The 72,089-nt window shown below is 37.3% G+C and overlaps 2 protein-coding genes across 3 annotated transcripts; one reads left to right on the top strand and one right to left on the bottom strand.

The window, feature by feature from the left end:
• Positions 1 to 29,003: 29,003 nt before the first annotated feature.
• Positions 29,004 to 34,729, top strand: LOC132036125 (uncharacterized). Of its 2 annotated transcripts, none has more exons than XM_059426365.1 (4): positions 29,004 to 29,322; positions 30,232 to 30,505; positions 31,535 to 31,641; positions 33,687 to 34,729. In XM_059426365.1, exons 1-4 carry the CDS (start codon positions 29,150 to 29,152, stop codon positions 34,423 to 34,425), a joined length of 1,293 nt encoding a protein of 430 aa, XP_059282348.1. In that variant the 5' UTR covers positions 29,004 to 29,149; the 3' UTR covers positions 34,426 to 34,729. The 2 variants fall into 2 exon arrangements, with proteins under 2 accessions (XP_059282348.1, XP_059282346.1); XM_059426363.1 differs by having other exon boundaries at positions 29,007 to 29,322; positions 30,214 to 30,505.
• Positions 34,730 to 37,479: 2,750 nt separating this feature from the next.
• Positions 37,480 to 43,864, bottom strand: LOC132036105 (SUMO-conjugating enzyme SCE1). The gene is made up of 5 exons (XM_059426338.1): positions 43,634 to 43,864; positions 43,227 to 43,310; positions 39,510 to 39,662; positions 39,301 to 39,414; positions 37,480 to 37,835 (listed from the first exon to the last, which is right to left on the bottom strand). The coding sequence occupies exons 1-5, from the start codon at positions 43,700 to 43,702 to the stop codon at positions 37,773 to 37,775; spliced, it is 483 nt and encodes a 160-aa protein (XP_059282321.1). The 5' UTR covers positions 43,703 to 43,864; the 3' UTR covers positions 37,480 to 37,772.
• Between the last annotated feature and the right edge of the window lie 28,225 nt (positions 43,865 to 72,089).

Genomic DNA, 72,089 nt, shown 5'->3' with positions numbered 1-72,089 from the left:
GACTAGATAACGTATATAAAGAGAACAAGCAAGAAAAACATATAAATCAACAAGTACAAGTCAATATGAATCCATATCCACAGAACAAGTCATCTTTTATGTTATAGCATCTAAACCCAATTGTGCCAAGTCTTAGTATAATCAATCCGAATCAGTACATCACGTAGCATCACAACAATCAAGAAAAGAACCAAGATATAATGCAATGCAATAATGTATGTAGGATGAATGCAATGCATATGCGATTTGTACAACACGTCCGGACGGAGCTTAACTCCACGTCTCGGCGATCATGACCCATGGGGGACCCGCGAAGTCCATGTACCACTCGCTCCGAATATAACCTCGGATCACGAGCACACTCTCACGATCCGGCAAAGACCTCGGGCATCGGACACTCCATCGTTCCCGCAAGAAACCTCGGCAACAAACACTCATCTCTCTTTACCCTCTCCTAAGAAAGACCTCGGAGGCTACACTCTCTCACATATCATCATTAGTGCCATAACCATGCATATATCAATGTATCATGGAAATGCATATGAGTATGATGAAATGTAATGTTAAAAACCAATTCAATCCGAAACGGTACCGCACATGGAATACAAGTACTATCGCGAATAAGGCTACACAAAAAGCCACGATGGGATCACCATTCTCATCTCCATATCAATCAAGTAAAGCACCGCAATATCATAGTCATGATATATCATTAGTCACAGATACTCAATGTCTCAAGTGGCAACGAGCACACAAAAAAAAATAGATCAAGATAAGTCAACAACACAACGGGATGTGTATCCCCCAAATCATACAACAAGGTCCAACCTAAGAAAATATCTAACCCAACTTGATACCCGCGAGGTTTATATGCATTCTACGACAATATCATCTAAACATACGCTTCGCTAATCAAAGTCTCACCATAAGGTAAACCGTAACCTACCTCAATGCGAAACAGATTGTCACGAACTTTCACGCCAAAGCTTTTTTTCCTTCGAAGTGCTTCCGAACGAACAAGGTCTCTGGGCGCTTATTCGTCACACAATATGTCTACGCTGCCCAATAATACTTCAACCTTTATTAAAATATCACAGCTATGATTAGTTTACGAGGGAATTCGATACGTATTTTGACACTTACAATCCCTTTCTAACATTTAAGCGACGCTTCGTTCGCATTTAAACCAACTAGTGCTACAATCTAATATTGCTAGTCATTCTTTCATGTATCAATCCAAACTTGTTTAAACATGATTTAAGGGACTTTGGACAGTCCATACATCATTCAAAACTGTCCCATACTCATGGCCAAAACAACACACAACATTACCATTTTCAACCGGAATTTTCCAACTTCAACTACAATGATAACAACACGTTTACAACATTATTTATATGATTATTGGAACTGTTTCAGCATCATATTTATTTTTATAACAACCCACAAACCATTTCAATTTCAACTTGAATCATTAAACTTCACTTTCACTACACGTTCATAGCAACAATCAACATTCAACATTCACTAATTTGCTTCTAACCTTAAAGCAGTCCCCACCGTTTTTTGGACTATTGCGTACTTTAATTTGATTTGTTTCTTTAACACCTCAATTCACATATTCAACATACATACAATATACCACAATGTCCATGACAACAACAATTCAAATGTGACACAAAGCAGTCCCTAAATCTCCCTAAATCGGCCCTGCCCGCTTCAACACAACCACATACAAAATTCCATAACTTTCATTCCTTTCATACACACTACCATATTCAAACCATTCTTAATACATGTACAAGAAATTTAAACATTGCTTCACATAAGCCTATCATACACGGCTAACTTTAAGTTTCAACAACAACATTCAATACCAACATGCACCATTTTATACATATTCACAATGATCCAACTCATTCTAACTCGTAAAAGAAATGACCAATTCTTACCTTGAATACTTGGCTCCAATTTGTGTCTTAAATTCTTATACTTATTCTTGCTTCTCTACCTCCTTCTCCTTCGAATTCTATTGAACAACAAAATGAAATTCTTTTTGTGTTTTGTGTTTTGTGTTTTCCAACCTGGCCGTGACCTTCTCTTTCAACAACTCTTCTTTTGGTTTGTTTATTTCTTGCTTCTCCACCAACTACTACACATTATTATTGTATGTCTTCACTTTATAATTTTTGTTAGCAACAAAAATCATTTTCCTCTTTTGAAAACCAAGCTGGCCGACCACCTGTGGTGGTGTTTTCTTCAACTTGTAAGTGTTGAAATGAGTTGTTAAAGTGGAGTAAAATAGATTTTTTTTGTATATATGTTTCCCCCATACTTTGGACATGTGTATCCCACTAACTTGGGTCAAGATTCTTTGACCATGGCACTCAATCTACACGGCTAGCTTTGTCCATTTAATGGACTGATTTTTAGTCCTCCCAATCCCACTTAATAATCAAATTATGATTACTTTACTCCCTCTTACTAATATAATCCACACTTGACATGTTACTCTTTCCACCTTTCACGTGCAACTTTGCACTCCAAGGAATATGACTCATTATAATATGAACACATGCTACTACTAATTTAATTTACTTCATCCATGAGGTACTACCATAGTTGCTTCCACGTTTCCAATGCACATGGGCATGTCCCCTCTCATGGCTTTGAGCCAATCACATGGTCTTGAGCAAAATTTCAAGAAATATGTTCCCACTAGTCTCGGCTACATGGCCGAGACTCACTTCCTCACTTCTCAATTTTAATTGTCTACTTTACATTGCATGTGCATTAGATGAATTAATATTTAAGTGTGTGTAATGAGTCTCCCAACATGTAATAGCATGCCTTCTTATACTAATGAGTTGCCAATATTAAAATGTGTAATAAGTCTTCCACTAATATTTTTGTACTAAGTAAAAATCTATAAACACCTAGTTGTTACTGAGCAATAGATCACGTTGATCCTTTTCTCGCAAAATATGGCTCCGCATATATGACAACGTTGCCGCCCCACTAATTCTTTGCAGTGCTCATATCACATTAAGAAAATACAACAAATTGAATTGTGGCATATTGTTTCCATTTCTCACGAAGAGGTTACTGCCCATATAATGATTCCAAAATACTTTCAACTAATAACATACCTTCTTATCATTCTTACAATTAGTGAGGTCCACTTATATATGAGATATTTCTGTAAGAATTAAGTCCCACTATATGGTGCCATCAAAATACATATGAATGCTTAGTCACTAGTCTTCTTTTTGCTGTTATACTTACTAAATGTTGTTGTACGAACTAACATAGTGGTTGCATACACATTTATAACATAAAATGGGGAAATGATATGATATAATATAACTCTATTTTTATTTCTTTAAATGTGGGCTCCAAGTAATACTCACCCACTAATACTCCTTCCTAGAATGCCACTTTTTTTTCTACATAACCCTTAGACATTGTTTTGCACCACTTCATCGTGGCAGTGCACTACAATAGCCATCCACAATTGATTAATTAAATGATTAATCTCCCATAATGATATGTATTTCCAAAGTTCAACAAAATGTAATGGGTGGATGATGTCCACTATGACATTTATCCGTAATCCACTAATTAATTTTATTTTTTTTTTCTCCCACTAAAATTCAATATTTAACCCCTACTCACATAATTTAATTATGGGCTTGTCCTATTACTCCCCAACAAAATCATTGTCCAAAATAATCTTTTTACTCAACCATTTTATTTTACTTAAAAATTATCCACTCCGTCAAATATCATATTTACCCACTTACACTTTATATGTGTGCAAATAATATTTCTATGAATAAACTATTCACACACATTAAATACATATGTTCTAAAATTTACTCGTTAATTAAATAACCGAATCACCCGTTATCGCAAGCTATAGACACCAAAATTAGACCACGAAAAGGGTGTTTTAGGAATATTAGGCCTAAAAGTGCTAAACGACCAAATGGGTCGTTACAATCCATGAGCACAAGTCATGTGTAATGTCCTTCCTTTGGGTAAGACGCACCACACTTACTTATAACAAATTGACCTCTCGATTAATACATCTAGGAATCCAAGATATTATGTTTCCCCCTTTCAGGTGAAAATTTCTATATCTCTTCTCATGAATTAATATAATTTTACTAGTATCTAAAGGTAATTCTTTTCTCAAGTAAATAAACCTTCATTACTAGTATACACTTATTCAAGGACAATTTTCACAAGATATATTGAGAATATTCTAATGACTCAATTAAATAAACTACTTTCGTAGACCCTATTTATTAATCATAATTCTCAATCCATGTATTGATATAATCTCACATGTATAAAACTTCACGAATTATTAATGATTCCAAATAAATAAACCATTTTGATGGTACCTATTTACTAATCCCAAATCGGTAATTTATACAATATCATATAATGTGAGAAAATAATTAATAAAGTGCCCATGTAATTATCCTCGGACCAATCATAAAGGCTTCTACAAGAGTACTATCAAAAACAAAATGTCTTTGTGCTGCTGCCAGACTTGCTTAATTGATCCATTACGTTTCCCTTTTTTTTAAAATTAAAAAAAATTACAAAAACAATATGAGACCCAAAAATAATTGGGAAAACTACTCCACTTTGCACAATAGGTTGCCGCCAACCCAAATGGCATGTCCAGCCATTAAATTCCTTTTAAAATTATTCAACTAATCAAAGGAACATGGTGGCTTCATGATAATACAATGCAAAACAGATTAACGCAATTCATGGCTGTTATCTCTGAACTCACAAACATCAGTTTTAAAACCATCTATGCGCTATAGCCAGCAAATCAAACAACTTCAAGTTTCATCGGTTTTTGTTCTTTTCACGATAAAATTATCAACCATGAGTGATATATACATTGCCCTAGTTATCCATTTAGATGCAAGCAGGCTCTTGATGCCAATTGTTGGAATACAGGCATACGCAGCGGAAGCAAATAGCCAGGATCGAACTTGCATGTAATATAGATAACACATAATCAAAGATATTGATCAAACATAAAATTGATACTTATCTCTTGAAGCGTGAATGCAACCTCGAATCTAGCCTTCAAGCACGAGCAAAAACCATCCACGCGTTCATCCTCCAGTTCCACGGTCTTCTACTGTGTATCCTGAAGTTCTATGAACGTAATACTTGAGTGGCAAGTATTCGGCTAAAGAACAAATGATCACTTAAGGTTCAATGGCTTTCTTTATATATACACGTTTTTAGGGTAAACCCTAGCAAAAAACGTGTAGCCCTTTCCTAACCCACCAAGGATATGATATTTCCTTTTATTTTCCTTGTTCTAGAATATTCGACAACAGGGACCATGTATTTAACAACGAGGCTTCCTATTGTGGTATTAATTCGGAATATGAATGAATTAATCCTACCACAATAAATTACAATTTATTCCACTAGAAAATTATAATTGCACTCCTCTGTTTAATTTCGAAATCCTTCATTAAAAACTTATTTAACTCCCCATGTTAAGATTACAGACACCAATCAAATAAATTAAATCAACGACAATTTAATTCATCGACTAATTTAATCCTTTATATTTCTGCTTAACTTACATCATGTGACGGATACAAAATCCACCTGTGGGGTTTTCACATGAGACTTATAAGCATCCATAAAGGGGTATCATCAATCTCAAAGTCGAGACACGGATTCTATCAACTAATTATTATTTCACAAATGTAATTTGCCATTATCCAATTTACCAGGAATACATAGACCCACAATTGAGTCGTACCTTTTAATAAATCAAAATAATGAACAAATCACATTGATCATAATAATTATATTAAGATTAAGAGTATAAGTACATTTAATAAACTAGAGAATTTGTTTTATATATTCAGTACAAAAACACTTATCTCTACTTGGTCCGTTCAATACATACAAAATGTACTAGCACAAGAAGACGGAACTACACCGTTCCCATAATGAAGATACATTATATTAATCTTGTGCTACAATCATACCAATGACTTTGTCCAATTTCCATCTTCGATTGTGAACATAAATTTTATACTTATAAGAACCAACGATTTAATCTTCCGTGTATAAGCTAAACTCTATACACTAAATCATCTACTATATAAGTAAAGGACACACATACTAGTACATGATCTATTTAATTCTTTATTAAACAACGAATAAATAATTGTTCTATAATAAATACTATATCCAAACACATGGTTAATAGTATATATATCCCAACAATTGTAACCAATTTGCACATAGAACTATCACCACAATATTTCAAAAGGGGAGAAAAAACCATATCGCACATTGAGAGCTGCAACTTTTAGAAGTTGAGCTTTTCTAATTTTATGAACTTATGCCCGAAACTTTTTTGACTAAAATGGATGGATTGCTGCCAGAGACGAGGAAAAGAGTGGAGATGTAGGGTGTGTTCGGTATGAAGGAAAATGTTTTCCACGGAAAATGTTTTTCCGGAAAATGTGTTCTTGTAAAATAAGTGAATTTCTACTTATTTTCTCATGTTCGTTTGGGTAACGAGAAATAAGTGAATTTCTTACTTATTTTTCATGTTCGTTTGGTTGGTAGAAAATATTTTCAGGAAAATACTCACCCAAGCCCCACAACTCCACCTCAACCCCCCCACCCCCAACCCCACTCCCACGCCCTTCCCACCCCCAATTTTTTTTTGAAGTATTTAATTTTTTTCTGGATTTCTAAACCACCACACCCCCTCCCCCCCACCCCGGTGTGGACTCATACCACACCAACCCCCACAACCACCCACCCCCCACCCTCAATTTTTTTTTGGAGGGGGTGGTGGGGTGTTAGGAAAGAGGGGTTGGGGTGGGGCAAAAAACCAAAAAAAAAAAAATTCAAACTTTTTTTGCAAAACAAAATTAATTTTTTTGGGGGGGAGGGGGGGGGGATGGGGTGGTGCAAAAAACCAAAAAAGAAAAAAATTCAAAACTTTTTTTTCAAAACAAAATTAATTTTTTTTGAGAGGAGGGTGGGGTGGGGTGGTGCAAAAATTCAAAACTTTTCTTTCAAAATAAAATTTATTTTGGGGGGGGGGGGGAGTGGTGGGGTGGTGCAAAAAACAAAAAAAAAATTCGAAACTTTTTTTTCAAAATAAAATTAATTTTTTTTGGGAGGGGGGTGGGGGCAGTGTGGATGGGGTGGGGTGGGGCTGGGTGGTGCAAAAAAAAATTTCAAAACTTTTTTTTCAAAACAAAATTAATTTGGGGGTGGGGGGCTCACCCCACCCCTGCACCCCCCCCCCCCAACTCCCAAATTAATGTTTTTTCAAAACAAAATTAACTTTTTTTTGGGGTGGGGGGTGGGGTGGTGCAAAAGACAAAAAAAAAAAAAAAATTCAAAACTTATTTTTCAAAACAAAATTAATTTTTTTGGGAGGGGGTTGGGGGTGGGGTTTGATTGCGGTGGGGGTGAGGTGGGGTGGTGCAAAAAACCAAAAAGAAATTCAAAACTTTTTTTCAAAACAAAATTAATTTTTTTTTGTCAGGGGTGGGGGCAGGGTGGGTGGGTAGGGTAGGCGTAGGGGTGGGGTGGGGGAAGGAGTGGGGTGGCGGGAGTGGTTGGGGGTGGGTTGGGTGGTTGGTGGAATGCACTTATAGACATGTTTTCCCTACTTTTATTAAGGAAGTCATTTTCTCCATTTTTGAGGAACTTATTTTCCCAAAGAAAATATTTTTCAAAATTTTTGACCAAACGAACATGGGAAAATTGGAAAACATTTTCCGAAAAATGTTTTCCTCCATGCCGAACACACCCGTAATGATTTCTTTCGGGCAACTTGCAGGATTGCCTTTCGTTGCGGGTTATCTTTAATTTTTGTCCCTCAAAGTGGTGGTCTTTAATTTTTACCCTTCGCTAAAAATCTCTTGGTTTCGGGTTCGAACTCCCGCTCAATAAAAAAATTCGCAAGGTAGAGTTTGGATTCGCAAGATAGAGTTTTGCCTTCAAAATTCTGCCTTAATGCCTTGCGAATCCAAACATCTGTCTTGCAAAAATTCTTTTTTTTTTTTTTTTTACTGAGCTAGGGTTCGAACCCAAAACATTGGGGTATTAGGCGAAGGACAAAATTAAAGATCACTAATTTGAAGGGCAAAAATTAAAGACCACCCCAAATGAAGGACAATCCGCGCAAAAAGTTGATTTCGGATCATTTGCACGATTAGCCTTCAAAGGCACTGGTCTTTAATTTTTACCCCTCAAATTGGTGGTCTTTAATTTTTCTCTTTGCCTAATACCATGAGGTTTGAGGTTCGAATCCCGGCTCATTAAAAAAAAATCGCAATCGTAGCAAAGTTAGGCTTGAGGCTGCGTTTTGAATGCAAAATTCTACCTCATGCAAAACTCTGTCTTGTGAATCCAAACCTTTGCCATGTGAATTTTTTTTTTTTTTTTACTGAGCTGAGGTTCGAACTCAAAAGTCAAAATTAAAGACCACCAATTTGAGGGACAAAAATTAAAGATCTGTGCCTTTGAAGCGCACAAAAAAATGTTGGGAAATCTACATGGTGTAGATAACATTAGGCCTTATTTATATCTAGTAGCTATACTTTAATTACATCCCAGAGCTAAAAGGTGTATATCAATTACACTACATAACTAAAACATTCAAACACGGTTAAAATTAAAAAGCAACCGCAACATAAGGCCTGTATTCACATTTTTCCTCTAATCAAACCATTTTCTCTCTCATTGTCTCTCAATCTCTTCCGATTTTTTCTCCATTTTAACTATACACGATCCTCCACCGATTTTGGTTACCTAAATTGTAGCTGCGCACTTTTAGGTAAGTTGTTTAGATGTTTTATACAACTTTGTGCTTATTTTGTTAAATATCTTCTTCCATTTTTGTGATTTTATGCCATTGTTAGGTTTTCGCCATTGTTAGGATTTTTAGTGCATTTGCTTCGATATTGGGTGTAATGGCAGACAAAAGCACTCCATGCAGAGTTACTAGAGGTATACCCAATTATGTGCACCATTATGATGATGGTCCATCTTTGGATTTGTGTATCACTCAAAATGAAGAAGAAATTGCAGGCTCTGTTGCTAGAATGGATGCCGAGTGTAGTATTGAGAGGTGCCATGACCCGGTAAGTGTGGAAACAATGGGAGAGGAAGGATCAAAATCTACCAAACGAAAAGATGTCGTTGAGCCATCAATTTCTGAAGCGTCCGTACCAAGTACTGAAAAGCGGAGAAAAGTCATCGATGGTTCTTCAGTTAGCAAGAGGAAAAATGTTGTTGAAGATGTTCCTTCATAAGCAGTGTAGGTACTATATTTATTTCATATTTCTGAATACAATGTTTATTTGTAATTAGTCTTTTATTTTGATACACTTTGTCATTGCACATTTTTAGTGTTGAATATAATTTATAATGTGTATATATACTGTATTAACTCTGTATATGTGGCTACTTGTGAATACATTATAGAATTGAATACAATTTGTCATTGTCCTTTTTAGTATTGAATACAATGTATATATATTGTATTAATTTTGTATACATTTTTACTGGTGAATACAATGTAGAATGTATAAATACATGCAATGTATATATAGCTACTGTTGAATAGATACATTTTTTTTTTGGGATACAATTAGAATAAATTTCTGTTTTGTTGACTGTAGTGTATTTGACTTTATCTTTGCTTCATACTGAGTATTTGACTCTTGTTGAACTGAATAATGCAGAGTAAATTTTTTCTGAAAGATCCTCCTACTCATTCGGTGCACATGAGTTGTTACACCAATGTCGAAGTATTAAAAGATCTCAAGGACAAACTAACCGATAAGCAGTACAAATTATTTGGGGAAACTTCCTTTGGTGTATTCATCCAGATGCAACACTGTGATGTTCAAGCACAAATGTTGAGGTGATGCATGGTGAGAGAGCTTATGGGAAGTACTCCTGATGCTTTTTTGATTGATATAAATGGTAATGAATTGCGGTTTTCTATTAGAGAATTTGCACTAATAACTAGTTTGAGGTGTGTTGGTGATGAAGATGCTTTTAAAGTTAACCACAAAGGAAAAAATAGAATTTTGGAGAGATATTTTGGTGGTTCTAAAAAAATGCCGACAAAAGCAGCTTTGATTGAATGCTTTTGTGTACACTACAATCATAGGGTTTGGTATCTAATGAGTTTCCTGTATCATTTTTTTTTTCAGTATCTGAATACTAGACTGTATCAATATTTTTTCCCACCAAACATTGTATACATGTTTTCAATTGTATGCAGACTTTAATTTTTATAATACAGTTAAGTGATTGTATTCATATGTACCTGACTGTATTCATAAATATAACTACTTATATTTTATTGAAGCAATTTAAATGACTATATTCATATTTCAGTTCTGTATACAAATAGTTGAAAGTTTTGTATACACATATTTGAAGGTTTTGTAATGCTTGTTCATTACTAAATTTTAATGCTTTTTTCCTTTACATTTTAGGACCTAGTGGGAGATGTTGGTGTGACCAAGGTTAATTCTACTGGTGATACATTAAGGGCTTCAACACAAGAAATTCAGGAACCAGGTGACATTTTGGGAGAATATGTCGAGCCAGAGGTACTACATTTAATCTTCTATTCAACTCTTTGTTAAAATTTTATTTTATGATTAATACATTTCAGAATACTATTAAAAATTGTCATCTCTTTGTTTATAGCCGTTTGGATCTCGAATCCCTATCGAGACAGCTGATGTTATCATCGTTACTCCTGCTGCCATACCTATTAATGAAGGAAGTCCCATGTTATTTCATGATAAAATTGTGCAAGGTGTATCTTCCTCTTCATTTTGTGCCGGTACAGATGATACAAATAGAGAGACGCCGCACAATGTCATTGTTGAGTTTGACGAGATTTAGGCTGGTCAGGAACTGGAACATGTGTCTCAATATGAGTTGGCGGATGAATTCCTTCCAACACAGAATACTATAACAAAAAATTTCATGACATTGCGTAAATAGAGGCGTCCTGGCCCTTTGCAAATATCTCCTTACATGACAAATTTTGGGTCAGCTTCGGGAAAGTATTATGACATATTTTTATTTTTCAGATTTGAATTCCACTCTGCTTGTATTTAATGTGATTTAATATTGTGTTCCACTATGCTTGTATTCAACCAGGTAGTTCAGTTAAGTTGACAGAGATATTTGATAAAAAACACCCATTTGAGAATAATTATATCACGGGGCGACATGATGCCAAGCTATTCGGTGAATTCTCAAAATGGGTTAGGGAGGGACCGCTTGTTAGGCATGATAAAGGTAAGTTAGTTGATCTATTGTACTTAATTGTTGTATAGATATAGTTTCAATAATGTTTGATAAATATTTTATATGTATTTTGTAGAAAGAACAAAAAGGACCACTACAAAAAAGGGAAGGCAAAACTGCCAACATTCATGGACTGTGGTATTAAGAAAATTAATGACAAAAATTGGTTATACCTTTTATCAATGGATGGTCAGATGTGAAATGACGAGGTGCGATATACCTTCTTTTTTCACATACAGTATAATGCATTGTGTTTTAAATATTAATTGTTTTTATTCGCTTTTATTGCAGCATCTTGATGTCATGTTTTACTACTTCCGGAAAAAAGTCAAATATGATACAAATAGCACATACAAGTTTACCACTGTAGACTTTGTTTTCAATACCAAAATTGATGCTATTCACAAAGGCTGTACTGACCCGAATGGTGCCATAAGCGTTGGAAAACAAGAAGATGTTTTATGTGAATACATGAAAGGCCAGCAGTTGCTATGCACTGTCCCGTGGAATTTGGTTGACAATTTATTCATCCCAGTCAACATTGAAGAAAAAAATCATTGGTTGTTTGCAGTCCTATCATTCATTGACAAACGTCTATATATATATGACTCGTACCGAGCGTCGAGTCATGATACAACTGTTAGGTCTAAAATAGACAAACTCGACAATCTGTTGCCATTGTATTTACGTCTAACAGACTTCTATCAGTCCAAGCAAGGAATTGATTGGAATCATCAACCTGCATCCAAAGACAAAGCACCGGCTGACAGATTTGACGTGATGTTTGATGACAATTTTCCACAACAAAGGCCTGTAAGCATGTATGTCAATTTATGATTTTTAAACTCGCATATATGAAGATAATACATCATTTAAATACACTTTGTTTTTCTTTCTTGTGTGTAGGGATTATGGAATGTATGTTGCTGCATATGCAGAGTATTTGAGTCAAGGAGAAGGTATTCCAGACCTTGATACAGAATTACTCCGTACGAGATATGGTGCTCTTTTGTGGGATTATGCTACGCGGAAGATGGAAGCAAATGCCGAAAGCGATAATAAGGCACCTCCAAAGCCAGTTAGACCAAAGATAGATTTTGATCAAGTTGAAAAAATCTTAGTTAATTAGTTTGTAGGTGTGTGATTCGAAATCAGATTATGATGTTTTTATTATCTTATGTTTTGTAAGGAGTTTTGCTGGCTAAATTGCAGTTGTTAGTATGAATACACAATATACAGTTTTAATATTTTATGAATACAATTAAGTCTTTTTACATTGTTGGGTTAATCATTTATGGGATGCCATTATTTTACAGATTTTGTTGACTTTGGCTTTTGCTGTATACAGAGATTTTACAATACTATATTCAAAGTTAATACAGAGCTGTATTCAGAATTGTTACTGATGCAATAGGTTTCTGACTTAGGAAACAGATACATATGTTTAATACACAATTTACAGTTTTAATATTTTATGGATACAAAACAGTGTTTTTACATTGTTGAGTCAATCACTTATGGGATGCCATCATTTACATATTTTGTTAACTTTGGCCATTGCTGTATCCAGAGATTTGACAATACTTTTTTCAAAGTCAATACATCGTTGTATTCATAATTATTACACTATAATGTATACAGAGTTAACACATAACTGTATATCAGTCAGCAATCCATACAGTTATTGTCTATCTCTGGTTACTTGGAAATGATTTTGCCTATCTCTGGTTTCTGAAATTGATGAATTGAACATGATGCAATTGGTTTCTGACTTGGAAATAGATACATATGTTGAATACACAGTATACCGGTCATGTATAGACATCCAACATAATACAGCGGAAATATTGCAAGTTATTCATATAGAATTTCTATATTTTCAGTCATCCAAAATCAATAAAAAAGAACAAAATCAGTCATCCAAAACCAACAAAAAAAAAACAGAAATGTCATGACGCTTTAAAGCCGACTTGGTCCAATACAGAAACCAGAAAAACAGAACAAATTACTAAGCAAACAACAACTACTTTCTTTGAGGCTCATTCCTGCAAGAGCACCTATTGTGTCCTGCACGTCTACATCTACTGCACGAGTTTGTACGTGTATTTGAAAACCATTCAGATAAAGACTTATCACGCTTCTTTTTTGGCCTTCCAAAAGGTCTCTTGTACCTCGGCGGGAAAACTACCTCCTCTGAAATGTATACAGGCGCATTGCACTCCCTCTGATCCGGTAACAGATAAATTGGGACATCACAAGTCTTGATCACAGTTTCTGGTTTGTACAAGTTTGAGCAGTAGTTGTCGATAGTGAGATTTTTCCTCTTAAGAACAGCCCAAGCATGGAGTAGAGCATCTTATCCATTTGGAACATTTTGCAACTGCAAGTTTTCTTTTCAATACAAACAATGAAACTCCTCCCTTCATCAATTACTATGTGCAAGTATTCTGTTGATTGAATTACCTAAGCAACAACATACAAATAGATTCACATCAAGTATTTATTACAAACACAATACGCCATATCAATATACAGATTTTTGTAAAAGATATACTTATGTATAAGAATCATAAAGATGAAATATAAACAAGAAAAAAAATACATAATTAGATGCACGAAAACAAACCTTCATGTGCGTAGATTTATGCTCATTAATGGACAACAATTCTTGATTTTTTTTCCCAAGCGTTGTGAATGTATACGAACCATTTTGTCGGTTTGTGCAATTCCATCGCCCATACATCAACCTAACTTCCTCCAGAAAATCAAATATTGGTAATTCTTTAGCAGATACGAGTGCCGCATTAATGGACTCAGCAATATTTGATGTTAATGTCCATGCTCGGTTAACAGGACAATAAAGCCTGGCCCACTTTTCCCTTCCCACTGAATCCAAGTACTCCTTCACACGAATATCCTCTTTCTCAACTTTTCACATTGGCATATCAAAGTCATTATGTGTGTATGCTTTTGCCATTTTATAGTACACACCACTCAACACTTCATGACTCTTCCTATAGTTATTATATACATTTTTCCAAAGATGCCATATGAATGCTAAATGTGGAACAGTAGGATAAATTCTAGCAACAGCCTTGATGATGCTTTCATGTCTATCAGATACAATACACATGTTATCTCTTACCCCATATGCTTCCTTGAACTGTTGAAAGAACCATGATCAAGACTTATCGTTCTCAGAATTGATCATATCATATGCTAGAGGCAGTATATTACCTACAAATTAAATTGAGAAAAGCAAAAAATTACTTATTTTTACTCAAATGTATGCATTGTATGCAAAAAAAAAAAAAAAAAACAGTCATTTGTACATGAAATACCTGCACCATCCAAAGTGCTTGTTGAAACAAATGTACCATTGTATTCTTGTTTTAGGTGGCTTCCGTCTACAACCACGATGGGTCGACAACAGTTGAACCCGTTTATAAAGGCATACAATGCTACAAACAGATATAAGAACTCATTTTCAGGCGATTTGTGCATTCTTATATGAGAACCTGGGTACATTTTATCCGAAATGTATATGTATCTAGGTAACTTCTTGTAATAATCTGCTGGCTCTCCCCTCAACTCCGTCATAGCCTTTTCTTTAGCACGATAAGCCTTCATGTAATTCACATCCTCTAACGACCCGTTTGGTCGTTATAGTCTTTCCAACATTTTTCCCCCTTTTTTAGCTGGGTTAGCTCACTTTTAACCCGAGGGGACCGTTGACACACTTTTCCAGGTGTCTAGATTTGATTCGGGCGACTTCTTGTGAAATTTGGACTTTAAGAAAAAAAATTGATTCAAAGTTGACTTTTGAGCAAACGGACCTTTTTCGAAAATTCGTCAATTTTGAGAGGTCCGGATGGCCATTTAAAACTTGTGTGTATATTCAGTTCGGTTCCCAATGCACTCGGGTGCATTTTGGGACTTGGATTGGGAAGTTAGTTTTGAGGTATCGGAGGTTCACTCGGTCAACGAGACCTCTGATGGGAATTCTGAGGCTACGAGTGCATTTTTATGTATATCTGCATATTTGGTTTGTGTCCGGGAGGTTCCGGGATGGTTCCGGGGTGGTTCCGGGGGTCGATTTCAAGTTTGGAAGACACCAGAATTTTCTGGTGTCTGGTGACCGCCGAAGCGGTGGACGAACCACCAAAGCGATACGCTAAAATGATGGCCAAACAGCTAAAGCGGTGGCTAAACAGCTGAAGCGGTAGCGCGAAAACGGTGGCCGAACCGCCGAAACGGTCGATTGCCTGATATTTTATTTAAAGGCCTTATGAAACCCTTCTTCCTCCCTTTCCAAAAATTACATTTTCATAGCATCTTGGAGGCGATTTGAGGAGGGTTTGGTCAGATTTCTCCTGAGAGTAAGTTCCCTAATCTTAATCTCTTTCTTTTACCTTCCCTAGTAAGAATCCATGGTAGAAAATCCATAGAACTTGAAGAATGAAAGTGGGTTTAATGAGTATTCCTTCTAGGCTTTTGAATCCTGTTTGTTGGTTGGGTTAGCTCTATTAAGCATGGATTTGATGACTAGAATTTATTATTGCATGATTTCTTCCTAATTAGAGGCTAATTTGTGAATCAAAGAGTTAGGGTTTATACCCAAAATTAGGGGTTTTGGTTGAATTTCGAAATTAGGGTAATACTTGAGTTAATTTAGCAATTAGTCGATGGGTTTTGATCACCTAGTGCTTAATTTGATATTTTGCCCCCGGATTTCCCGTTTTACTCTTGTGGGCCCCGTTTTTCGAAATTCTAGGGTTAGTTTTGACTTAGTTTGAAAGACAAAGAATATTAGTATCATTCTTCATGATTTTTAATCTAGATTTCAAATATTCCTAGACTACTTTGGGTTCTGAGGCTCAGTGGTGTCACACCCCAACCTTGGTGAGGAGTGACCGGCACTCGGCATCTCACGAAAATCGAGCGAACCAACCTATTACTCGCATTCTCCATGTCTCAAACGGCAAAATAGGGCCAAGAATGCCAACTATGAATGTGGTATCATGCATACGTATAAGTACCATAAGCTTACGACGTCAACATCTCCACTTAACAAAACATAACTAAATTGTATACAAGAATCTGTCTGCAAAGCCTCTATGAACAAGACTGAAGTACAGAAGTCGGGATAGGGCCCCGACATACCCTTGATACAAAATTATATATAAACCCAGACTCGAACTCCGGGGAAGAAGTGAGCCCGCCAAGCAAAACTAGTACCCGAAGGCGACCTGCGTGAGGGTCCTCGTCTCGTCTGTCTACACACATGGGCATGAACGCAGCATCCACAAGAAGGGACGTCAGTATGAACAGTGTAATGAGTATGTAAGGCATGAGTAACAACATAAAAAGAAGTATGGAACATAACATGGGATAAAGGAATAACCTGTACATCTGACTACCTCTCAATGCGAATACCATGCATGCACAACTTTTCTTAGGAAAACATTTCTCATACATGTATAAACAAAATAGTAATGCTGCGGAACGTGCAGCCCGATCCAAAAGTATATCATATTATGTTGTCGCGGAACGAACGGCCCGATCCATAAATATAATAGTGCCAAGGAACGAACGGCCCGATCCATAAATATAATATCCCATGGAACGTACGGCCCGATCCATCTATCCCGTATCCCGCGTCCGGGGACGACATCATAATATACCAACTAATCAGGTGGCTATGCGTATATAACGCCTGCCCTTCTTCCAACATCCCAAATATACATATAAACATATATAATATAAGTAGCATGCATGAGAGCCCAAATAAACGTTGTTACTTTATCGGAGTGACGTAAGGTCGGTAACCTCCAATTTATATTATGGAACTATCATCATCGCCATGTCTCACCTTGAAGGAACATTGATTATAAGGTGAGATCAATAACAATGAATAAAATCAAAGAAATCCTGAAATAAGCTCCATAGTCTCATAATGGCATTAAAATCATAAGCTTTGGAGTTTCTAGAATTAAAATCATCGTCATCATGTTCATCATAGAAAGCATCTCATCTTCGGTGTCATAAGAAACTTTATAAGAGTCATGAATCTTTAGCTTTTGAAAACGAAGACATCATGGAGGACATATAGATTCACAGGAATGAGGTCATCATCGCCATCATGGGCATCATAGAAAACATCTTTTCTTTAATATCATAAAAACCTTGAAAATCATGAACTTCTAGCTTTTCGGGAACAAGGACATTATGGAAGACGTGTATGGAATCATAACGTAGGAATCATGCCTTTAGAAAGAATAGGACTAGCCTTACATACCTTTCGGTCCCCTTAGCCACTCGACATTTATCTTTCCAAGCTCGTAAATCTACATTTAAACCATTCATACTATTGTTAGGATTACCATCATACACTTGTCTTAAGCCTTCAATTTAAATCCAATTAAAATCGCGAAATTAAACATCTCTCTCCGTTTAGATACGTATCCCGAAATCACCATCCAAAGAACTAACAACAACAATAATACCAACATCAACAATGATATAATCAATACAAAAATACTCCCTAAAATATCCCACACGATGTTTATCCAATATTCCCACCAACAGAATTGTTATACGACCATTTAATAGTTCTATCCTTGTAATTAAACTTAAATCAATACCAATAAAGAGGAATTCATACCTTTCTCCCGCTAGGACCGTGATATCTTTCATATCCACCTTATATTCAAGCCAAGATTCGCCACGGCACGATTTTATTATTGCAACTATACGTTGTCCGGACCAGAATTCGGGAATTATACTTGGTTCAGGCTAAAATTTGATGTTGGGAAGTTGTGGAAAATTTTCAGAATATTTGGGAGTTTTTCTGGGGTGTTTGGATGAAGAAAGAGGGGTAAGCCCCCCTTATATAGCGTTCCAGAAACTACTTGGACCGACTTAAAATTTGCTCAGCGCGATTGCGCTGCCTCCTGGCGCGTTCGCATAGGCTTATTTTACTACATGCGCGTTCGCACAAGAAAAGGTCATAACTCTTGATCCCGATATTGTATGTGGGCCCACGACCTATGGTTGGAAAGCTATTTCAATTATCTACAACTTTCATTTTGGTGTGTTTCCAAATTCCAAACTTATAATGGCGTTTTGGCCTCTTTAAGTCAGATCATCCGAAAACGTATCCTTAAGTCATCCTTTTGGAGGGCTTATGCCCATATTTGGCTTAAGGGTCCTTATTAAGACTTGCTCAACTTCACATGTACTACTCATATAACTTTTCATATGTCCTTTATAAAACTCGAGCATGTGGGCCCACCTTAACTTACGGTCATGAGGGCTATTCATCAACGTATTAACTGATTTACACCATACGGTCTCCAAATGTCATATATATGTTATTCTTACACTCATATAATATAATCTTCATCCCTAATCCTTGTATAACTTTACTCTCCCTTGAGTCGTCTACAGCCTTGGTAACGTGAAATTTTTTGGGGTGTAACATCCTTCCCCCCTTAGGAACATTCGTCCTCGAATGTTGAAGTAGAGTTTGTGCCGATGTTGATATCAATGTCCTTACTTGCACTTTCTAGCATTTGCTTACTTTTTTTGAGTCTTACTCACGTGGTCGAAACTAAACTTATGCCAACCACCTACCTTATGTTCTTTTTCCCGATACATACTTTTATCTAATTTCTGATCCCTATCTTCATTTTATTTAGGATTTTTTTTTTCTTTCCAATATTTGTGTATCCTTCTTACACTTCGCAAATATCCCCGGCCCTTTTTTCTTTGCTTTCTTACAACAATCGAATCAATCCCTGCGGTACCTTACCGCCCAGCTAAAACAATACTAAAATCCCTTGTTTAATCCTTTCTTCCTTTGATTTGACTTATTGCGTTAATACATATATTCGTATCAAGGATACCTTGAATATTTACTTTAATGATTTCTTTCTTTCAATCACTCATAACTTTTTCTAATCCTTAGGTCGGCTAATAAATTTAGAGGTGAATTTGGAAGTTTGTTGGAGATTAACCAAGATTCCTTGTCATGTAGTGAATTCAAATTGCTTCGTCCTTTCCTCTGTTTGTAGCCTTTATTCATCTCTTTCCAATAAGAGCCATTATTATTACTTGTTCCACAAGGTTCCATTGTCACCAACTTATCCTAATCAATCGCGATATCCTCTGATAATTTCCTTCGGGGTTCCACTCTTACCTTTGACCTTCTCTCGACTTTCACTTAATGAGTCTTTCCCATCATTTTGATTCACCTGTCTGTCATTTCGGTTTATCAATCAAGTGGATCACTTAGTTCCTCAAATTCCCATCTTCTCTTTCCATATCCTTAAACCCTTTTCTTGCGATCTTACCTTCAACTACTCCCATGACTTCTCCTTCCATTGGCTTGGCCCAAACTATTTCATGTCTCTTTATTTCTTTACTAATGGACAACTTCTCTTGTTTGGTTGTGATACTTCTCCTTATTCGCTTCTCTGGTGCGATCTTAGATTAGCTCTCTTAGTACTGGTCGATTTTATATATATAGCATATCGTGCCCTTTTAGCTTCTTGGCTGGATCCCTTAATTCCTTACAATCTCATTATAGTCCCATCTGCGGTATCGCGCGGGTGATTGGTATTAATTTCTCTTTACTAACGTCTTACTATCCTCGGTGATGATTTGTCCCCAAATTGTTTACCCAATGTATATCGAGTAGCCGAGAGGTTTATATTCAAATTGGACTCAATCAACCAGGCTTCTTTTACACAATCCGTCCATGACAACAATCGTAACACAATACCTTATACACTTGTATACGACCCTTCCTCATTATTATTATTAGCTCCCATAGCAAAGTTACATTCATAACACATTAACAATCGCAACGTAAGCTGGCTTACGACTCAAGATGTCTTTAAATCCATATTTGGAACTTTCCTCCAATTTTCTCTCGTCAAATCTTAAAATGATTAACAAAATCTCGCTTAATCGCAACCTTCTATAGTTATTCCCTTTTTTGCTAAAACCTTCATTTCCTCTTATACTAAAATCTCCTTTTTATTTCTTTCATTATCTTGTGAATTACTTTGCCGCATATTTGAAAGTAACTCAGAATGCGAGCAATTTGATCCATAGCCGGGGAACATAATGTCTTTTATTGACAGGATTATTCTTTTGGTCTTTGCTAGTTCTTTACCGTCTCGTCATGCATTCTCGTTCCACCTTTGTTTTGTTTCACAAATACCTGCATCTAGTCCATTCCCACTTTCCATTAATAAACCGGTACATCTCAACTTTAGCTGCTTCAAGTCGATATATTTGCCCCTTTCCGAGCTTAGAAGTATGGTAATTCATCTCGAAACTGAATTTAGCTTTCCCCCACCTCTTCAGGAATAATTTCATATACCAGTAATATTCAAATACTCGCCATCTCTGGTACACATCTGGCCAGCTTTAGCGGTCCTCTAACTCTTTATCCCATACAATATTGGAATGCCTTTCATTGCCTGGTTCTAGTCATTCCTCTTTCATTAGCTGAACTTTTATACCGAGTCAAAAGTTTACATTTATTGAATACAATTCCGACCACTTCTTTCTTTCGTGATCGTTAATCCTCTACGCCAATGAATTAATGGTGACATCAAAGCCTATCAGACTCTTTATGGAGTTTCTCCCCGTACATTGCTCCTTCAGCCGAAATCTTCATACATAACTACTTTTTTACTAGGATCCTTGAGATTCTTTTTAATAAATCCAAGTCATTTTGCACGAAGTTACTCGTCGTTATACTTTTCCGTTAACACTACCAACCCTCAGTCCCTTAGTTAGGTCTATCTGATTCCATCTTTCTTGCAATATGACTTTAATTCTTTTACATCCTGGATCTTCTGTAACTAAGATTTTTGCATCATCCATAAGCTTTAGCTTTTCATGTTTCCATCCCTAATTTCGCTTCGTTTCTCCGTTACTCGGCCTTTCGTGACATCCTTGTCTTAGAACTTCGAGTAAGGCTTTCCTTGAAATCTTCTAACCTTATCCTTTTTGAAGTGGTTCCTAGTTCCTCTTTCTTTTACCTTGGTTCTACCTTTGTATTTTATTCATGTGTCCTTATATACCTATCTCCGTACCATATCCTTACCAACATATTTCATGTGCTAAAAGGTCTTTGTCGACATCTAGCTCTTTTAGTAACGTACATCATTCTCTTACCTCGGTTACCCCTTTGCACTCTTAAATCATTAGCATATTTATACTCAAGGGTAGTATTTAAACATACACTTATCCCTTCTGCTTCTTACCTTAAGAAGAAGTTACAACTCCTATCTAATCATCCTGACGCCTCACTGGTGAAACACTTTGAAAGGTTTAATCGACTCACATTTTGCCCCGATCCGACCAGCAATATAAGAAGTAACAGATAGCAATATAGGACTCGGACCAGTCAATACATATACATCGTAAGGAAATACTAACAATTTACCTGCAACAATGTCGGGTGAAGACTTACGACCCTGTCGCCTAACCAGTGCTTAGGTATGATACTGAGGATCACTCGACCTGGACGCTCCTCTTTGATATCTACCTTGGTCTCCTGATGTCTGAGAGCTTTTCCCTAGAGGGGGTGCGAATGATGAAGAACCGGTTGTTAATCCTGTAGGCAGGGCCCTGCTTTTACCACGTATCCATGGACAGTCACGGCTACGATGGCTTGGCCAAGCACATGCATAGCAAACATCTAACCCCAATTGGCACGGTCCAGTATGCAGTTTACTACACTGGGTATATCGTGGTATGGGTGGTCTCGTCTAACTGGAATCAATCCTAATCTGAGAACTGGAAACTCGGGAGCTCTGAACTGGCCCAGAATAAATGGATCTATGAAGCCCAGGTCCAGGAAACTGTGGAGGCTCACTAGTTGTTGAACAGGCTGAGTGCCTAAAGAACGGCTGCCTCGGGCCACCTCTGAACTCGCTGTCAATCCTTGAAGACCTGACCCTCTTCCTTTGACCCCTATTACTGTGGCTTGCAACCTGTCGCTGATCTTGGGCTGCTACTAACCGGGTCAGCAAAAGGATGGCCTGTCTCATCTCCTGGTCCGTGGCACCTGGTGGAGGAACTAGAAGTGCTGGAGCCGGAATTGAGGCCCCTTCGTGCTCCTTTGAAATGGGTGAAGTATGAGAGGTCCGGGATGGAGCCTCATTATGGGACTCACCCTTCTCCATATCGGCCGGCGGTTCTTGCTCAATCCTCCCTCCAGCCACTATCTTGCCCTTCTGGGCAGCTGTTGCTTTCCTCTTCATAGGAGTCACTGAAATCATAATGCACGGTTAAGAAAAGGGAATCCTGACAACATCGTTCTACCGCATGATCTAGGATGAGAAAAGAAGGTCAATCATTCCTAGATGCCCCGCAGCCTCCTGTTTATAAGTGTGGCGCACTTCACACCCATAAACAAGACTCTGCTGGACACGACTTGCATACAACCTTAGGACAGACCTACTCTGATGCCACTTTATCACACCTCAACCTGGGTGAAGCGTGACCGGTACTCGACATCTCACGGAAACCAAGCGAACCAACATATTACTCACATTCTCCATGTCTCAAACGGCAAAATGGGGCCTAGAAGGCCAACTATGAATGTGGTATCATGCATACGTATAAGTACCATAAGCTTACGACGTCAACATCTCCACTTAACAAAACATAACTAAACTGTATATAGGAATCTGTCTGCAAAGCCTCTATGAACATGACTGAAGTACAGAAGTCGAGACAGGGCCCCGACATACCCTTGATAAAAAAGTATATATAAACCCAGACTCAGAAACACTCCAGGAATAAGTGGTGCCCGCCAAGCAAAACTAGTACCTGAAGGCAGCCTACTGTGGAGGGTCCTCGTCTCGTCTGTCTACACTTGTGGGCATGAACGCGGCGTCCACAAGAAGGGACGTCAGTACGAACAGTGTACTGAGTATGTAAGGCATGAGTAACAACATAAAAAGAAGTATGGAACATAACATGGGATAAAGGAATAACCTGTACATCTGACTGCCTCTCAAGGCGGATACCATGCATGCATAACTTTTCTTAGGAGAACATTCCTCATACATGTATACACAAAATAATAATGCTGCGGAACGTGCAGCCCGATCCAAAAGTATATAATATTATGTTGACATGGAACAAATGGCCCGATCCATAAATATAATAGTGCCGAGGAACGAACGGCCCGATCCATAAATATAATAGTGCCGAGGAACGAATGGCCCAATCCATCTATTCCATGTATCCCGCATCCGGGATGACATCATAATATACCAACTAATCAGGTGGCTATGCGTATATAACGCCTGCCCTTCTGCCAGGAGCAGCTACTGGCCTGGACTGATTGTAAAGAAAGAAGCCAAGAGGCCGCTAGAGAAAGGGTTCCATTTTCGAGTCTGTTTCCGATTCTTCCGACCTTGAATCTAGGTTTCCTCTAACCTCCTTGCTTTCCCACATCCGAAATATACATATAAATACATATAAACATATATAATATAAGTAGCATGCATGAGAGCCCAAATAAAGGTTGTTACTTTATCGGAGTGACGTAAGGTCGGTAACCTCTGATTTATATTATAGAACTATCATCATCGCCATGTCTCATCTTGAAGGAACAATGATGATAAGGTGAGATCAACAACAATGAATAAAATTAAGAAAATCCTGAAATAAGCTCCATAGTCTCATAATGGCATTAAAATCATAAGTTTTGGAGTTTCTAGAATTAAAATCATCATCATCATGTTCATCATAGAAAACATCTCATCTTTGGTGTCATAAGAAACTTTATAAGAGTCATGAATCTTTAGCTTTTGAAAACGAAGACATCATGGAGGACACATGTAGATTCACAGGAACGAGGTCATCATCGCCATCATGGGCATCATAGAAAACATCTTGTCTTTAATATCATAAAAACCTTGAAAATCATAAACTTCTAGCTTTTCGGGAACAAGGATATTATGGAACACGTGTATGGAATCGTAACGTAGGAATCATGCCTTTAGAAAGAATGGGACAAGCCTTACATACCTTTCGGTCTTCTTAGCCACTCGACGTTTATCTTTCCAAGCTCATAAATCTACATTTAAACTATTCATACTATTGTTAGGCTTACCATCATACACTTGTCTTAAGCCTTCAATTTAAATCCAATTAAAATGCGAAATTGGAAGATCTCCCCTGTTTATATGCCTATCCCGAAATCACCATCCAGCAACCAACAACAACAACAATACCAACATCAACAACAATATAATCAATACCAAAATACTCGATAAAACATCCCACACGATGTTTATCCAATATTCCCACCAACAGGATTGTTATACGACCATTTAATAGTTCTATCCCCGTAATTAAACTTAAATCAATACCAATAAAGAGGAATTCATACCTTTCTCCCGATAGGACCACGATATCTTTGATATCTACCTTAGATTCAAGCCAAGATTCACCGCAGCACGATTTTATTATCGCAACTATATGCTGTCCGGACCAAAATTCGGGAAATTTTTCGAATATTTGGGGTTTTTTTTGGGGTGTTTGGATGAAGGAAGGGGGTAATCCCCCTTTATATAGCATTCCAGAAACTACCTGGACCGACTTAAAATTTGCTCAGCGCGATCGGGTAGGCTTATTTTACTACCTACGCGTTCGCTCTGTAAAAAGGCCATAACTGTTGATCCCGATATTGTATTAGGGGCCACAACCTATGGTATGAAAGATATTTTAGTTATCTACAACTTTTATCTTTGGTGTGTTTCCAAATTCCAAACTTATAATGGCGTTTTGGCCTCTTTAAGTTAGATCATCCGAAAACGTATCCTTAAATTATCCTTTTGGAGGTCTTATGCCCATATTTGGCTTAAGGGTCCTTCTTAAGACTTGCTCAACTTTCCATGAAATACTCATATAACTTTTCATATGTCCTTTATAAAACCCCGACATTTGAGCCCCACCTTAACTTATGGTTACAAGGGCTATTCATCAAGTAACGTATTAACTGATTTACACCATACGGTCTCCAAATGTCATATATATGTTACTTAAACTCATATAATATAATCTTCATCCCTAATCCTTGTATAACTTTACCCTCCCTTGAGCTCATACTAAGCCGTCTACAGTCTTGGTAATGCGAAATTTTTCGGGGTGTAACAAGTGGAAAGGCAAGGCAGAGGAGTGAGTTGTTGGTGTTTGTTGCTCGGCCATCCAGGTAGGTTGTGGCTTACCCTTGGTGAGACTTCGTATAGCGAAACATATATTTAGATTATATTATCGAAGAAAGCATGTAAACCTTCGGGTATGAAGTTGGGTTGGATATTGCCTTAGGTTGGGCCCTGTTGTGTTATTGGGGCTAGCCACCCTGTTGGGTTGTGACTTGATTGTTTTATTGTGTTGATTTGATGCTTCATGTTGTTAGTAGATATTGGAAATTATTGTTCCATCTTGATTGTGATATTATAGTATCTTACCGGTAGATGTTAATACGAGGATAGAGTTCTATATGACTTGTGTAGTCTCTCATGATATTGTTGGCGTACCCATGTTGGTACTTGTGACACTGATATGTTGTTGGCGTACCATGTTGGTACTTGTGATATTGATATGCTGTTACCATGTTGGTACTTGTGATATTGACCTGATTCTTGATGTTGGCACATGCATTGCACACATTCTTATTATATACTGTTCATACATTATTGGTACTTGATGAAACACTGTGATAAGCTAAGCTCAGTTTGCATGCAAGTGATGTGAGTAGTCTGATGACTGATGGTTGTTTCGATATCGTGAATTGTGTGAAAGAGAGATGAGAGTCTGTGATCCGAGGTCATGTACCGGAGCGGAATGAGTGTGATAAGAGAAATTGTTGTTGTTTTCTGCATACTTGAATCATACATTGAGCACCATCTTGCATATATATCTATAAGGCACATTTGACAGGGGTAGTGACGATGTGGCCTATGTTGTTTTGAAATACTTGGGAGGTTTTATACTAATTGTGCCACCATTCTATGCTGTGTGATACGAGATGGTCGGCAGGTGTGAAGGGTGGAAAAGTCGTCTCTATGCTGTGTGATACAGAGCGACATAGTACATGGACTTCGCGGGTCACCCATGGGTTATGCTACCGAGACGTTGATATTTTCGTCCGGAGTACACGTGTACACAACATTGTATTGCATATACATTTTATACATTATTGCATTGTATTGCACTGGGTTTCTGTTGTGATATCCTTGTGATATATTTGATATTCTTGTGATATACTTGTGATGTATGGATTCGGACTGAGTATTTGAGACTTGGCATATTTGGGGAGTAGATGCTTCAACTTAGGTGATGACGTGTACTTGGTTCTGGCCTGTGTATGACTTATACTTATTGATTTATCTGCCTATCCTGCTTTATTGTCTGAATTATGTCAGCTATGCTTAGTCGGCTGATGATACCTACCAGTACCGTTGTTTTGTACTGACTTACGCTCGCTGCATTCTTTTATGGATGCAAAGTATTAGGCAGGTTCTACTCTTTTCCCTCGGGGATGATTGACGAGGTTGTTGTAGAGTCATTCCAGGGTGAGCACGATGACGGTCGCTGCCCAGATGTTCTCTCCTTTATTTACTTGTCTTACTCTTAATTCGAGACAGTTGTATTATGAGACTTTATCATCTTCCAGACTCGTAGTATGTAGTTAGTGCTCTTGTATGACCAGACCAGATCTATGGGGTTGTATTTAGTATTTCCGCACTTTACCTTATGTGGATGATTTCAAACTTATTCTATATTTATTTCTTCCGCCTTTACTTAAATTGGTTATATTGGGATAAGGGTTCGCCTATCGCGGTGGGAATGATAGGTGCCCGCACGGCCTAGTAAAATGGGTCATGACACATCCACACCAATTTCATTTTTCACATCATCTACTATATACTTTGGCGTATACTTCCTCTTATGATTTGTTAATTTTGTATAATAATGCCTGCTATAAAACCACTACTTGCTTGAGTACAAGAATACACCTTATCCTTCAATGGACATGTATGTTTGTCCACAAACTCTCTGACTTTGAACATTGCGGATTTCTTAATGCTCAAAGCTTTCAATTTCCACTCACATTGTTCTGATAGACATACAATGGTGTAGCTGCAAATCCACAATTGTATACTTATACATTTAGTTACCAACACATATCAAATCATTATGCGAAAATTGAATACAATTCATATACCAATTTAAATTAGATAGTCAGATATATGCAAGAAATATCGACTAGTTAAATACACATCACTTAATGAAAAAAGATACAATTTTATTGTTATATACAAATAAATCATAAATATTATTAACAAGCTTACCTTATAGAATTTGACCTCTCTGTACGGAACTGAAACCTATTGTCAATTGCATATTTCTTCATCACAGCCTTCAAAGTATCCTTGTCCTTGTATACCCGATTTACCATGATCTCTTTGTGATTATGATTTGAAATGATCAAATCATTATACACAACTATTTGCGGACCAGAAGTTGATGCTGTCAGTTCTGTCGAATCATCTGTATTCATAACTTGTAGTTGACGATTGTATTCTAATTGCGGTAGATCACCTTCAATAACACTTTCACCAGACACACTGTATTCACTCACCTTATCAGTTGTGGTGATACACAAATGATACATCCCAAACTGCCTACTATCTTTCTTCAGTTCAACATACACCCTGACACTCATGTGATTGTGTATTTCAAGAGGCATAGAATCACCTTCGACATGTATTTGATATTAATTGTTTTGTTACTCGTATCTATTCGCCTGTTTCGCTATTACATCAACCACCTCCTCATACGAGGCATAATCTTTGAAAACTATTGCATCGATTGTGTAATTCACAAAACGATTCTCATCGTTCCAAATCCCGGAATGTCGAATTAATGCTGGTATGCTAGACTTTCTTTTTTCTTTTGAATTTAGGACTATTAATGATTAGCAACAAATTCAATGTAAAACTACTCGTTGTATCATGAACATCAACTAAACTATTATTTACCTTCAAAATGCAGAATCAATCCAACAATTTCTGTATACAACAACTGTAATGAATCCTGTAGAAACTCATACGAACAAAAACAAATTCAATTGCGACAATCGAAATTGATTTTTGAGATTGTATTCTGAACGTATTCTGTATATTTGAATTGAATTTACTGTTAGGAGGATAAGCTCTATTTTTTCCATTTTTGTACATGATCTTTTGATTTTGAATTTGGGATAGATGGAATAGAAAAGAACCGTGTGAAATTTGGAAGCCAAGTCATTGAGAGTGGTTCTAGGAAGATTTTATTTAGTTTGCCATGTTTAGGAGATTTCATCCCATGATTTAAGCAAAATTTAATGACTGTATTCATGAATACAACGACGCACCATAATGAATACAATAAGAAACAAGCGCTTAGTTTAGCTACATGTTTGCTATGAGAAGTAAATAGGTAAGCTGTAGCTACGTAGCAAAAATAACCCTCAAATAGTAGTCATTTATGAAATTTTCCCAAAAATTGTTAATTTACTGTCCAATGGGACATTGTACACCTCGTTGGTTCAATTAAGTGGGCCTGAATTGGACTCAGGCCCATCGCAGTGGGTACAGTACTACACATCCTAGCTCATTTGTACTGCCGTGTTCAACCACTATAACGGCGGCAATGGGTGGCGCGTAGCCACCATTCCCATTGTCTCATCCTCATGAAATTCAAACATGTCTCCATAAAAAATTCCCTAAATTCTCATTTCAGAAACACATTCCTGTATAGAAGAAACCTAAATTCCATGGCCACTACTCAAACCCTAATAAATCCCTCCACTAACGACAAAGTCAACGATGACGACGACCGTCTCTGCTCCGCTCCCACCACATGGTACGGACAATCTCTTCACCTTAAGTACGAGTCTTTCTTTTGCAAAATTTAAAATTATGTTTTTTTTTAAAGAAAATTACGCTCTATGTCTACTGGTAGAAAATATTTACGCCACGTAGCCCATATTTTGAGTTTGTTACACAGTGTAGCCCATATTTGTGTATAAACACCTTTTATAAACTATTTTACACTTTTATACAAGGCTGATACACAGGTATAAATGTTGTATAATATTGTATATTGAGCTACGTGGCTTAATAATTTTCAAATTCCTGGACTACTATTGTCGTTCTCATCAAATTGTACAGTTTTTTGGTTCTGAAATAATAAATTGATCATAAGAGTGTGTTGGAAGGCTTTCAATGCAAAGAATTCGGCCGAAAAACACTTAGCTGAATCTCCATCATCCTTTGAAGTTTTATCCATATTGCCCGAAAGAGTGTTCACTATTTAATTAGTGAAGGCAAATAATAAAAAAGTGTCATTAGTGAAGGCAATTTGAAATTGAAGTTGAATTTTTGTTCACATTTCATAGAGAGACGCTAATTTTAAATTTGAGCCTCAAATCGTAAGGCCAAACGCCTATTTAGAAATAAAAAAGGGAAAACGTAAAAAATATACAGCTTTTGAAAATTATTATGCCACGTAGCCGAATATACAACATTATACATGGTGTATCAACCTTGTATAAAGTGTACAAAAGGTGTTTATACACAAATATGAGCTAAATGGGGTAACAAACTCAATGTATGGGCTACGTGGCGTAAGTATTATCAAAAATAGACATAGAGAGTAATTTTCCCATAAAAAAAAAGAAGGGGAAAGTAACCTTTATTAGAGAAGTACTTTTGTCTGTTAATTTAATCGTAACCTGTCCTATTATAAGAGCAGCACCAACACCCCACTCAGGCCAACTGAACAGGAAGGAGAGCGGCAGCCAATTGCACTGAATCGTGCGAATGGTTACTTGATGGGGGAAGCAAGGATTGAGAGAGCGTGGGCTCATTGGAAGAAGATAGGAGAGCCGAAACATATTGTTGCACCCATGGTTGATAACTCGGAGCTGCCTTTTCGTATGCTGTGTAGGAAGTATGGTGCTGAAGGTGCTTATACACCTATGCTTCACTCGCGTATCTTCTCTGAAAATGACAAGTATCGCTCTCTTGAATTTACCACCTGCAAGGTATCTATTTTTTCATTGCTATATGGAAGTTCATTGGAATATTTCTTCGTTTACCTTAAAGTAATATCTTTTAGCACGGAAAATGCACGATTTAGAGAGTTCATAGTTTTCGATAGCCTTTAGCTTTCCATAATAGACAATGAGTATAAGAATGAAAGAAGTCGAATAGAGTGGAAAAGAGAATAGATGATTCATATAAACGCCCTAACTAGTTCTGATCAAGGCGTAGCTGTGGAAGCTGTTTTCTGATTACCTGTAGGGCTGTAACTGTTTATTTTTCTTCTTTAAATTGTTTAGCAGGGTGGGATCATTTGATTTAGTAGTTGTTTGGCCATAGATTCCATATATTTCACTTTATTTGGAATTTATGAAGTTGGAGTTGAAGATGGATTGTGTTTAGTTATACTGTTGGCAAAGGAGAGAAGATAGCATTTTATTTGGATTTTGTGGAAGATGGAGTTGGAAAACAAGTTTGGAGCACTTTTCCAACTTTTGAATCCAACTCCAAGTTGGATGTGGAAATTTTATAACCAAGCACTAATTTTCAAATAAAGTGAAATATACCGGAAGAAAGTGAATAATTCTCATGCCAAACGGTTCCTTAGTCTGTTTTCTATAATTGTACTCATGGGTCCTCTTCTCATAAAATGATTCCAAAAGAAAAAATAAAGATGCGTTTTTGCGCTTTGCTTCATTCATTGCCTCAATGCATTGAGCATGTCAGACTAGGTTTCATTTTGATTGTTCTAAGGCTACACATGTGAACATTGTTTCACTTAGTATGCTTTTACGGAATGTGCTAATCGCTGCTGGTTTATAGTTGCCAAATTTTTTCACTTTAGTTGCTTAGATAAGAAGTCTTCTCTACGGTCTAACTAAACAATAGTACGAAAATACATTTGACTAGCAGAATTTACTTTGTAATTTGTCAAGTTCTTGTTTACCTTGTTTGACTTATACTTTTGTACCTTTTGTTTTTTCCAGGCTCTGATCTCGTACTTTATCCTATGTCATTTTTGTAAATTGCAGGAGGACCGTCCACTTTTTGTTCAATTCTGCGCAAATGATCCAGACATTTTGCTAGAAGCAGCTCGTAGAGTAGAGCCTTATTGTGACTATGTGGATATCAACTTGGGGTAGCCTCCTTTTCCATTCTTTTCCTTTGTCCAAAATTAGGATTTGTTAGTGATTACAGAGGATAATTAATTTGTTATCCTCAATTCCCATAGCCTTCTCCAGCAGCTTTGATTGTTGGCAGTTATATTTCGTGACATCAACACTCTTTATGGGATGAAGGAATATACTGTATTTGAACGAAGAATATATCTTCGCCTTATTTGTAATTCGAGTTAACATTTCAACTTAACCAAGGAATTAGGGATAAGGATACGACATTCAAGTTTGTAGAAATTTCTCGACAACTGAGCTCTGTTTTCTTGAGAAATATTTATCTACATCATGTGCTCTATCTGAACTTGGATTAATTGAGGTACAAAAGTCAGTTTATGTGAATTATTTTTTGTGTTTTTATGGGCAGTTGGGTAACAGAACCCTAGATGTCACCATTGTGACATTATCCATTACTATCTTCTGCTTCCACCCCCTTTTCTCCTTGAAGTAACTATAACCTTAATGGCTTACTAGTAGCTGCCACCTAACACTGAACGCTGTCTTTGTCCTGCAGAGGGCTGGCAAAATGGTTAAAAAAAATAGTAACCATCCAATCCAACCAATTAGATATGAGTTGGATAATTGACCATTTTAAAATGGATCAAATATGGATATTATGCACTAAAAATGGATATCCATAATTCCATATCAATACCCATTTGTGCCTTGTTATTTTTCATGAGTTCTTGCTTTCCGGGAGTCTCAGCTTATTTTGACTTTTACTTGTGTTCTCACCTTACTATTCTCACCTTACTATTCCTGAAATCATGGATATCCATATTATCCATCGAAAACAGCCTCTCTACCTTGGCAAGGTAGGGTTAAGGTCTACGTACACACTATCCTCCCCAGACCCCACTTGTGGGATTACACTGGGTTTTTTGTTGTTGTATATTATCCATCGATTAACCATTTTTTATCCGTGTTAATATGGGCAGGATATTTTATCTGTTTTTGTATATCCTGTTTTCGACCCGCCCATATCTGATCCGACCGTTTACCACTCCTAGTCCTGCTCGAAGTCAAATCTTTGGTTAATGGGAGTGGAGCAATCATTTTGATGAGGTATTTCATCTTGAGAATCCTATGTTTAGTAAAGTATGACATATAAGGCATTGCTGCTCTCTATTTACAAGTAGCAGAAAGGATGACATTAAGGGTTCCATTAAGACTGCTAGGTGCCTTTATTTACTCCCGCTGAAAGGGTTATTATCAGGCTCAATGTTGGGAGAATTCTGCTTTAGAAGTTTGATCCACCAAAACCACTTTCTGGTCAAGTCTCTGACTGAAACTGATGAAGTTAAATATAAATTTGGTCACGTCGTTGACTTCATAATTCGTATGGTGCTCTAGCAACTTCTTATTTGAGGAGCCATAAATTTGGTATTGACCTAACTGAGCTGGATGTAGGACAAAGAAAGGGGATCTCTAACCTAGAATAAGCGGAAGAAGATGAATAGATTTGGGGGTGATTTTCCTGTTGAAATGGGTTGAAAGATGCTGAAAGCTATTGAGCTTTGCGAGGTTTCAACTAGTAGAAGTGATTGGGGCTCAAGGTCCTGATCACAGAATGAACAAGCTTTGCCTCTTGACGACCTTCAGATATAGAGCAGGCGCAGCAGAAGATTAACCAATTTGGGACTGCTTTAGATGTTGTATGGGATTTCAAGATGCAGAAAATTAGTGAGATTTTCAAGGTTTTAACTAGAAGAATTCAGAAAAGTACTTGGGCTTGATGGGTTGTGCTGTTGCGAGAGCATATATGCTAATTTGAAGTATAGAGTCGAATTAGGAGTAAAGAGCTTAGGGGCAAGGCAGATTTTCTTCCAGTTCAAGATGAGCATGTCCTTTTATTTTGATGATGCTTTTTTTTTTTTTTTCACTTCTAAGCAGACTGTTTTATGCATGTTACTGTAGTTTGTCTCTCGCTATGTTTACTGGATTATCTAATCGGATCATTTACCATGCATCTTTATCAGTTCAGTTTGCTTAACTTGTACTTTCCACACAGGTGTCCCCAACGCATTGCAAGAAGAGGGAATTACGGAGCATTCCTCATGGATAATCTTCCCCTTGTCAAGTCTCTGGTAGAAAAGTTGGCTAACAATCTTGATGTTCCCGTGTCATGCAAAATCCGCGTTTTTCCTAATTTGCAAGATACACTTCGTTATGCAAAGATGTTGGAGGATGCTGGTTGTTCTCTTTTAGCAGTGCATGGCCGAACAAGGGACGAAAAAGATGGAAAGAAATTCAGAGCCAATTGGGAAGCCGTCAAGGCTGTTAGAGACGTCATTAGAATTCCTGTCCTAGCTAATGGTGATATACGACACATGGATGATGTACAGAATTGCTTGGAAAAGACTGGTGCTGATGGGGTGCTTTCGGCAGAGTCTCTTCTTGAGAATCCAGCTTTGTTTGCAGGATATCGGACTGCTGAATGGGGATCGAGCACTGCAGGAATCAAGGAAGATGGTAAGCTAGACCAGGCTGAGTTACTCGTAGATTATTTGAAGTTGTGTGAGAAATATCCAGTGCCATGGAGAATGATCCGTTCTCATGTGCACAAGATGTTAGGAGAGTGGTTTAGAATCCAGCCAACCGTTAGAGAGGATTTCAACCAACAATCCAAACTCACCTTTGAATTCCTTTATGACTTGGTAAACCGATTAAGGGAACTTGGAGTGAGCGTACCACTTTATGTGAAGGAGACTCGGGAGGAAGCGGTATCTTCAAATGGACATGCAGCATAAATTATCCTTCTGTAAGTTGACACCTCTTAGTTAAACAATCAACAATAGATTGTCATTCTTTACTGCAGATTGATTGCAGTTATACAAAAACTAGACTAGAGACTGTTTTCCTCACTAGGATTGGCCAAAACAGATGCAGGTTTAAAATTATCAAAACCTTTTTCCCTCAATTTTTGTGTGATTGTACTGGATATTTTGTTGTATTATATGAGGACATAACTTGACCTCGCTGATTATTGTATTTTTAAAGCTTACTCTAAACTGATTCTGCATGTGCACAGTTCTAAGTGCATGGTTGGAAGTTGGAACTTAACGTATATTGTTTCATTGGCTTTTAGAGCCTGTTTGGCCCAGCGACTAAAAATTGTTTATTTTGAGAAGTGTTTTTTTAAAGTGTTTTTCAAAAAAGTAGAAGAGTTTGTGTTTGACTAATTCATTTTAAAAGTGCTTTTGACTACTTTTAGTAAGCAGATTGTGTTTGACTAATCTGCTTAAAAAAGTACTTTTGAGCGTTAAATTATGAAAAATGACAAGTATCAATGAGTTTACTATCAACATTATTTTATAGAGAGAAATTATTTTAAAGTTCTATTATGAAAGACTTCAATTAAATTTTTACTTTTAGTTAATTAAAATTTAAAAGTACATATTAAACTTTTCAATTAATATAATGCATAGATAAATAAAAAATATTAGATATCGATATGATTTAAATATACTAAAAGCCTAAAACCAAAATAAAATTCAAAATCATTCCACAAATTAAAATTCAACACAAAGAGTTATTAAGTAGAAATTAATGGATTAATGGGAGATATACTTAGTAAATATGTATTATGGTAGGGATATTTTGTCTTGAAAGAAAAAAATTCCTGCTTCTGCTTCTTGACCCAACCGCTGAAAAACTACTTACCTTCTACTTAAAAGCAGTTTTACTAATTGACCAAACATTTCAAATATCCAAAAAAATGGTTTTTCTAAAATTAAAAATAAAATAAAATAAAATAAAACACGTTTTTGGCCTCAAAACCGCTAAGCCAAACAGGCTCTTACTCATGTGACAAATAGACATTATGAAAAAAGAGTTTAAGTTCTATATACTAGTGGAGTGAGCATTAATAGTTAACCCGGTAAATGATAAACAACTTGCTATCACATGTTAAAATTCACTGGTAGCCTAAAATTCTTTACGTTATCTATATATAGCTTTAAGTCCGTAGAAGAATGCTTAGATTGTAACTTGACTCTAACATGGTGTTTTACATTATGAAGGAGATTGGGGGAATCGACTTATGGACGAGTAAACAAGTTTACCAAATTCCCACATAAAAATTGAAGTGTCAACCAAAAACATTTAAGACAATAATTGGGATTGGAATAGTTTCAAGATGTTATTAACTTTTTTAGACACCTTAATACTACTAACACGGAATGTTATGTGTCATTAACATTCAGCAAAGCTCAAATAATGGTTAAGAAAATTGCAAATAGTTAGACGACTTCTATGAAAGATTACGCAGTTATGGAGCTCCCTAGGCTAATCAAACTCCATAACAGACTCAATTTAGCATTATAGGAAACAAAACTTTCATCCCTATAAGATTTTATTTTAAAGAAAAAAGAGAGTTCGAAGGGAGAATATTTTCACAGCTTGAACCCGTGACTGGTCGCACGACAACTCTTAGCGTTGTGCCAGCTCCCCTTCCATGCTCTTCCGTTGTAATAGAAAATGAATTAAGACAATAATGAGCTATGTAATTTGATTAAAATGCAAAAGACTTGTCAGTTGACAATGGTTCTTTATGGTTTTACTACTATATAGAAACATGAGTTTCTATACAGTAGTAAAAAGAGGATCGTCGTCCGTTCCAAAAAAAAAAAAAAGGGTGAGCCCCATATTAAACACAAAAGCAATTAAAAAAAAAAAGAACAAGAAAAAAAAGTGAAACCCATAATCTCCACCCATATTAACAAAATAAAGCAATATGAAAAAAAAAAAGTGGATCCCATGTTAAAAAAACAAATACCATTAGTGGGAGCAAATGAAATTATTGTACAACAAAAAACATGGGCCCCATATTATTGCTTTTCTTTAAAAGGTTAAGTAGTCAAACTATACAATTTTTTTTTTTTATATTAACCTGAGATCTAATCTAGATATTGAACTGTTGTATTTGTTATTCCGCCATGTCATTTATTTGTTACGTTTACTAAAATAAATATACTTAAAATATTATATGTTAAAATAAGATAGAATTTAATTACTTTTTCATTTTTATTCTTACTCTAATAAATGTGAAAAGAGATTAATGTCGTAAAAAGAAAAAAAAAATATCAAATGAAAATCAAATAATAAATAAGGTAAATTAGTCAAATTATAATTTTAATTGACGTTTCCTTAAAAAACCATGCAAAAGTCAACATGACAAGTAAAATGAGCTAAATCGAGAATATTTATCAAAAATCAAAAATAGTAAATAGAAAATCAAATTTCTACTTTGTTTCGTTTTAAACATGTAAAATTAATTTAATAATTTGAATTAGAATTATCCAAATCAAAATTTGATAAAAAAATAATAAGTATTTTACACCTTTAAATTAATCGAATTAAAATTTAAAGTATCGGCGATAGTTAAATATTGCTATTATTTTATCTCAAAGAGAAAAATAATAGTTTCCTTTTAAACAAATCTTCTCTTTTAAAAAGTATTAATAAATTTTTGCCGACTTTGTATTCATAGCAAACACTAATATAATAAAGTTTTAGATACGGAGAACAAACTAAAATGTTACATTAATTGTGTTTTGAACATAGTATATATATATATATATATATATATATATATATATATATTATCGCTTATATATTATCACTATCCAAACACAACTACATACACATAGATACACTATAATCTAACGTGTTGGACCCGTGCGCTTGACACGGGCATACGCCGTCTAGTACACTCACAAAGGCAACTGTGGAAAAAGAAGTTTCTAATCATAAAAAGGTAAAATGAACAAGGAAGATGACTTAGGACCCATGCACACAGTGTCTACTGAGATTAATGGAGAAGAATATTATATTACGTATAGTAGATGAACTCTGATTGCACATAAGAAATTAACAATTTTAACATATGTTTCCATCGTCCGAAACAATTCTGGCTTCACATGTTAATACACATATAAGGTATAAATTCCACCTATAAGGATTTACTTCGCCACTGCAACAAAAACCAATCAGCATCATTTGCCAGAAGATTGTCAGCTAATCAGCAGGCTATGAACAGCTTACTTTGAAGTTTGCAATAGAAAACACACACATGATTATACGAACATTATTTAGACTACACCAGAGGTGGATATTGCTTGGCCTGCAGTCTAACCCGCTTCTTGTACTCAATAGCATCCTGCATTATATGTTGAAGTGCGTCATCATCTCATTAAAATAAAAATTTAAACTAGTAAAAGATCAAACTTTTAATTACTTAATTACATTGTCTCTAACACTTGCCCTGACGTGCAAGCATGATCCTTTTTTTTTTTTTTTTGACAATGGTAAACAGAAAAGCATGATTCTTTTTTCATGGACAAATACATGAAATTTATTATTATTGTTACTTTTTAATAATCAATAGGGGTGAGACTCGAACCCAGCCCCAGGACCCTTGCCTGATTTGAAGTGTGATCATCTCATTTAAATGTTTAAGCTATTAGAAAGAGAATGTTTAATTACTTAATTTTACTATTCAACGTTATATAGGAAGTACAAACCCCAAATTTGGGCCTACGTCAATCACAAATGACATGGATATTACATATTCCATTCAAGCACAATATTGTCAGTCCCACTAATACAAAAATTCGAATACGCTCTCAACAGTTGCTTTCTAGGATATGCATCAAACCAGTTCTAGAATTTAATATTGGAACAATTCGTGTAAGTGAAGAATGAATTATAAGTCCCTGTTTTCCATGTAATAAAATTCTTTCCAGATAGATGATCGTTTGCTAAAGGACTCCAAATTCCTCCAATAATATACAGTAGTTAAACCATTAATATCCCTAACTACAAACAAAATCCAGAACTACTACACTTCTATACCTTTTTTTTTTTTTTACCAGGACCAGAAGTACAGTTTTATACTCAATGCATAGGACTACTCCTCCCATACTAAGTGGCCTACACCGGCTCAACACGATTAAATTAGTAGCTCCTCTGTCACCTATTAAACTATGTCATCTGGCCTAGCATGGTCATCAACATGAAATTAGAAATTTAATACTCCCCCGTTTCAATTGTTTGTCTTACTTTCTTTTTTAGTCTGTTTCAAAAAGAACGTCACTTTCTATATTGGGTAACTCTTTACACCCAGCATCATACATGACATATTTAACCACAAGATTTAAAGGGCATATTGGTATATAACACACGTCTTTAATTTAAACAACAACATACCCAGTGCAATCCCACAAGTGGGGTCTAGGGAGAGTAGAGTGTACGCAGACTTTACCCTACCTCGTGGAGGTACAGTGGGTGTTTCCGAAGAACCCTTGGCTCAGATCTTTAATTTAAGACCATGAGATTTAAAAGTCTTCTTTATTTTATTAAACTTCAACCGAGTCAAACTAAGACAAACAAATTGAAATGGAGGGGGAGTATATTATAATGAATGGTCCATGGTTGAAGCTTTAGAAGTGTCTAGTTGACCTTTTTGGCAATGTCATACTCATAGAAAACACATTGTAGAGTGCAGAACATTTTTTTTTTTTTGTCCAGAAAGAAATGTTTTGGGGAAAATTCAGAATTGACGCTAAGACAATTGTTTTGGGACAAAGGCAAATAATATTTGATTTTGAGGAAACCAAAATTACCTGAATAAAGAGATGATATCCTTCAGTTTGGGCAGGATCAGCGGGGTTTGGCTGATCTAACAAGTCTTGGATACCGACCAGTATCTGTTTCACTGTAATGGCTGGTCTCCAACCCTACCCATGATAATAAAAAAAAAAAACGCAATTAACTGCCTGTCTTATTAGGAAACATAGATAAACAAGAAAGTAACTTAGTACACTCCACATACACTGTCTTCATTGAGGATCGACAAGCAAACTGTTCCTGATGGATACACATTCGGATGGAAGAAGCCTTGCGGGAATTTGCACTTTGGTGGTTTGCTAGGATAATCTTCACTGAAGTGGATCGTAACGGGATAATAACCACCTTCCCAATCCGTCTGCAAATGTACTCAAAAGTTGTTAATCACCCAAAAACCACCTACTATATAGGTTCACAGTTAAGAATCAGAAAATGCAATGTTTAACAAGCATCATATGCTTCCTTTTTTTCTTTTCTTCATAAGGTAAATTACTTTGTTGATGTTGGGCAAACCCTGTAACAACTAATAAGCATCATATGGGCAAAATATCTTTTTTTTTTCTTACTTTCTCTCTTTCTTAGAATTTTAATCCCAATATGCTACCGAATCCCTCCATGATCTTGAATCTCATCCTTGGTCTCATCATTATTGTAAGGTGATGGTACTTGTTTAATACCAAAGTTAGAAAATTATTGTCCAAAAACAAACTCAAAATATTGTTAAATTTAGCCAGTAGTTAGAACATACAAATGCTACCTTTAGTACTGCACTTTTAAAATTGTTAAGAACTCTAGTGCTATGGTTACTAGTAATAAATGCCATCATGCAATAGCCTACATGAAAGAGAACATTTGCTAGTAGCTTGAGATTTCAAAACAAAGAATCTATTACTATGACAGTTCCCAAATCTATTCTATTAGTACTAATTATTCCTGGAAGGAGAGCCTTGGCGTAACTGGTAAAGTTGCTGCCATGTAACCAAGAGGTCACGTTTTCGAGCTGTGGAAACAACCTCTTGTAGAAATGCAGGGTAAGGCTGCATACGATAGACCCTTGTGGTCACGCCTTCCCCAAACCCCGCACATCGAGGGAGCTTAATGCACTGGGCTGCCCTTTAATCATAATTGTTCCATAATACAACTATGGTTACATGAAATAGGAAAACAGGAAAAACAAAACAAATCATGGGAAAAGGGGAAATAATTTAAGGAGTGTCAGCCATTTGATCATTTGTACATAACAACCGTTTACTTCCATAAGTTTTACTAGTACTTTGCTAAACTTGATCTATTTTCTCAATCACGATTTAAATAGTCACGCTTATTATGAACATTTGATTTCACTTTCAACAGGCAGTGTTGTCAAAGGCGCGCTTAAGCCCTAAAGCGAGGCTCAAAACATGTTGAGCGCTTCGCCTCGCTTTATGTGCGCTTCAGTGTCACCATCAAGGCTCTAAGACATTTTCCTAGCCAATGTGCCTCTCTTGAAGAGGTGACACTATTGTAATGTTTTTACAATTTCTTTGTCCATATATTTGTTATTCATGCTTATTATTATTAGTCTTGGACTAAACCTATATATATATATTTGTATTTTTGAACCATTGTGTCTTTTTCCACTAAAGCCCGTGCTTTATTTGCACTTTGTGCTTAAAGCCCCAGCTGACCTTAGAGCATTTTTGCGCTTTTTGCTTTTGATAACACTGTCAACAAGTAACACTTATTCATGTACCTGGTTAGGAAAAAATATTGTCCCGTGTTCAAATTTCATTTAGTTCAAGATTGGAGTATGTACAGTAAGACCGAGAAAAGATTGGAGTATGTACAGTAAGACCGAGAAATGACCTCCTTCAAAATTTCATAAACTGTACATATATCAGTTTTCAATTTAGTTTTGACTCATTATGACGTTAAGTTATTAGACCTTAATATTCTTAATCTACTTCTTGTTTGCAGGACTCAAGTCAGACAAAAGCTTCAATGTTTTAATTTAAATAAATCGAACAATACCAGCTCTTGTTTCTTATTATCTGTACAAGAATAAACTTCTAACCACTTTTTTGAAAATTCAATGACATTTTATTGAGATGATAGTGTCAACTAATTATAATTTATAGTTGCTCGTTTAGCTTTTATTACCTTAGATTCCATATAACCAATTGAACGCCTATGTTAAAGGTGGTCGTGAAACCATCTTCTTGAAATCATTGGTCTGCCATTGTTGCTAGATTTAACTTTAGAAAGGTAGGGAAATTACAGTAGTCCTTTTTTTTTTTTTTCAGACAATGAACCTAGTAGCTTCGACAATGTGATTTCTAACCGGTCATTCAAATGCATCTACAATGTGTTTTTTTTTTTTTTTTTAGAGAATGGCAACAATAAGTGCATCCACAATGTTCTCATCTCTACATGCAGTTTATACACTTTTTAACACTTAGGCCAAAATAAATACCAAGCGGTAAACAATTCAAAATCTCATGCCACAGCTTAAAAACATCTTAAAACACTTGCTACTACCATGTTCTATAAACTTACGGGGTAGTTAATCTTTAAAACTTGAATTATCCATTTCAGGCAGGGCAATGAATGAGTTCATGTCCTTCAACTGAAAAATGAGAAACAATGCTAACCATCAAAATGGTTTGGTTTCCATTTGCAGCCAATATAACTTGTTTCCTCAGTATGAAGGAAACACAAATCCTAATCATAAGGTGATAATTCGAATATTGACATGGCGTAAAGATCTCAAACTAATTTGGAAAAACATCAGGCATAGCCTAGTGACAGAAACACCAACAACTCATTGAAACATAATCTAAAGCCCTCAAAATCAAGGGCGGAGCTAGGGTACCGGTAGGGGGATTTCGTCGCAAAATGACACTATATATACAAGGTTAAAATTATTTTTTATGTATATATCGTAGATCTTGAATCCATTTGACTTCTTCGTATTTTTACTTCTTTATATTTTGAATCCCCTTAGTAAATCCTGGCTCCGCCACTGCAGAGTTCTGTTCAGAAGTATAAAGAAGCAACACCACTATGGTAAACTGTTTGTATTTTGCACCCCAAAGTATACCATACTTGGTGAGATTTATAAAACAATGAGAAACCATTTCTTCAAAGCTACTAAGAAAGTCAAGAAAAACACGGGAATTCCAAAGTCATCATGGCATCGATTATAGTTATGCGGGAGAATAAACTGGTAACCAAATACGTACTTGGTGTGCTGAATTTCATACATAGCAACTAAAATGCTACCAAACATTGTACTAGACTACTAGTTATGCTGGTTTTAATCTTCCTAACCAACAACCAAAATGACCCCTAAGCGTATACAGAGATGGTTCACAATCACTAAAAGTTATTCAACATCTAGAAGTATCGCAATGAACATATACATCAAAAAGTTGCAGGGTCTTAATTGAGCAAAATACTAACAAAACCAAGAAAGAGCCGCCAGGTGCACTAAGCTCCCGCTATGTACGGGGTCTGGGGAAGGGCCGGACCACAAAACCAAGAGAACCCTGAAAACTAGAACCAACAATTGATGACTTTTCCAAGGGCTTCAATCCACTAATAATGAAAACAGGCTCTATCCAACATAGATTCATAAGAAACTGTAATATCAACAAGGGAAAAGGTCCAAATTTGAGCAAATTCACCCTCCATTAAAAAAGTGTCTCGTTTTACCCTCGTCGCTACCAAAATGGCTCAAATTTTCCCTTTTGAGCTAACGACAGCGGCATAAAGGTTAAATTTAGACCATTTGTAAGTTTAAGGGCAAATATGGATCAAATTAGCTGGCCCTTTAACTGATCACTCACTCTACAGTCAACAGTTTTGTGGCAAATTAGAAATTTATACATCAAAAACAATAAGGCAAACTTACTAAATAGTGATGAAAAGTTGAAAAACTTACCCCAGTTTTACCAGGAATTGAACAGTGCCATACCATCAAGTTCACTGACCCATCCACAAGTGTCTCCGGTTTAGCCACAAACCCCTATATTATAACCAAAAACCATACGAAAGTTTCAAATCAAAAGACCAACAAAGAACTGAAAAATCAAGAAAGTCTAGGACCCGTTTGGCCATGAGAATTATTCACTTTTTTTCCGGAAAAAATTTCAAATTGAAATTTGAAACATGTTTTAAGTACATTCAACCAAAGAAATAATTTTTTTTTACAAAAATTATAACCAAACAAAACTCCATCTTCGACTCGAACTTCAAGAAAATTCAAATAAAGTGAAATTGGTTTCTATGGCCAAACACAGCCTTAAAAAAACTGAGCTTATAAGTTAAAAGAGGGTTAGAAATGCAAACATGAGGGTGATTTTTGCGCCAAGCTTTGCGTTCCTCAGCAAGACGACCACGAGCTATACCTCCCGACATTGTTTGTTTCTTGTCTTCTTTTTTTTTTTTCTTTTATCTCAAAAAGTAAATAAGCAAAGTATATTTTTGAGGGATATTATGACTTGGGAATAGTCCAAACTTTGTTTGTTGCGATGCCATTTTAAAGACAGAAATTTCTTTGGGGGAGTTGGGACTTGGGACCATGGAGGAGAGAAAAAAATTAGGGTCAAATTATGTCGTTGAAGTTGAAAAAATGAAAATGAAGTTAAAATGGAGAATTTGAAAGTTAAAATTGTGTTTGGATATAAATTTAATTTAATTTAAAATGTAAGTGGAAATTGTGATTTTATAATGCTTTTACGATTAAAGTTAGATTTCGTATTTAAGTTAAAAATACAATAATATATAAAATCATAAAATAAATGTCAATTTACAAATAACTTTTTTTTTTTTTTTAATTTTCCACCCAGTGTTCTTGCCTGGGGCCTGACTAATCAGTAATCTGGATTCGTGCCGGGAAGCTCTAATTTAGGGGTATAGTGGTCCCTACCTAGGGCTCCCATTGGAGGCTTATTTACCATCCCATCACAACTTTTAGTACTCCCTCCGTTCACTTTTACTTGTCTATTTTGAACTTTTCACTCTATTTAAGAAATAATAAATGGAGTACATAATTTACCAACGTACTATATTAATTGATGCATATTTTTATTGAATTTGAAAAATGATTTAAAGTGAGTAATTAATACTATGGGTAAAATAAAAAAATTATCTTCTCTTAATATGCTAAACAAGTAAAAGTGAAAATCTATTTTTAGAATACTGAATAAGTAAAAGTGAACGGAGAGAGTAATTTTTACAAATAATATTTAACCATTTGCAAGTGGAAATTATATACAAATGTCTTTCTTATTGACATTTGTGATAATTTGAAACTAAAAAGGAACGGACGTAATATTAAGTGGGATGTCTTTTTATTTAAATATTTTAAGTATTAAAATGATATATTTTTTTTTAATATGAATACTCGTACAAATAAATGTTTACCTTGAACAGTGTGACACGCATAATTGAACGGTACGGGTTAAATCAGTACCTCGTTTCACGGACATACAAAATATAAATCAGAAAACTTTGTTCCTTTTGTAACCTTTGTGGTCCCTTTTTTAGTTGGTTTTTAATTGAGAGGTCAATGTTGAAATATTATATTATAGCGTTAAAACAACGCAAATGTGTATTTGGGCTCACGTGGGAAACGGGTGGTCCGTATCGCTGGTCGACGTAGACTGTGGACTAATGGACCTTTTTTTTTTTAAACAGTTTTTTCATCATGTATTATTCAAGTCAAACGCGAGTACATCGGTAATGAGAGACGGAGGGATAGTATTCCACTCCATCGAACCAGACATAGAAGCAGATGCTCAGGCAAGACAATGAGCAACCTGATTCGCCGATTTCTTAACAGACGACAAAGAGAAAAACGGTAACTCTTTGAGAAGAGTTTTACAATCAAACACTAAAGCATCAAAATAAGAGTAATTCACCAAATTTCGTTCCAGAGCTTGCTTCACGAGTAGATTATCAGTTTCCACAACAAGCCTCGTTGTACCAAATCGTTCCTTTAACCAAGTAAGAGCCTCCCGTACTCCTATGATCTCGACCCAACAAGGGCTAGCAACACGGCCAATGAATATAGTTTTTTCCGGCAATAAATTGTCCCAGTGATCGCGTAGTACCATGCCTACTCCCGCCAAACTCTGTATGTATAACGTAAGAGGCATCGGTATTACATCCGATTGTGTCGGAGGCGCGGTTCCCACTTAGTATTCTTAGAATTCACTGCACCACCAGTAGGCGTCTCGTCCACCAAATTGGCGTTCCTCCATTCCTCCAGCTCCTTCTTTCCACAGTACAAAATCACAGAGGGCCCACTTTGCTTGTTATTCCAACATATATTATTTCTGGCTTCCCAAAGGCTCCACAAAATCATGACTGCTTCCTCCATTTTTATTTTTAAATTCCTTTTTTTATTCTTCAAACCACGCACAAAATTTCCTATTAAACCATTCCAACCAAAATTTGATTGAATCCAACATAGCTTTGCACAGTGACATTCGACTAGACAATGTTTCACGGTCTCCGTCGCTTGCAAACATTGAGGGAAAACTGAACTAGCTACACATTGTTTCTTCGAAAGGTTCTCACATGTAGGTAAAATATTTCTCAACGCTCTCCAGATAAAGTTAGCACCTTAGGTGGTAATGAAAGACTCCAAACGAACTTCCAAATTTGCTGGTTTTGTGAGTTTGGTTCAATGTTTTGATTATAAAGGAGACGATATCCACTCTTCACAGAGTACAATCCTTTGCTATCTCATTTCCACATCCATGTATCTCCTCGGGGCCTGTTACTCAAGGGAATTTGTCTAACCGCCTCTATTTCGAAGGCATTAAAAAGAGCATGCATCAAATCCCAATCCCATTCTTGTATACCTTGTTTCATCAGATCTGCTACAAGTAAGCTTTCGCTTCCAAGAAATCTAGAGCTTTCAACATAACTCGAATCGTCCTTAGGCAGCCATGGGTCCGCATAAACCCTCGTTGTCTTCCCATCCCCAATACGCCGAAGGCATCCTTGATTAAGAATCTTTTTCCCTTCACACAAGCCTCGCTATACGAAACTAGGATTAGAACCTAGCCCTGCATGGAGAAAATTAGATTTATGATAGTATCGAGCTTGAAAAATCTTACTCACGAGAGTATCAGGCCTAGTCAAAAGGTTCCACCCTGTTTTCGTGAGCATGGAAAGGTTAAAATGATAGAGCTCTTGAAAGCCCAAACCTCCATCTTCCTTGCGCACACAAACTTTCTGCCAAGAAGTCCACCTAATCCCACTATTTTCCTCTGTTCCCGATTTCCACAGTCAAATTGTTGCTACTTTGGTGGCTGATAGCCAGTTGGCATCGACAGACAATCAATCCGCTTGGAATACGGCTTTGAGTAACCTAGGGAGCTTTGTGGTGGACCACCATATTGACCTCTGATGGTGTTCGTTATCATGTCTTGCAATCCATTCATGGCCCGCTCAACAGATTCACATATAGTACTGGGAATCAAGAACATGTTCATCAAATAAGTTGGAATTGATTGAACTATAGTTTTAAGTAAGACTTCTTGGCCCGCTCGGGAGAGACTAGTACACTTCCAACTATTTATTCTTAAGGTTACTCTCTCTTGATATAAAAACCTGTTCTTGCTTTTTCCACCACGGTCAAAAGCCAAGATACTTTCCAGGAGTATCCACCTCCTTAACGTGAAGGATATCAGTGATCTCGTTCTTCACACTTTCATTAGTATTACGACTGGAAAAAAAAAATCATATTTTTGGAAATTTACCTGTTGACCAGAGGCTGCTTGATAAATCTCCAAACACTGCTTAATAGTTGTCGCCTCCTCCTTTACTGCTTTAAAAATATATAAAGCGTCATTCGCAAAAAATAGGTGTGAAACAGATGGTGCTTTAGTACAGATTTTCACACCATGGATTCGTCCTTGAATAGTCATTCGCTTCAACAACGTTGACAAACCCTCTGCAACTATCAGAAATAGATAAGGCGACATCAGATCGCCTTGCCTCAACCCTCTTGTTGGAGTGATATTTCCGAACTGCTTGCCACCATGACTAAATTGATAATTAACTGTGGTTACCATCATCATAACTTTATTCACCCAATCCATACAAAATCCCATCTTCAACATCATTGCCCGTAGAAAACCCCATTCAATGCGGTCATAAGCTTTACTCATGTCAGTCTTAAGCGCCGCATAACCAACTTTTCCTTGTGTTTTCCTCTTTAGATAATGCATTGCTTCAAAGGAAATCATTGCGTTATCCGTAATGTGTCTTCCTAGAATAAACGCACTTTGAGCCTCGGAGATTATTAGATTCATGCATTGTTTCATTCTGTTTGCCAGGACTTTGCAAGTGATTCTATCAACAACATTACAAAGGGAGATAGGCCGTAAATCTGAAACAAATTCAGGTTGTTTCTTCTTTGGGATTAACACAATATTAGTCTTGTTACATCCTGGTGCTGGTGAATTATTATTCAAGCATTCCATGACAAACTTTAGAGATATCGCTTCCAACAAGCTTCCAAAATGTCTAAAGAAGTCTCCGGATTCAATCCATCCGGTCCGGAGCTTTATCCGACGCATGCTAAAGACTCGCGCTTGACCTTCTTCCAGTTTGTGTAAAAGGCGTTGCAAGTTGTCATTAATTTCATCAGACACTTTTTTCTCAACAATGTCAATAATGGCACTAAGTGGACCTTGTTGTGTCTTGAACAGATTGTTGTAATAGTTCACAATAAGATCACTCAATCCATTCTCCCAATTAAGCCAGCTTCCGGACTCATCTTTCAGTTATGTAATTGTATTTTTTTTTTTGTCGTGCAGAGGCCATAAGATGGAAATAGCGGGTATTTCTATCACCATTTTGAAGCCAAAATTGTTTGGCTCTCTGTTTCCAGTAGTTCTCCTGTTGCCTCAAAAGAATTTCATAAGCATCTTTGGCACTATCATAGAGAGCAATATGACTCGGATCTCTACTACCTTTAAATCTTTTCAGCTGCATCTTGCATGGCCTCATCTTTGATCGAAACAGATGCTTTTTGTTATGACCCCAGGACTGTAAAAATCCCCACAATGTTCAATATGAGAGCTAATATGTCGTCCGTTTCTCGCCCAACCTTCCTCAACCGCTCCTTAACATCGCTTCCCGAAGCCAGAATTTTCAAAATGAAATTTCACTGGTGAATATTGAATGATGCTTATACCTAACGAGACAAAAAGTGCCATATGATCACTACAAGCAGTTTCCAGATGGTGCACCGTAGCTCTATTGAACATAACATGCCAATTAGCCGTTGCAAGGGCTCTATCCAACCTCTCCGAAACCCACCCCTCAGTACCTCTCCCTCTTTCCCAAGTAAATTTATATCCAATGTACCCCAAGTAATGTAGGTTGCAGAAATTAACCGCTTGTCGAAGACCATCAAGTCGCCAAGCAGGTTGTTGAATTCTCCCCATCTTATCTCTATAGCTCAGGATATCATCAAAATCCCCTGTGATGCACCACGGCAGCTGGGATTTATTCTTCAAGGACCTTAGAATGTCCCAAGATTGCCTCCTACGATTTGTCTCAGGGCAACCATAGAAACTAGTAAGTCGAAAGTCGGGAATTCCTGTAATTCGCACCTCCACATCAATAAAATGTTTCTGAGAGTCAATTACTGAACATGTGTCCTTCTCTCGCCACAAAAAGGCTAAACCACCACTCTGTCCTTCTGGATCAAGAACACTCAAACCTTCAAAGCCTAAATTATCACAAAGTTGTTGTATTTTAGGCTTATCAACTTTAGTCTCCTGTAAAAAAAATTAAATTGGGCTTCTTTTGTTGGACCAAGTCCTTTAGTTCAGAAATTGTACATGGGTTCCCAAACCCACGATAATTCCAAATTAAAGAGCTCATTGGACTTGGCAGGTCTGGAGACCAGAACCCGCCGTAAACCCATTTTTTGGCCCATCAAAAAGAATTAATTTGCCCGCTGCGTCACGCTTCCTTCTTTTCTCTAACGACGTTAATTCCTCTTCATTAAAAGCCTCTGTCTCTATATCTTTTCCCAGATTCCTCTCCATTTCTTATAATTATTCCAAGATTCCCTTAATGTTTTCCATTTCCAGCACTCCCCTTCCCATAATTCACGTCATTTTCTCCCTTTTTTTGCGCATTCTTTCCTTCTCCCTCTCTCACTTCCCCACTTTTCTCGTTATTTTCTCCTTCATTCCCTGATTTATCTTCCTTTTTCGTACCCAATCCATTCGAAGAATCTCACGGATAATCCCATCTTTCCTTATCCTGCCACGCACCTCCCTCCGATCTGCTCTCCGACCTAATCCATCGCATGCCAGCCATGGATGCTTGTCGCCGTTCAGCACGCAATTCTGGCCCATAAAGAAATTGTACTTTATCAATTTCCAGATGGTGATTTAGTTTCCGACAGAACTTGTCTGTGTGGCCAATCAAACCACAAAAGAAACAAAAAGTTCCCAACCTTTCATACTTAAATGACATTTGCACACATCCACCGCCCGGCTTTCTGATCTTCATTAATCGTTTAAGTGGTTTTTGAACATTAATGCTCACTCGTATCCTCATGTAGTCTTTCCAAAGCATATCATGATTTTTTGTATCGGAGTATTTGAAACTACCAATGGTGTTCCCAATGTCTCTTAGAACTCTTTCAGACCTTAGACCTAGGGGTGTTCATGGTTCGGTTTGGGTCGGTTATTGATTAAAATCATAACCAAACCAATTTAGTCGGTTTTTAAATGTCTAAAATCATAACCAAACCAAATAAAATAATAACCACTGGTTTGGTTATTGTCGGTTTGGTTCGGTTTGGTTGGATTTTTCGGTTTATGACTAGCAGCCATGAGACTTATCAAGAACATTAAAAAGTTAAAAAAGACATGTCTTTTTTTTTGTTGTTCAAACGATATCTTTTATTTATAGTTTAAGCTGGAACATACATCATAGAAACATTTTCACTATTAGTGATAGTGTCGTACTCAAGTTACCCAAAGTTGCTAAACTATTACATATAAAGCTAAAAACTAACTAAGTAAATGTTTTACCATTTTTGTCATCTTAATATACATGCCTGGAAATAAAGTAGAGCATAGGAGCTTTTAGTTGTTGTTAAAAACATACATATTAATTAAACATAAAGACTACCTAAAATTAAAATGAAAATATATGAAATAAAAAAACTTTGTGTAATGATCCCAAACTTTGGGGCAGTACTTGCATTTTGCCCTTAATTCTCCCATTTTGTTAAAAAAAACTTTCTGTAATGATCCCAAACTTCAGATGTTTTTCTATCATTATCCCCAAGGCTAGGGTCTCGACTACAAGGAGTTGTTCTTTTCTGCTTTTTAGGAGGATTATCCACGAAAGAAGTATTAGGACATTACAATGTGCTTGAGTTGCAGCAAATGCTGATGTTACCGAAGTATCTTCTATAGGAACCTCCAAATCTACAACCTCTATCCTTTTCATATGAAAAATATTATAAGTTTAGGACCCATTCAGACAAGAAAAAAGAAAGGTATAAATTCGAAAAAAGAAGAAGAAACAACCTAAAATCAAATGGTCGACAAAGAAAGGCTAAAAATTTAAGTTAAAGACATTAGACTCTAACGTGAGCTTCTGTTAGTAGGTTTACACTTAACACTTAAAGAGTTAAAAGACTTAAAGACATAGGCTTGAACATATTCTTAAAAACACGGGCCTTAAGCAATCATGTGAAATAAGCAGACCAGAAATCAAATTAATGATTAAAAGGTATAAAATATTTATAATGATTTATGAAAAACTAATATTATACATATAAATAATTATAAAATTTATGTATATAATTTATCAGTTTGGTTCGGTTATTTATTCGGTTATTTTTTAATATAACCATAACCAAACCAAATATTATCGGTTTTTAAAATTTAAAACCAAATCAAACCAAATCAAACCAAACCAAACCAAATGTCGGTTTTTTTATTCGGTTTGGTTAAATTTTCGGTTTGGTTTTGGTTTTAACCAAAACCGTGAACAGCCCTACTTAGACCTCCCACCAAATCATGGACTTGAACCCATATATCCAATGACATAAGTTCCACCTGTCGAGGGTTTTGATCGAGATTGAGGGGAAGTAGTAGAACAGGGCTCTGCATAAAGTTCCATGGGCCATCTTCAATAATCCGATCATGTTCGCGTTGATTGAAAAACTGGAAAACAAAGACATTATTCCCAAGTTCTCTCACCACCATACCCTCTCCTGGTCTCCACGCCTTTCCCATTGCGTCACTCAAGGACTTAGGGTTGATGAACTTGTCTGTGACAATGCGGCCTACCACACACCACGGGAGATTAACAATGTTCTCTTCGGGGTCAGTGGCACCCTCGTCACCAAGATAATCTAATTCAACATCTGAATCATCAAGATTCAAATCAGACATCTTTTCTACTGGTATACTGCCATCATTTGTATGAGATGATGACGCCATACAAAAAATCAATAAAGGAACAAAATAGACGGAACAAAGCCAATAAAAAAATAAATCAAATGTAAAAGAGGATAAAGGCTTGTCACTTGAACAAGAGGACGGAGGCTCTCATATAGAGAGAGAATAATTAATGGGGGAAAACACAAACTAAAACCCTTGTATAGTTGTATGTTATTGTTGCCGAAAAACCTAGTTCGAACTCCAAAGGCAACTCTTCATCCTTGTTAGTCTTTTGGCCTATGGACCTTAGTTGACTGGGACATGCTCCATAATACCCTTTTAGTGTAAAAATTACGCTCGTCGTCTCAAATTATTTGTCATGATTATCAAAAATAATTATTTCAATTATTTTTCAAATTTTATCTTAAGTACTCCATCTGTTCCAATTTATGCGTCTTACTTTCCTTTTTGGTTTATCCCAAAAAGAGTGCCTGTTTTTATATTTAGTAAGTTGACAATTCAAACATTAGTAAGTTGACAATTCAAACATTCTATATGACAAATTTATAACCACAAGATTCAAATAACTTTTTGCTGCTTTACACATCCGTAATTTGAAACCACAAGATTTAAAAGTCTTCCTTTGTTTCTTAAACTTCGTGTCAAGTCAAACTAAGACACTTAATTGGGACGGATGGAGTAGAATTTTGTTATTAATGGAGATGATATATAAATAGAGTACACATTTAATGGAGAGAGATTATAACTTAGACATAAATAAGGGTAAAGTTAGTCAAATATCCCTCCTAATTAATATTTTTTAAGGGGCGTACAAAATAAAAAAGCAACAAATAATTTGAGATGAAGGGAGTAGGTAGGTTGATCAATTATTAAACCAACAATCAAAGTTTAATCACCCCTTAAAATATAAATAGAAAGTAATTATTTTTAAAAATTTGAATAAAAATACTCTTAGCTTATGTACAAAACAATCTCAACACACGGTGGTGGAATTCAAATTTTTTGACAAATGAAACTCTAGCACAACAAAAGGCTCGTGGACTTTCAAACTCTATAAACGATGTTTAAACTTTCATTAGTTCAAACTCTAGGAATAGTTTATGGACTATGAATTTGTAAAGGTTGGAACTTCAAAAAAAAAAAAAAAATTCATTGAGTTTGAAATAAGTATCATAGTGGTGAAACTCAATAGTGATGGTAGTTTCAATCATGGGGAATGTGGAGCTAATGGACTCTTGAAAAATAGCCTAGGTTTCATTCTTTGGGCTTATTCTATCCCTCTAGATCCTGCCACCAGCAACATGGCAGAGGCAGCAGCTATGCTATATGGTCTGAAATGGTGTGCCAATAGGAATCTTGTTTTAACATTGGCAGAAACAGACTCACTTTTGCTCTCTAAATGTATAAAAGGTGAATGGAAAATTCCTTGAAAAACTGACAGCTACATCAAAGAGATTCAGAGTTTAGTTGAAGCTCATGGCTTCAATATCAATCACTGCTTTAGGAAAGCTAATAAACCAGCCGATAAGCTAGCTGCCCTAAGGTACCGTTATGATGAAAGTCAAGTTTTCAACCCTCTGTCTGAACTACCCCAACAAGTGAAGGGCCACGTCAACATGGATAAATGGAAATTTCCATCTTTTAGGAACAAAAAAACAAAGCACTTTCTTATTGTATATGAACCACCTTGATCTCACTTGTAGAGCTAACCTTTTGGATAGAATTAGACACTTAGTGTCAACTCAGTGATCATGTACAAAGTTTGGTATGCCAAACTTAAATTGTAACTTTTTGCACATCAATGATCCGTCACGACCCAACTAGTGGGCCATGACAGTACCGGAGCTGGCTACCGAGCACCGCTCATTATACTATCTATCGTACTCAACCGGGATATATATATATATATATATATATATATATATATATATATATATATATATATATATAGCATCTTCAAAATCGAACTTGTCATAAGAAATTTTCGAATCTCCCGAATATATATATATATATATATATATATATATATATATATATATGTAAGCCCACGAGGCTATCAAGATAATGTACAACATATACAATGAAAAGGGCTCAAACCATCTACAACCCACATATAAGTATCTACGAGCCTCTAACCGAAGTACCGAAACCATGAGGGCGGGACAGACCCCGCCATTCCCATATATACACACAAGAGAATATACAAAAAGATGGCAGCCTCCGAAGTAGTGGAGGGTCACCCGCAACCGCTGAGTAAGCTCCTAAGCGTCTGCTCCGTCTCCCTGTCTACCTGTGGGCATGAACACAACATCCAAAAAGAAAAGGACATCAGTACGAACAATGTACTGAGTATGTAAGGCATACATGGTAACATAACAAGGGAATATAGAAAGTATAAGAAGAAAAGATAGCTGCGACTGCTTGCCTCTTAAGGCGGAATCATGCATGCCAGCTCTTATGTAAGCATCATCATATCATGTGTGTGTGTGTGTCTATATATATATATATATATATATCTATAAAAAGCTTCCCGACCATATAGATACGGTGTGATCATCATTAGCTCGCGTCCGGGCCTCCCGCGTCCGGGATAAATGTCTCAAGCCGCCCAAAGAGGGGGTCTGCTCATGCCATCTAGACATGGTGTATATGCCGCCCGCCTTAGCGGTGTCTGCCCGGCCATCTAGGAACTGTGTAATCTCATCATTATATGCTTATCATAAGACATGCATACGAACTCAAGTGAAAGATACAACTCTATCAAGGTGACGTAAGGTCGAGAACCCCCGATTCCATTATGGAGTAGTCATGATCATCATGTCTCACCTTGAAGGAACTAGCATTATAAGGTGAGGCTATCAACAATGAATGGCATCAAGGGATCATATAAAGATCATTAACATCATAGCAGCATCCTATCATTATCATGGACCGTATCTCATCTCTATCCCATAGGAAACTTTTAATACTCCTTAGCTTTCATCTTTTGGAATGTAAGAAGGTCATGGGAATTACCGGAAGAAATCACAATATATATAAGAATCATGCCTTTGAAGGAAGGGCTAGCCTTACATACCTTTATATCTTTTTAACTCTATTTCTTACTTGCTTGCCTTCCGAACTCGCGATTCTACCTTCAAGGGAATTTGTACTAAGATTAGACAACCCGAAACATACTTAAGCTTAAGCTAAAGCAACTAAGAGTTAATGAAAATTTGGCGACATTTCCTTTGTTTGACAACTTCTTCCATAAAATAAGACAACCCTCAAGCGTCAATAAGAACGTCATAATAACATAATCAATAAATTCTTGAAGTTGAACATTGTTTACTTCTTAAATCCACCTTCGAAATCATCAATAACCATACCTATAATACAACATCATATTCATTCTCATATAATACTCCTTTTACATCATTCGCATTATTCCCCATAAGATTGTACTCATAACATGTCAAGAACTATTATTCAAGTTAAGTCATTATTCAAGAATATCACTATTTCCATATTTGCACTCCATATCCCCCTCCCTTACATAATCCAAGTCTTTTAACCTCTCAATATTCTTAATAACATGAATTGAACATAAAACTTACCTTTGGTGATGTAGGAATGAGCTTTGGATTAAATTACTTCACTTGGAGAAAACCCCACTTCAATACAAAAGGACTTCTTGATCTCTACAAACCCTAGTGAGCATCTATACACTTGATGTTTACTCCTTGATTTCCCTTGGATAGATGATAATATGATGAGAGAATTATTCTAGAACCTTCAAGGCTTAGAGAGAGACTGAAATCTGAAAATTAGAAGCATGACTCGTCTATTTATAGCTAAAACTGTAAGGTTCTAGAGAAGCGGGTCGACGACCCGTCGACGTGTCGACGGTCCATGGACTTACCTCGTCGACTTACACCTAAGAATCTCGGATTGTAGAAACGTGTTGACGATTGGGTCGACGGTCCGTCAACTTGGTCCGTTGACTGGCGCCTGCAGGTCTCAGTCTGCAGAAATATATTGACAGTGCACAGTGACGGTCCGTCGACATGTCGACGGCCCGTCGGCACTGACTAGTGTCTGTAGAATTTTCTGAATTCGTTCAGATTGCGTCGATTCGATTTTTTCAAGTTCTAACCCCATAAATCACCAGGAATACCCGCTGGTACGTTTGTGCACGGGGTAAGACACTCCTTACCTTACTTTCTCCAACAAGCTTTCTTCTCTTTCCTCAAATGTCTTTGGAATCTTAATTAGAATCACTAAGCATCCCTTCTTACTAGTAGAGACATCATATACATACTTTAACTTACGTTGGTCTATTCACCGCACAACAACATGAAATTTCCCGAGGTGTAACACTCTCCCTCTCTTAAGAAGGTTCGTCCTCAAATGTTAAGTCCTCGGGGATTCTACAGAAATTCTGCCAGAGTTTCTTCTATAATATGGCACTACCACCCTGTCACAACAACCCATAATAGCATCGCCTCATAGGGATACAACATAATGGCGAGAAAATATGACCATACACGACCAAAAGCATTTAAAAGAAAGCATTACATACCTTATGATAATGGCGTCTCATCTCGAATCTCTTCCGGGGGTGGAAACAAATGTGGATACTTGGACTTCATGTTTTCTTCTGCCTCCCAAGTCATTTCCTCTCGATTGTTGTTTCTCCATAAGACCTTAACCGAGGCTACTTCTTTATTTCTAAGCTTCCGTACTTTCCTATCTAGTATAGCAATGGGCACTTCTTCATAAGCCAACTTCTCGGTAACTTGAACATCATTCACTGGCACGATTCTAGCTGGATCTCTAACACATTTGCGGAGCATCGATACATGAAAAATTGGGTGGACTGATTCAAGTTCCGGAGGTAAGTCCAGTTCGTAAGCTACTTGGCCCACTTTGCGAACAATTTTGTAAGCTCCGATATATCGGGGACTAAGCTTTCCCTTCTTGCCAAATCTCATTACGCCTTTCATCAGCGACACTTTTAAGAACACCCAATCATTAACTTGAAATTCTAAGTCTCGCCGACGGTTGTTCGCATAAGATTTCTGGAGACTTTGTCCTGTCAACAATCGATCTCGGATAACCTTGATCTTTTCCACCGCTTGTTGAATCAACTCTGGACCTATTAGTTACACCTCTCCTACGTCAAACCACCCAATTGGCGATCTACACTTCCTTCCATATAGAGCTTCATACGGGGCCATCTGAATACTGGAATGATAGCTGTTGTTGTATGCAAACTCAACAAAAGGTAAATGATCATCCCAACTACCTCCGAAATCTAGCACACATGCCCGTAACATATCTTCCAAGGTCTGAATAGTACATTCGGCTTGCCCATCAGTTTGTGGATGAAACGTTGTGCTGAGTCTTACCTGAGTTCCCAATCCTTCTTGAAAAGACTTCCAGAATTTGGCAGTAAATTGTGCTCCTCTATCTGTGATAATAGATACCGGGACACCATGAAGTCGCACTATCTCCTTAAGATACAGCCTTGCATAATCTTCTACTGAATATGTGGTTCTGACTGGAAGAAAATGAGCCGATTTCATGAGTCTATCAACAACCACCCTTATGGAGTCACACTTGCGCCTGGAACGAGGCAAACCTACAACAAAATCCATGTTGATCACTTCCCATTTCCAGGTTGGAATTTCCATGGCTTGTAATATTCCTCCTGGCTTTTGATGCTCAATTTTCACTTGTTGGTAATTTGGACATTGAGCTACAAATTCTGCTACGTCCTTCTTCATTCTATCCCACCAATATATTAGCTTAATATCGTGATACATCTTTGTCGCTTCTGGGTGAATGGAATACCGCGAATAATGAGCTTCTTCTAGAATCTAACGATGTAGTCCTGCAACATCTGGAACACATAGCCTGTCTCGGTACCTAAGAACTCCCTTTACAGAAACCTCAAATGGTGACTTCTCTTTCTGAAGAAGTGTATCTCGGTAGTGACTCAACTGGGGATCTTCGTATTGACGTCCTCGTATCTCCATATCTAAGGATGAATCAGCTGGGTTGTGAATACCAACTCCTGCATTGCCTGAATCAATTAGACGAACCCCTAGGCTAGTTAGGTGGCGGAGCTCATGGACTAATTCTTTCTTCTCCGGAGGGACCTTACATAGACTACCCATTGATTTGCGGCTGAGAGCGTCGGCCACCACATTTGCCTTTCCGGGGTGATATAGTATACTCACATCATAATCCTTCAAAAACTCTAACCATCGCCTCTGCCGAAGATTCAACTCCTTCTATTTGAAGATATATTGGAAACTCTTATGATCTGTATAAATATCAACATGTACACCATACAAGTAATGCCTCTATATCTTCAGTGCATGAATAACCGCAGCTAATTCAAGGTCATGAGTAGGATAATTCTTCTCATATTTTCGCAGTTGCCTGAAAGCATAGGCTATAACCTTGCTGCTTTGCATCAACACACAACCTAAAACGACACCGAAGGCATCGCAATAAAAAACATAGCCCTCTGATCCTTCCGAAAGAGTCAGGACTGGGGCTGAAGTCAATCTATCCTTTAATTCCTGGAAACTGCTCTCACAGACATCAGTCCATTGAAATTTTACTAACTTCTGAGTTAACTTCGTTAATGGTACTGAAATAGAAGAAAATCCTTCGACAAATCTTCTATAATAGCCTGCCAAACCCAAAAAGCTACGACTTCATATGGCCAGTAGCCTTGGCCAAGTCTTCACAGCCTCAATTTTCTGAGTATCAACTCGAATGCCGTCAGCTGAAATGATATGGCCCAAAAAAGTTACAGAATTTAGCCAGAACTCACATTTCAAAAATTTAGCATACAACTCACGAGCCTGAAGAATCCTAAGGACAACACGCAAATGGTCAGCATGCTCCGCTTTTGTCCGAGAGTATACTAGAATATCATGGATGAACACGATCACAAACAGATCTAAGAAAGGCCTGAATACTTTATTCATCAAATTCATAAACACTGCCGGAGCGTTGGTCAACCTGAATAAAATCACCCGAAATTCATAATGACCATATCTGGTTCTGAAAGCTGTCTTCGAAATGTCTTTTTCTCTAACTCTCACTTGATGATAACTTGACCTCAGATCTATTTTGGAAAATTACTTGGCACCCTGTAATTGATCAAATAAATCATCGATTCTTGGAAGCGGATATTTATTCTTTATCGTCACCCTGTTTAACTGCCTATAATCGATGCACATTCGTAAAGAACTATCTTTCTTTCTCACAAATAAGACAGGTGCTCCCCATGGCGATGAACTGGGTCTAATGAACCCTTTCTCAAGCAAATCCTTCAGTTGTGCCTTTAACTCTTCTCCTTCATAGAGCCATTCTATAAGGAGGAAAAGATATAAGTTTAGTATCCGACAAAGACATCAATAGCAAAATCAATCTCCCGCTCCGGTGGAAGGCCTGGAAGTTCATCTGGAAATACATCTGGGAACTCATTTACTACCGGAACAGATTGGAGGGTCGGTGGCTTTACTTCGGTGTCGCGAACCCGGACCAAATGATAAATATAGCCTTTAGTGATCATCTTCCTTGCCTTAAGGTAGGAAATAAACCTACCTCTTGGGGATGCTGTGTTACCCTTCCATTCAAGCATTGGTTCTCCCGAAAATTGAAACCGAACTATTTTCGTTCTACAATCCACATTAGCATAACAAGAAGCCAACCAATCCATGCCCATAATCACATCAAAATTTATTATTTTTAGTTCAATCAAATCAGCTGTAGTCTGGCGATTACATACCACAACCACATAATTTTTGTATACTTGTCTAGCTATTACTGGATCACCAACCGGAGTAGGTTTAATTGGCTCAGGTTTCACCCCAATACGGCTAGCAATATAAGGGGTGATATAAGACAATGTAGAACCCGGATCAATCAATTCATAAACATCATGAGAGAATATGGATAGTATACCTGTAACCATATCAGGGAGGACTCAAGATCCTGGCGTCCGACTAAAGTATAAATACGAGGCTGGGTGCCACTTGAACTGGACGCTCCCCCTCTGCCCCTGCCACGGCCTGCTGGAGTCTAGGGAGTCTACCCTACCGGGCGCATGGACGAGGAAGAATCAGCTACTGATTCTGTGGGCTGAGCTCCAACTCTACCACCCATCGATGGACAATCACGCATCATATTCCCAACCTGACCACAGGAATAGCAAGCATCTGAACCTCAGCGACACTGACCTGAATGTAATCTACCACACTGGCTACATCGCAAAGACCGGTGGTCTCCTCTGACTAGGATCACCTCCAAACTGAAGACCTGAGACTCTCGAACTCTGCCCAGGACCAGAATAAATGGGGCAATCAAATCTCCTGCCCTTGAATCGAGGAGGTGCACTGGTCGTAGACTGGCCTGAATACCCGAAATGTGGCTATCTCTGACCCCCTCTGTACTCACTACTGACACCGACAGATCGGGCTCTCTTACTATGCCCTCTATCAATATCGCGCTCACTTCGGCGCGGCTGCTGTTGCTCCTCTAAGTTTTGGGCGTGGCCCTGAATACGGGAGATGTCCATCCCCTCCTGTAGTGAAGCTGTCAAGCAATCTTTGAACAAATGTGGCCCTAGGCCACTCACAAATCTATGTACTCTGTCTCCCAGATCGGCTACCATAGTGGGAGCGTACCTAGCCAATGAGTTGAAACGGAGATTATACTCCCGAGCACTCATATTTTCTTATTTTAGATTCAGAAACCTATCAGCTCGGGCCCTTCGAACCTCGGGTGGCAAATAATGACGAAGGATGGCATCTAAAAATTCTTGCCAAATTGGGGGAGGTGCATTTTCCTTCCTCCAAGATATCCAATTGTTGTACCATAGAATGGCGATATCTCGCAACCTATAGGATGCCAACTCCACTGACTCTGTGTCTGAAGCATGTATAATCCTCAGCGTCCATAACACCTTATCGTGCTTTGACCCAAAAAATTCTGGCGGGTTCAAACTCATGAAATCACGGGCTCTAGCACCAGTGGCTCTATCATCCGGACCTGCACTCTGCCGTTGAGCGTGGGCGGTAACTAGCTGAGTCAATAGCTGAATAGCCTCGGTCATCTGCTGACCCGAAGCAGCCGGTGGAGGGACTGGAGGCATTGGAGCTGGATCTAAAGCCCCTTCATGCTCCTCTGAAACAGGCGGAGTGTGAGAGAAGATGGGGCCTCATTATGGGATTCACCTTTCTCTATATTCGTTGGTGGCTCCCTGTCCATCCGCCTCGCTGTCGTGGTCTTGCCCTTCTAGGCGGCTGTAGCTTTCCTCTTTATCGGCATCGCTCAAATCATAACGCACCATTAGGGAAAAGAAAATCTTATGACACAGCTCTATTGCACGATCTAATAGGAAGAAAGACAACTATTTTTCTTAAATGCCCCGCAACCTCTTGTTTATAAGTGTGGCGCGCTTCACACCCATAAACAGGACTCTACTGGACATGGCTCGTAGAGACACCCTAGGACAGAACTGCTCTAATACCACTTTTGTCACGACTCAACTAGTGGGCCATGACGGGTACCCGGAGCTGGCTACCGAGCACCACTCATTATACTATCTATCGTACTCAACCGGGATATATATATATATATATATATATATATATATATATATATATATATATATATATATATATATATATATATATATACACACACACAACATATACAATGAAAAGGTCTCATACCATCTACAACCCACACATAAGTATCTACGAGCCTCTAACTGAAGTACTGAAACCATGAGGGCAGGACAGGACCCCGCCATGCCCATATATATACACAAGAGAATATACCAAGAGATGGCAACTCCAAAGTAGTGGAGTGCTCCTGCAAATCTGCTGAGTAGGCTCCTAAGCGTCTGCGCCATCTCCCTGTCTACCTGTGGGCATGAACACAGCGTCCAAAAAGAAAAGGACATCAGTACGAACAATGTACTGAGTATATAAGGCATATATGGTAACATAACAAGGGAATATAGGAAGTATAAGAAGAAAAGATAACTGTGACTACTTCCCTCTTAAGGCGGAATCATGCATGCTAGCTCTTATGCAAGCATCATCATATCATGTATAGACATATATATATATATATATATATATATATATATAAACTGTCCGACCATGTAGGTACGGTGTGATCATCATTAGCTAGCGTCCGGGGCTCCCGTGTCTGAGATAAACGTCTCAAGCCACCCACTAGTGGTGTCTGCCCATGCCATCTAAACATGGTGTATATGCCGCCTGCCTTAGCGGTGTCTGCTCGGCCATATAGGTACGGCGTAATCTCATCATTATATACTTATCATAAGACATGTATACGAACTCAAGTGAAAGATACAACTCTATCGGGGTGACGTAAGGCCGAGAAGCCCCGATTCCATTATGGAGTAGTCATGATCATCATGTCTCACCTTGAAGGAACTAGCATTATAAGGTAAGGCTATCAACAATGAATGGCATCAAGGGATCATGTAAAGATCATTAACATCATAGCAGCATCCTATCATTATCATGGAATGTATCTCATCTCTATCCCATAGGAAACTTTTAATACTCCTTAGCTTTCATCTTTTGGAATGTAAGAAGGTCATGGGAATTACCGAAAGAAATCACAATATATATAAGAATCATGCCTTTGAAGGAAGGGCTAGCCTTATATACCTTTATATCTTTTTAACTCTATTGCTTACTTGCTTGCCTTCCGAACTCGCGATTCTACCTTCAAGGGAATTTGTACTTAGATTAGACAACCCGAAACATACTTAAGCTTAAGCTAAAGCAACTAAGAGTTAATGAAAATTTGGCAACATTTCCTTTGTTCGACAACTTCTTCCACAAAATAAGACAACCCTCAAGCATCAATAAGAACGCCATAATAACATAATCAATAAATTCTTCAAGTTGAACATTGTTTACTTCTTAAATCCACCTTCGAAATCATCTATAACCGTACCTATAATACAACATCATATTCATTCTCATATAATACTCCTTTTACATCATTCGCATTATTCCCCACAAGATTGTACTCATAACATGTCAAGAATTATTATTCAAGTTAAGTCATTATTCAAGAATATCACTATTTCCATATTTGCACTCCATATCCCCCTCCCTTCCATAATCCAAGTCTTTTAACCTCTCAATATTCTTATAACATGAATTGAACATAAAACTTACCTTTGGTGATGTAGGAATGGGCTTTGGATGAAAGTACTTCACTTGGAGAAAACCCCACTTCAATACAAAAGGACTTCTTGATCTCTACAAACCCTAGTGAGCATCCATACACTTGATGTTTACTAATTCTTGATGTTTACTCCTTGATTTCCCTTGGATAGACGATAATATGATGAGAGAATTATTCTAGAACCTTCAAGGTTTAGAGAGAGACTGAAATCTGAAAATAGGAGCATGACTTGCCTATTTATAGCTAAAACTGGAAGGTTCTAGAGAAGCGGTTTGACGAGTGGGTCAATGACTCATCGACGTGTCGATGGTCCATCGACTTACCTCGTCGACTTACACCTGAGAATCTCGGATTGCAGAAACGTGTTGATGGTTGGGTCGACGTGTCGACGGTCCGTCGACTGGCGCTTGCAGGTCTCAGTCTGCAAAAACATGACGGTGCACAGTGACGGTCCGTTGATATATCGACGGCCTGTCGGCACTGACTGGTGTTTGCAGAATTTTCTGAATTTGTTCAGATTGCATCGATTCGATTTGTTCAAGTTCTAACCCCATAAATCACTAGGAATACCTGCTGGTATATTTGTGCACGAGGTAAGACACTCCCTACCTTACTTTCTCTAACAAGCTTTCTTCTCTTTCCTCAAATGTCTTTTGAATCTTAATTAGAACCACTAAGTATCCTTTCTTACTAGTAGAGACATCATATACACCTTAACTTACGTTGGTCTATTCACCGCACAACGACATGAGATTTCCCTAGGTGTAACATGATCAATGGAGGCAAGGTTTAAATAATAATAAAAAAAAGTATCATAAGCGAAATAATAATAGACTGGGATAATTTCCGAGACCTCCCTTCAAGTTTGGCCCCATAACACAAACCTCCCTTATAGTTTATGATATAACACTTACCTCCTTTACATAGATTTTTTGTAATGATTTTTTAATCTATTTCTTATTATGATATGACTAAATTTCCCTTTCTAATATGCTCTTCTTTTTTAGAATTTTTTTTTGGGGTCAAATAATAATAATAATAAAACCTAACAAAGAATCATAAAGCAAAGATAAGCTTGATGAATTCGCTTATATGAGAGTGGAACGAGAGAGATACCAACCCTATTGTATTTTGTTCTGGATGTACGCTTAGGCATTAGACGAGTTTCTATTTTGGAGAATAAGCCTAAAAAGCTATTGTTTAGCGCTTTAATGTTCATATCGACTTGTTATTATTCATACGAACCTACATGATTGGATCTCCACTCACATAGGCTGGTGTAACGATCAATTATGTTGTTTTGAGTTTTTGGGCCCATTTTCCTTATTTAAGACTTGTGTAGGTTCATTTGATGTTTTATGACTTGTGGAATGGTGACACGAGTCCTGAGGGGCTCGGGCGTATTTTGGAACATTATAACCAAAACTAGAAGTTTCAAAAGTTAAAATTTGACAAAAGTCAAAGATGTGATTGAATGCGTATTTATTCATAAAGTTTCTATAAGTTTTTATGATAATTTTGGACTTCCACATATGTTTGAATTGCAACCTGAGAGGTATGAGTGAGTTTCGTTTCCTATTTTTTTGAAATTCAGCTGCACCAAATTTTATTTTTGTGGTACAACATAATATATTATGTGCTTAGCGATCGAGGGAAAGAGTATCATGATCACATAGGGTTGATGGGATTGGGGTCACGATTGCGTAAGGGAATTCTTCAGTACCATAGGGCCTCGTTTGATTGCTATTAGCGATCGTGATGAGCCATATTGTGATCATGAAGGATAGTTCCTAAGCAGCATTCAAATTTCAGAATCAGGGATCATTTATTCTAATTAAATTTTAGAAGTTGGAGACTCAATTTTGAGGTGATTCAAAGTGAAATTTTTGTTTGGCATTGTTGCATTGGGAGTATCTGGAGATTTTGAGGTGAGGAAAGGAAAGGTCGTTCAAAGTGGTTGAAGGCTTCGTTTCGAGGTAACTTAAGGTTTTGACATCGATAAGGGATGTTTTATCAGCCAATGAACTAACGGGTGTGATGGTAATGTATAGGCGAGGTGACGAGCGCGTATGCGGGTATTTTAGCTTATGTATTGTTCTTCTATATTACTTGTTTATGGTATGAATAGCTGAGCATGCTTTATGTTTAAGGTGATGAATGTAACATAGATTCACATGCTAGGATACCATTTTAGATATTTTATGTACCTGTTGATACTTGAGCATCATAAATGTAACGACTCTCTTGGTCGTTTTGAGCTTTTGCGCTTGTTTTCCCTAAAATACCCTTCTCATATTTTCATCTTGGTATTTATGACATGTGGGGATGGGTGGCATAGCTCCCGAGGAAATCAGCTGAGTTTCAGATTAGTTTTAGCAATTTGAAGTTCTTAAGTTAAGGAAATGAGGAAATTTGACCAAAGTCAACATTGCGGGTAAATATGTCATTTTCAAAGTTTTCGATTCCATTAGGCCCAAAATGTGATTTTTGACTTGATTGGACTGTTGGTTCGGGTCCTGAGGCATTCGAGTGTGATTTGGAACGTATGTGAAAATCTAGTATTTTGTAGAATTGGAATTGACCTTGGTCAACACCGGGTCAAGATGACATCTTTTAGGAATTTCGAGTGCATGAGCAGGTTCGTGGCGTGTTTTATGATTGAAATGCAAATATGGTTTGTGCCCGAGAGGTTCCAGATGAGTTTCTGGTGCTAAAACTAAGATTTTGCAATTGCTGAATTTTCTGGTGCAACAATTCTGAAAATACCGCTTATGTCCCAAGTTCGTCCTTAAATTTATGATTTTCTTCAAAACTTCAAAAAATCATATCTCTCTCATTTTAGGCTATCTTGGGTGGAATCTCACTTGGATCGTGTTGGGTTGTCAAAGGTGAGTTTTCTGATCATCTAGCATCTATTCCGGGACTGGACGGCTGCTGCATTTTTTGTTACTTGTTTCGGTACTTTTTCTCACAAGTTTGGGAGCTCAGATTGAGGCGATTGCAAGACATTCTTTTCGTATTTGGTTGGGGTTAAGAATCTAAACCTTATATCATGTTACTCCATAGATTTCTTACATTATTTAGAGTTGATTTCCTGGGTGGGTGTTGGAAAATTGAGGGTTTTACCCTAAGTGTGATTTTGGAAAAAATAAGAAATTGAAGGTTAAGATGGAGTGTTTTTTACTAGGTTTTCTGGATTTAAGTTCCTTGAGTTGAGGGGAAACTATTTTGAAGGAAAATTCTGATCTGGTCATCGGAGTTCGGGGTCACTTTTTGAGATTTTAAAGCCCTAAGTTTAAATTATGAATTTGTTCAAATTGAAAATTAAATCGAAGACGGTTTTAAGTCATTTTCTAAATTTAGACTCTATAGGTTATGGATAAATTGATTTTGTAACAAAAGTCTAGTTTTGCCCTTGTAGGCTCGGGGTTGCCTTTTTTGGTCTGTTTTAGGGTTTCAAATCAAAGTATAGTAATATGGGCATCTACGAATTCGTTTCCTTACGAATAACGCGTATTTGATAGATTGGGAGCCTTCCAAAGCTTTACCGAAAGGAAAGGCAAAATCTTGAAGGTTCGTGGCGCGTTTGCTCAGCATTCGAGGTATATTAAGACTTTGGTTTGAGGGACATTTTTGTTAAGTAAAGATTAAAAAACATTGAAATAATAAAGGGGTAAGGGCATAGGGATCACGTATCCATGATGTGACAGGCATTGGTACGAGTACCGGTGCCATGATTTGGGAGTTTGTATCATATTTGAGTCATTCTATCTGTGGTCAGAATGCAAAATTTGGCATGTGGGCATTAGTTGTTATGTACTATTGGTAGACTTTATTGTTGTTATATTTGACATCTTAAGAAATCTCGTACACTTGAAATAACATGTTAATGAATTGTCGGCTATGAAGTCTGATTTGTTGTTGTTAATGTTGAACTTTTGGCATATTAGTTCAGATTTGAGGTGATGATTTTTTTATGTGTTATATCATGCATTTGCATATGGTTGGCTCGGGTTGCACACCTGCAACGGATTATATATGGTTGGCTCAGGTTGCACGCCTGCAACATATTGAATATGTTATTTTTCTTGGGTTGCACCCCTGCAACGGGTATATGGACCTCGCAAGCCCTCCATAGGTCACGAACTCCCAAAGATTATCGAGGTCGTCATGTATAGATAGGTTTGGAGCATTTGTTTGAGACATGTCATTGTATTGTCATTCCATCACGTTATTATTCTCTCTTGACTGAATAACTGTGTTGTTGCTCCTAATTGAATAATTGAGTTATTTGACTTCTCTAATTGTTTACCATTCTTATCAATTCTCGACTTGTCCTAAATAATGAACAATCATAATATGGATGAATAAAGGTTTCTCGGATAAACTGACATGGTAATGGTGTAATTGATCTTTTCTTAATTACATCATCACTATTTTTTACGTTGTCGGTCTATGAGATATACTAGGTACATGTGGTTTCTTACTCATACTACACTTACTGCACTCTTTTGTGGTGTAGATCGATTTTGAGCACGAGCGCATCTCGTGGAGCTTTCTGGGTCCGAGCTTGGAGATTCAAAGTTGTGTGAGCTGCTTGGCTGTTCCGCAGCCTATATCCCCCTCTATATTTTGTGTATTCTGTCACTTTACTGTATAGACAGTTACATTTAGACTATGTTTTGACATTTCCAGACTTGTACGTATTTCATAGTAGCTGTTGTACTTGTGATACGGATCTTGGGTAGCGTTGTATTTTCTGTACTTTCTTACTATAAGACTTCGTTGGATATTCTTCGACTATTTACTTTTAACTTAATGATTTTGGATTGTATGTTTGGGTTTGGATTGCCTAATGGTGGGATGGTTACGCGCCATCACGACCTAAATTTTTGGTCATGACAATTTGGTATCAGAGCACTAGGTTCACCGGTCTCATGAGTACTAGAGCAATGTCTAGTAAAGTCTTGCGGATCGGTACGATGAGCTCCATACTTATCTTCGATAGGCTATAGGACATTTAGAAAAATTCCACTCTTCCATCCTTATCGTGCGTATTTGATTTGGTTGAAGATCTAAACTTCTTTATTTCAATCACTCACTAATGGTGAGGACACGTTCTCGGGTTCTCACATGAGCGGCTAGATGTGATATCTTATGATATGATAAGAGATGTGTTACCATGATAACGATGCTAGATAAAGTTCAGATTGAAGCTATGACTTAAAGACTCAATTGCAAGGGGCTATGATTCAGACTTTTAGTTCAGTGATATCCCTAGAAAACGGGAGTGATGGTTCGAAAGAATGCATGATCGTCATGTCTTTAATGCTTAGTTGCTCGAAGGTCGAAGAAGTGCATTTAGGATGGGTTGGCGATTTGAATTAGTACGGTTAGTGAAATAACCAGGGAATAAGCGTTGTGGCTTTAAAGACTGCACTCGAGAAGTATGACATATCAAGGATGAGTTACTTGAGATTAGTATGGGAATTCTTCAACATCATCTGGATTTATTACGATATTCTTAAGACGCGGGTGTATCAACGACAAGTCAACGATTCAGTAATGGAAAGGTACATATGGTGCTATCTTGAAAACAAGTTTAAACTTGGGAGGATTAATTGGTCATATGAGATAATAGTCCCCATGTTAAGATTTTGAAGAGAAGTCGAGAAAGGACAAATACATGAAAGGTGATCCGTTATGATGAGGTCCGAAGTGGTGAGACTTGCTATGGGGTTCGTGTGAAGAGTTTTATTTCTACCTACGGAGTTGACGTATATCGAGGATAAATCAAATAATCCAAGTTTGGTAACACAACAGTTAAAATGGTAAAGTATTCATCTGAAGGGAGCGCAAGATATGATGAATTTGATAATACATGGGAGTATGAAAGGCTGAGTGGAGTTTCGATAGGATGGAATTGTGGTTATGGAGTAAGGACAAAAGGTTTGAGGATTCTCTAAGCAAGTGGATATTGGCCTTAGGAAGAGTGGAGAAAGTTACCTGTGGAGATTGCACCATTATGGGAATAAACAGCTATGATTTTTCAATAAAGGGCTAGTTCGTTAGACTGCTTGATATTTCGAGGTTAGCGATAAAAGGGATCGTTTTTGGGCCATGATCTTGTTGAATTTGTGATTTATGCAGCTATTATTGAATGTGCAAGGATGATGGGTAATACTTGCATGGCATTTTCCAAACGCTTATGGTGTCATAAGTGGGATGAAATCATTAGGCTGCCATGGAACGAGTCTGCTCTATTTATGAAGTGAGTGTTAAAGGAATATGAATTGGTCAGTAAGTTTGACTACACTGTAGACTACCAGGAGTACAGTGATAGACTAACGAAAATGACTCTAGCGATGGACTAATGTGAAGATTCACTACATAAGGAGTTATCAGTTGTTACACCTAGTGTGGGAGAAGGAATATAGGCATTGCACCTGTTGCTTAGGGATCGTTAAGTTTCTACAATTACTAATGATGTAACTCTGTGGGATTGATGAAATGAGAAGGATAATCACAGGATTTGTTGGAGGCATTCTAGTTCAGCGAGAAAAGGCAAGAAGTGGTTAATCATGAGGGTCAATAAGGACATTTAAAGTGGTAAATCTATGGTGGATATTAACTAATTCAAGTTGTGAAGTACCTTTAGGAAATCAAAATAGGGATTAGTAATACCGGTTGAAACCAAGAGAAATAAATTCACTATGGTGCTTTTGTGTATTGATATTGGGTTGGTGAACTTGTAAGCTAACTTAAAAAGGATTCTTCAATTAAGGGATCTTTGGAAAGAATACTGGTATGGAATCATATGAGAATATTAGTAGGATTATGTGAACGGTAAATGAGGATTGCTCTACAAATTATGGACCAGTGCAGTAGTGGACAATGATTTTTGTTCAAATTACAAGGGGTGGGTGGTATTTTCTGGTGGAAAGGCTTCGTGAAGGATTGGTCATATGATGCGTTTGGTTTAGATAATTATCCAGATTTGATATTCGAGTGAGACAAGGAAAACTTTTGGTTATTCGAGTTGGTGGCTTACTACTATCTCCAGGATTGGCTTAGCTGTTTTACAAGACTTATGATATTTCGGAACACTCGCCAGTGGGTTTGAGTTATTTTTGGTCGATAGCGTTAAATGTGATTGTGAACGGGATTTGGAAGTTGAGGATTAAGATAAAGACATGTTTGATCTCGAATCCGAAGGAGTAAGGCATATCTTCAAAAAAGAAAAGGATTTGAATTCAAAGCAATTGGATTTTGTGGTGGTATTATCTTGCATCACTCAGATGGGATGTAATTGTTGAGTATGCTTGAAGAAGGAAGTCTATGGAATTTCAATAAGTGTTATGGCGAGGTGCCATAGGGTTTTACGATTTGCGACTATGAGGTGCAAATTTCAAATGACTAACGTGATAAAACTGATGAGAATACGACTTGCATTGTATCAAGGTGTGTAATTTCATAACATTTTTTATGAATGGACTAGAGTTTATTAATCAGAGGAAATTTTGAAACCTCTTTAGTTTGAAAGTTAAAGTCATATTTTTCAGGTGAGACTGTATTTGTGATAGTAGTCTATGTCGAGGCGTTGCTGGCTAGATGGCCTTCTTGACTATGTCAGATGGGAATGACTTGGAGAACCTGTGCATGGAAAAATGCGAGATTTGTAAATTTTGATACTTTTGGGGTTGCTAAAGGCATAACACGGTATTGTACTCAGTGATTTTATGGTTGTGAAGGTGGAGTATTAGGCCATAGGCCTTGCGTTGAAGTTCTTGGAGTGGTGAACGAGTTAAGTGAAAGCACAAGAAGGAGGATTCGATGCATTTAGATCCTATGGAGTTCTATCAGATTTGCATAGGTGTGAGTTGAGAAACATAAAGGTTTAAGTCATAAGGTAGATTTTCTCAGTACTAAGTTGATGACCTGGGGTAGAATTCAGATTTTGAAGTCGGGAATAACAAAGACGAGGTTGAGTATTCATGAGCGAAGGATTAGAATTGATCACCACAGACCTATGAAATGTCTATCATTGGTTTTGTAAGGGTTTGGAGTCAGTCTGGTTGACTATTGGAGGCACTCAGGGAGTTATGCACTTTACACTAGGTTATAATTGTTCATGTAATGTATGGTGGCTTATGGGTAAATTACTCGACAAATTTAAGGTTATTCTAGTAACCCATTTTTTGAAGATTGATAGATTTACATTTCAAAATAGGGGTATGGCAGTGTTACTGGGTCTTATTGAAGTTTGCAAGTAGGTTCGATCATATTTTACTCATGGCAGCTCTTTAGACAGTTCTAATGGTTTACACTGGTACTTAGTGATGTATTAAGGAGGTACAAATGGTTAGGGGAAATCTTTACCCTCTGTTTGGATGGTTGTTTCCCGTGGTTCATTAATGTACAGTATGGTATGGTACAGTACGGTGTTGTATTTTATTGTACTGTATTAATGAAGATAATATTTGGATAGACTGTATCGTTTGTTGTGGTTTAATAACATTTGTATTGTTTGGTTTGACTATATGGTATGGTATAATAATTTGTAAGTTTACTAAAATACCCTTAACTCTTAATTAGAAATTAGTTTATATATATTAAAAAAACTCAGATAAAGAATAAAATAGGAACTTTAAAAAATAAGTAGGTAATGGGTTGGGGTGGTGGAGGGGTGGGTGGTGTGAGGTGGGTGATTGTGGGATGAGGGTGGGGTAGTGGGTAGTAGGGTGGGGGTGAGTGGTTATGGGAGTGGGGGTGGGGTTGGGCGGTGGTGAAGGGAAGTGGGTGGAGGGGTGGGTGGTTGTGGGGTGGTAGGGTGGGGGTGAGTGGTTGTGGGGTGAGGTTGGGCGATGGTCAAGGGTAGTGGGTGGTGGTTGGGGTGGTGGGGGTGGGTAGCTGAGGAGTGGGGTAGGGCGGGGGTAGGGGTGGGTAGTAGGGTAGGGGTGAGGGGTAGGGTGGATGGTGGAGGGTTGGGCAGGGGTGAGTGGTAGGGTGGGGTGGGGTCGGGTGGATGGTGGATGGTGTAGGGTGGGGTATAATGGAGAAATGACATACATAACCACGAAAAAAACACCAAATCTGTG

This window comes from Lycium ferocissimum, chromosome 11 (genome assembly GCF_029784015.1).
Source record: "Lycium ferocissimum isolate CSIRO_LF1 chromosome 11, AGI_CSIRO_Lferr_CH_V1, whole genome shotgun sequence".
NCBI lineage: Eukaryota > Viridiplantae > Streptophyta > Magnoliopsida > Solanales > Solanaceae > Lycium > Lycium ferocissimum.
The sequence above is the reverse complement of the archived record's forward strand: the minus strand, read 5'-3'. Positions and strand labels throughout refer to the sequence as shown.

What these genes read in the sequence shown, in the direction of transcription:
- LOC132036125 (XM_059426363.1), top strand. Translation starts at nt 29,150, where the DNA reads ATGAAATTCAAACATGTCTCCATAAAAAATTCCCTAAATTCTCATTTC. An exon ending in TTGAATTTACCACCTGCAAG is followed by an intron (nt 30,506 to 31,534) that starts GTATCTATTTTT and finishes TGTAAATTGCAG; the next exon opens with GAGGACCGTCCACTTTTTGT. An exon ending in TATGTGGATATCAACTTGGG is followed by an intron (nt 31,642 to 33,686) that starts GTAGCCTCCTTT and finishes CTTTCCACACAG; the next exon opens with GTGTCCCCAACGCATTGCAA.
- LOC132036105 (XM_059426338.1), bottom strand. Translation starts at nt 43,702, where the DNA reads ATGTCGGGAGGTATAGCTCGTGGTCGTCTTGCTGAGGAACGCAAAGCT. An exon ending in GGCGCAAAAATCACCCTCAT is followed by an intron (nt 43,311 to 43,633) that starts GTTTGCATTTCT and finishes GTTATAATATAG; the next exon opens with GGGTTTGTGGCTAAACCGGA. An exon ending in GATATCATCTCTTTATTCAG is followed by an intron (nt 37,836 to 39,300) that starts GTAATTTTGGTT and finishes CATATAATGCAG; the next exon opens with GATGCTATTGAGTACAAGAA.